This window comes from Centruroides vittatus, unplaced genomic scaffold (assembly GCF_030686945.1).
Source record: "Centruroides vittatus isolate TY-2023 unplaced genomic scaffold, ASM3068694v2 contig_980, whole genome shotgun sequence".
Lineage (NCBI taxonomy): Eukaryota > Metazoa > Arthropoda > Arachnida > Scorpiones > Buthidae > Centruroides > Centruroides vittatus.
The window spans coordinates 19,811-91,899 of NW_027122652.1; the positions used below are offsets into that span (position 1 = coordinate 19,811).

The 72,089-nt window shown below is 32.7% G+C and overlaps 3 protein-coding genes across 4 annotated transcripts; 2 read left to right on the forward strand and 1 right to left on the reverse strand.

Annotated features, from left to right (window-relative positions):
* Window positions 1-9,627: 9,627 nt before the first annotated feature.
* LOC136985868 (chitinase-3-like protein 1) lies at window positions 9,628-12,265 on the reverse strand. The gene is made up of 9 exons (XM_067283241.1): window positions 12,240-12,265; window positions 11,963-12,072; window positions 11,695-11,889; window positions 11,347-11,603; window positions 11,068-11,171; window positions 10,857-10,980; window positions 10,575-10,760; window positions 10,376-10,498; window positions 9,628-10,254 (listed from the first exon to the last, which is right to left on the reverse strand). The coding sequence occupies exons 2-9, from the start codon at window positions 12,060-12,062 to the stop codon at window positions 9,628-9,630; spliced, it is 1,716 nt and encodes a 571-aa protein (XP_067139342.1). The 5' UTR covers window positions 12,063-12,072; window positions 12,240-12,265.
* Window positions 12,266-19,270: 7,005 nt separating this feature from the next.
* Window positions 19,271-39,746, forward strand: mRpS30 (mitochondrial ribosomal protein S30). The gene is made up of 5 exons (XM_067283297.1): window positions 19,271-20,053; window positions 22,310-22,468; window positions 29,282-29,399; window positions 38,944-39,111; window positions 39,182-39,746. Exons 1-5 carry the CDS (start codon window positions 19,466-19,468, stop codon window positions 39,634-39,636), a joined length of 1,488 nt encoding a protein of 495 aa, XP_067139398.1. The 5' UTR covers window positions 19,271-19,465; the 3' UTR covers window positions 39,637-39,746.
* A 14,332-nt stretch (window positions 39,747-54,078) lies between these two features.
* LOC136985904 (zinc finger protein GFI1 homolog pag-3-like) lies at window positions 54,079-60,278 on the forward strand. 2 transcript variants are annotated; one of them, XM_067283303.1, is made up of 5 exons: window positions 54,079-54,662; window positions 54,740-54,931; window positions 59,031-59,336; window positions 59,414-59,474; window positions 59,878-60,278. In XM_067283303.1, exons 1-5 carry the CDS (start codon window positions 54,608-54,610, stop codon window positions 59,891-59,893), a joined length of 630 nt encoding a protein of 209 aa, XP_067139404.1. In that variant the 5' UTR covers window positions 54,079-54,607; the 3' UTR covers window positions 59,894-60,278. The 2 variants fall into 2 exon arrangements, with proteins under 2 accessions (XP_067139404.1, XP_067139403.1); XM_067283302.1 differs by having other exon boundaries at window positions 59,031-59,474.
* Window positions 60,279-72,089: the final 11,811 nt, after the last annotated feature.

Genomic DNA, 72,089 nt, shown 5'->3' on the forward strand with positions numbered 1-72,089 from the left:
TTATTGCGAAGTGTCGAGGAGATCAAATCAGGAGAAGAGTGGGGTATCCATATTTTATGATATTTTACATTTTCCGCAGAGTCCCAGAGAATAAGTGTTAAAAATTTGGTGCAAATCGGAAAAAGAGTTTAGGAGTTGATAAGGGTGGATGAAATCAGGTGAGGAGTAAGGAATCCAGGTTTCGTGGTAGTCTATATTTTCCTCATATTTCAATTTAAACAAGAATAATTTGGAGCAGATCGAACAAAAAATAGAGAGACAGACATTTTATATCCTAAATAAAAGCGACGAGGAACCGTCCAGTCTAGGAATAACAAATCTTTTTGAATCCACGTGCCATATAGCAACATGCTTATCTTTAAAAATGTTTATGCGTGTGGAAGTTTTAGATTTTGATTAACGATATTCAAAAAAATGTAACGAATACGCTTTATTTAAAATAAATGTAAAGAAGCTTATTGGAAAAAGAATGATTGAAAAAGATAAATGATAAACCGAAATCGCATATTACGTTACATGCCAGATAATTTTTCTGACCTGTCACGTTGGGCACGCGTGCCATAGGTTCTACACGCCTGGTCTAGTCAAACTGTTCCAATGGAACCGTGAAGCTTAACAGTTTCGCACACAGATCAGTTCCAAAAGTGTCAGTTTCAGAAGCGGAACCTCTAGTTAAAAATACAAAAAGTTTTTTAAAATAAAATATCATAACAGATGGTGCCACCAAATGTTGCCGGGAAAGTGAAGCAACTCGTTGCTGGATATTTTTTTTACAGAAATCTATACCTTTATTGATTTCTACTAGAAAATTTTGAAAAATATTTAAAGTTAAACCTTAATTGTTATAATAAGTTGTAAATTATAAGTTTATTATTTTTTTAAAACTTGAAAAAATTAAGTACCAGAAATTTTAAGAATGTTTTTTTATTAGTTTTTTTTTTAATCAAAACGTTGGTTTTAAATATTACAATTAATCGTAAATTATATATACGTAAGTAATAAATATTTTTTAGAATTTAAAGTATAAGTGTTTTATAATTAATAAGCTGATTTCAGTTAAATGCATTTGTGCATGTAGCCCTATATGTATTTTGTGTGCATATTTCAGAAGAAATCTGCACATGTATTAAATGGCTTTCCGATGTTAGTACTGTAATCAAATTTCTAAATGGAAGTTAGCCTATATGATCCGCAAAAAATAGGCTTTGATGATTTTTGACTGCTAACAATAACAACTGCAATAATTATTTCAGTTGTATTTTTTTAAATGTTTCATTAAAAATTTAATACAATAGCAAGAAATACAAATATAATGTAATTTAGAAGGAAAAATTTATATCGTATTCCAGAATTTGCATGTAGTGGCTATTTTAGCTATCTTAATAGCGTTAATTTACACTTTTTTATATAGAAACATACTCGTTTAATATGTAAGTGTCGTTTACACTTAAAATTTTTAAATTAAAAAGCAAAAATTATAATTTTTCTCAAAATATTCGGCAAAGAATATTTTATGGATTTTATCAAAACTTTCTAAACACATGTCATTTGTCTATCTGTGTCGAATTTTATCCTTAAAGTAAGTAACAGATGGTAAAATTTCAGATATTTTGATAAAATTTGATAGATTAAGCAGGTATAAATTGAGGGGCTTAATGGAAAAACGGAATTTTCCACAAAAGTACAAAAAATGAATTACTAACAAATTTTGATTTGTGCATCATCGATCCATCTTGTAAAAAACTTTCACGTTTCAATTTACCAGAAGGTTGTAGGTTGTATTAATAACCATACAACCATATTAATAAAGCTCTGCGGATTAAAATGCTCATGAATCGAAATACAAAGCCTCTTTTTATCGAAAGTTTCCTAATGTGGGAATGTGTCTAAGCTCCTCAATTTATATCTGGTTATAAAGTAAGAGGATATTTAAATATTAAAACAATAATGGAAACATTAATATAAGTTTCAATACGAATATTTTATAATAAAACAAGCCAACAAAAGTTTAAACAATAATTTTATTTAAAGATTTTTTGAGATATTTTTATTTTTTAAAGTTTTGAAAAATTTTAAATTAATATAATTGATCCACAATTTCAATGAACATAGTTATATATTTGGCGGTAAGCACTGAAAACCTTTAGGACAGGAACTACATATTTCATTTTCAGCACAGGTAGATCATTTACAATCGGGAAACTTCTAAAAAATAAATAAATAGTGATAATAGAAAGCACTGAATGTGATATAACATAGTAAAGTTATTACACTTAAAATAAGAATAAATAAACTAATTCTGAAAAATAAAAAATAAAAAGTGAACACTTATATAAAAACTCCATTTGTTGGTATACTTAAACCGCTGAATAACGGCCACTGACAGGAACAAAAATAATGGCTATTGTTTGGAGTTTATTTTGTATGCGTTTTTATTTAAAGTTCCTGTAAAAATGGCCGCCGTTTAGAAGTGTTAGAGGTTAAGAACCGTAGCTACGATATAAATAAGTTATATAAATAAAACATAAACTATAAATATTATTTTAAATTTATGGTTATTTGGAAAAAATTAATAATTTTTATATATAATTTTTTCATATAACTCTGATTGATAAAATAATGATAATAATAATTTCTATTGTTATTTTCTGATATAGAACAGATAAAATATTACTTTGAATTACATTTTTTTTTTATAAGCGTTATATTAACATTTCCAAAATTATTCACACTTTTCTTAAAACATTTGTTAACTAAACTTATTAATTTATTATTATGCGTGAGAGTTGATTATAATTAAATTATTAAAACTGATTAGGCGATTTAATAATCTGTTTTATCTGTTTAATTATAAAGCGTAGAAACACTCGTAGAGAAAACGTATTAAAAATATAAACAAAATTAATATTAATAGAGAATAAGTTCAAGTTTAGTAACGTATAATTTAACTTGCCACTTAAGAATTATATAAATACAGAAAGTACAATTGACAGAATGTTAATAATAAAATAAAAATAATAATTCTATAATGATTCTTTGCTTTTACATAATAATAATTCAATATGTCCTTACCAATTTGGCATCTATCACCAGAAAAACCGAGTTTACAGTGGCATTCAAATCTGCCATCACTTCTATCTTAACAAAAAACACCATTATGACAAGGATTTTCTTTAAAAGCCACTATAGCTAAATCATGATTTAGAGTATATAATTAGAGTCAAGATTTTCACGTAAACATTAACCACTTAGGAATACAATCTTCCGTCTGTTTAATGAAACCAAAATCACAGAAGCATTCATAAGAACCATATGTGTTAACGCAATAAGAATGAGAACCACATAAAACATTTGATTCACATTCGTCTATATCGTTTTCACAGAATTTTCCAGTAATCTGAGATAAACAAATACATTGTGTAGCTACAACATACAGAATAATAATTTTTAATAAAATATTTTTATAGTAAATATTATTCAAATTGTGTATTTTAAATTAATATTTTATTAAGCCTTTTACTATATTATTCTTGGTACAAATTTCCATTATTTTTACACTTTAAACCTTCAGAATATTCCCGAAATTTTTTCTTGTTTTTTATGATATATAGAGATCTTTTATATCTGTATCCTTTAGAAAAATGTCTTCCATTTACATTATTATATAACAAAGGATTTTCTGCTTAATAAATAATAATTATTGATAAATTACAAAAAAACGTTAAAAATTTTATACTTTAAACTTAAAACAACTTTTTTCTTCATATTTTCTTTTTGGTATAGATTTTTCGTGTATTTTATTAAAGAAATATTTGCTACAAAATTTCTTATTCGTTTTATCCCCAAATAACCATTTGTCAAACTCCTTTGCCTCTTTTGACGAAATTGTTATATTATTATTTGTTAGTTTATTTTCTGTCTATTTAAATATCGATGTATTGTGATTATAGTTGTAAGTATGGAATCGCCAAGACGCGCGATTCCCACCTGTTTGTTATAACGAACTGTCATAACGGAAAAGTCGTTAGGATCGGCCGTTGGAAACGACCGTTAGGAACTTCCGTGGGAAGAACCGTTAAGTTTCGAATCGTCAACCATCGGACGATTGGCCGGCGGGAAGTGACCGTTGGCGGCCGTTGCGGGAACATTCAAATTTGATTGGAGCAGGGTTCGAACGCCGTCGACTATTTAAGCTCGGATCGAGCTCGTATCGGGAGTTCGGATCGGATCGGTGTGATCGTATCGGAGGTGATCGGATCGGATCGGATCAAGGGAGATCGTCGTTATCGAGGTGCTAACTAACTCTCTCGTGGGAAGTTACGTGTTTGTGTATGAACTTGTTCCTGACTCGGAGGTTTTGTTAATTACAAGTCTGTTTGTTCGTAAGGAGTTCTTTCGACGAATTTGTACGGGAATAGTCGGTTGTTGTTGGAATTAGTGTTGTGCATAATTAATTGTAACTCTAAAGTGGATTATTTTGTACATTACTGTAAATATAAAATTTGTGTTTTCGTCAAACCGACTGAGTGGTTATTTTGAACATTACTGGCGCAGTCTCGACAGGATATTTTGGATACTTTGGATTACGTTGGATTATCCTGGATTACACTTCAAAGAATCGGAAGAACTGAGCTACGACAGAGAAGCAGACGTACGTACAGAGCATCACCAGCAATTAGACCCAGGTAAATTTTTTGTTTCTCGCTAGCACACAGAGATGCCCAGACGCGCGAAATCGCGGCAGCTAGAGGCTAGGGACTGGGAGGATGACGAGCCGGGAACGTCGCGTAGGACAAGCGGGTCAGGAGACGACCTCGAAGCTCTGAAGTTGCGGATCGAGCTCGCGAAAATCGAGGCGGCGAGCAAAGCAGATGCAGAAGCGACAAGAAGGGCAGAAATACAGTTAGAACGGGATAGGTTAGCACACGGGTCCCGGAATAGTGAGGACGGTCTCGGCAAAGCGAGTTTTGACGATTACGCCCGTAGAGTAAGGGGGGCTCTACCGAAGATGCCGGAGGAAGAAGAGGCAGTGCCTTCGTGGTTCCGCTTGGTAGAGGTAATCTTAGAGACCTACGAGGTTCCGGCAGAAGTACAGGGTCAGATAGTGTTGGGCGCATTGTCTGAGAAATGTAGAGCGTCGCTGGCTAGATTAGCAGCGGAGAAAATTAAACATTACCCTTCCCTGAAGGAGTTCGTCCTTGAGGAGCTGAGGCTCTCCCCCGCGGAATACTTAAAGGGGTTTAGGCGGGCAGCGCGCTTCCCAGAAGAAACGTGGCCGCAGTTTGCGTCGCGCCTGAAGGATTTATACGGTTACTACGTAGACAGTAGGGAGGTGCGGACGGTAGAGGACCTGGTAGAATTGACTGTGGCGGACCACCTAAAGACGCTATTGCCCCCCGAGGCGAGGAAATACGTCATACTGCAAGAAGGGAACGGGTGGAGCAAACCCGCGGTTCTAGCTAAGCATATAGAGAAATTTGCAGAAGCGACGGGCGGCGAACTAACGTTAGACAGGGAATCTGGACGGCAGCGGGAACAACAGGGGAAACCGTCAAGGGAATCGAAGCCCGTGACACGGGGCGCGCCCGAGCAACACACGAGGAATAGTTGTCACGTTTGCGGTAAAATGGGGCACTGGAGGAGGGACTGCCCCAAGCGGAAGCGGTCCAGCGAGCCGGACCGGGCGAGGTTAGCACCTGCAAACGAGCCATCCCGACCGAACGAACGTTTAGTGGCAAGAGTGACAACGTACGACCAACCGGAAGCCGACGATTCGCTACGCAGAGTTAAGTTGGCCTGTGGCGGAAGTTGTTTGTCAGCTATAGTCGACTCGGGAGCCGAAATTTCAGTTTTGAGGAAGTCAAGGGTACCAGCGGTGACAGAAACGAGGGGGAAGACACGGTTAGTGGGAGCCTTCGGTCACCAGGTAGAGGCAGGTTTAGCGTCAGTACCGCTTGGATTGTGGGAGGAAGGACGCGAAGAAACGCCAGGATCGGCACGGGTGACGTGTGCGATCACCAATAGGTTAGGGAAAGCGACAGACGCTCTCTTAACGGAAAGGGACTTCCGAGCGCTGGTAGAAGCGAGAGAGAAAGCGGATTCCGAGGCAAGAAAAAGGGAATTAGCTGAGGAGCAGAGTATATTAAGTGCGGTAGCGGGGATGTTCGTGGAAGCGAGCGAGGCGGTTAAACGAGAGCCGCCCGACGACAAAAACCGGGGGATGGTCATAGGACCGCTTGACCAGACACAAGAGCGGCAGCGCACGGCCCAGTGTGAGCGGAGGGCGCAGTCTGAGCAAAATAAAGCAGGGGACGCGATTCCTATTGCGAGGAGATATTCCGGTAGCGAATCGGATAGCCGAAGCGAACGACCCGCCGCGAACAGGAAACTGGAGGGCGAGGACGCTGATGAAGGGAGGCCGGGAGTCAGAGCAGTAAAGAATGGGGTAGCTGGGACGCCTCAGGGTCAAAATTGTGGCGTCGGGGAAATAATCGACTTGGGAGATATCGGCCGGGAACCCGCGACGCAGTTGGCGCAACACGCCGATGACCAAAGACGAGCGATCGGGGAAACTAGCGAACCGCTGCTAGGGTTACCGAATGCGACACGGGATAAGCCCCTGGATGCTACGAAGGAGTGTCATTCCGTGGACGACTTGGCCGAATTGATTGGGCAACAGGCGAACCTGATCTTGGCGACCGTCAACCGGGTTCAAAGAAAACACAGCGGTAAAGAGACCCGGAGGTCTCGGGCCACGGCGGGCGCGGCCAGTGGCCAATCGGAACCACCCACACACGTGCTAAGTCCGGAGGGAGGCATATCGCCGGTCCGGAAAACGACGGACAACGGTCACAACCGAGCTCGCGGTAAGAAACCCAAATTCCGTGAGAAGGGCCGAGCGACATCTGGTGACCAACAAAACCGGATGACACGCCGAAGGCGACGGGGACGACCTCCTCGTAGGGGGACCCGCGCGGATAGGTCTCGGGGATCCAAGGGGTCCTACACTATCGCGAGGCATCTCTGTGCGCGGGTTATAGCGAGTTTGCCCGGTTGTACCGGAGGTAAGGGTCAGTCCGCACGAACGGACATTTGTAAAATTGCTGAGTGTTGTTGGATCAAACAGGCTTGGGCTAAGCTCAGTTTGATCCTTGGCCGCGGAGGTGTAAGGTATGGAATCGCCAAGACGCGCGATTCCCACCTGTTTGTTATAACGAACTGTCATAACGGAAAAGTCGTTAGGATCGGCCGTTGGAAACGACCGTTAGGAACTTCCGTGGGAAGAACCGTTAAGTTTCGAATCGTCAACCATCGGACGATTGGCCGGCGGGAAGTGACCGTTGGCGGCCGTTGCGGGAACATTCAAATTTGATTGGAGCAGGGTTCGAACGCCGTCGACTATTTAAGCTCGGATCGAGCTCGTATCGGGAGTTCGTATCGCGATCGGCTGGAGATGGTGTGATCGTATCGGAGGTGATCGGATCGGATCGGATCAAGGGAGATCGTCGTTATCGAGGTGCTAACTAACTCTCTCGTGGGAAGTTACGTGTTTGTGTATGAACTTGTTCCTGACTCGGAGGTTTTGTTAATTACAAGTCTGTTTGTTCGTAAGGAGTTCTTTCGACGAATTTGTACGGGAATAGTCGGTTGTTGTTCAGACTAGTGTTTGTGCCTAATTAATTGTAACGCTAAAGTGGATTATTTTGTACATTACTGTAAATATAAAATTTGTGTTTTCGTCAAACCGACTGAGTGGTTATTTTGAACATTACTATAGTTTTCTTTCATATTTTTCATTTTGTGATTGTTTCAGTCTATTAAAAAACAATTCGATTCATTTTTTTTGCCAAATGTTATGACGACTCTGATAATTTTCTATACGTTCTGATCACAGCGGAAAAATTAATAACAATATTCAACAAATTTGTAATATTGTTCTATTGTATATGACCTAGGCACTCACAAAGTCAGGGTTTAGTAGAAAGATGTAATCAAGACGTAGAAAATACGCTTAGTCCTTGGTTGGAGACTAACAATATTAACTAACAAATGGTTAGAAGGACTTTTCATCAGTTGTACGTTTTGTACAACTGATGAAAAATCAAGCGCATCATACTGGTATAAACTGCAGTCCTTATGAGGCCATGTTTGAAGCAAAGTTAAAAGTCGGACTAAAGAATTTTATACTCAACGAATTGTTGGCCAATATTAATACGGAGGAAGATCTAGGGACTCTTTTTAAAACTATCGACGAAGTAAGCCAAAGTTGCTCAAACTCTGAAAGGTCAGGTACCATCCAAGAAAAAATTGTAAAGAATTATTTGATAATGCCACCCTCACATAGCAATATAACTGATGAATTTCAAAGATGTAAATCGTCTTCACATGAAAAAGATCTAAACCAGGATGTTATTAGTATTACAGAATTGGTGAATGAAAAAGAAAAAATTTAAACAGTTGATCCAAAAATAGAAGAAAAAATAAGAAGTTTGTCTAAAACAAGGGAAATGGCTTTGTTTAATTTTAAAAAACAAGCAGAAAAAATGATTGATACATCAAATTCTAAATACACAGCAGCTAATGTTGGTGATACAGTAAGGATTTGTGTACCAGATGTAGATCGAACGCGCAGTGATGGAAAAAATATTTTAGGATTTTAGGTGTCGTTGTTGCAGTTAAAGATAAAAACTTTTACGAAACATGGCATATTAAATCTCCAGAAACCAATTTACTGTTTGTAAAGAAAACTTCGTTTCTGTTGGAAATGTAGGAAATATACCGGGTGCAGAAATTTTGCTTAGAGAATGTGCAAGAATATCATCATTTTCTGGAGGCCAATGCTATAGTCGATGCTGCTGCAAAATTGGTTGCAAATCTAATACATGCAAATGTTACAAAGAAAAAGAATTATGTAATTCCAAATGTCATCAAAATCTTAATTGCTCTAATAAATAAAGTAAAAGACATTTATTTTTTTATAATTTATACCAAAAATGAAATTCCAGAAGTTTCCTGTAAGTTGAATTTTTATGGATGTATAAATTTGTTAATAATACTTTTCGTTGATATTAGTTTAATTAATACAGTTAATAGTACTTACTTTTGAAAGATTATATGTTCTTTTTAAAATACTTTGAAATAATTCACAAAAAATAATTTAAATAAAATAAGTGGAGTTTTTTAATCAAATTGCCCGAATGGAATATAGCTTTATTCATAATGTCTGGTCAATTTAATAAATTAATCAATATTTATTAGACTTCGCGTCCATTTTAGTCATTATTTATAATAACCGGGCATTATGAATAATGCTTTATTAATCACTTGTCTATAACATATATACAAAAAAGAATTATTGTTGTAACTGTTTTATTTATTGTTGAAATAAAAATAATTATTAATTCACTAAATTTTATTTTTTTAAAAAAATACAAAAATATTACAGAAATATTTTTAAGCTTTTGAATAATGTTATATGTAATAATATTAAAAATATAAATATTAAATTAAATCACTTGCGTAATCAAAGCATAAATTATTTCGATTTTATAAAACAAACCACTAAACCAATAAAGAGACCACATTCGAATTTACAATTTCATTTCAGAGATTTCTTTTTTAAATAAATTATGTTTCGTAATAAGGTCTTAAAAATGCATATTTTTGCAAAATGTAAAGTCTACATTTGGGACTACCCTCCGCAGGAAAGACACATGTCTTGGATGCAGTTGAGAAAACGGTTGCGGATGGACATACAAATTTATATACTGTAAAATTTCCGTTTCCAATACCTACGCAGGAATAGAAAACATTACATAGTACTGGATCCGCATGTAAACCTTCAGATCTGCACGTAAAATTTACACCATCAAAAGTGTCTGGTTTTACAGTAGTACTTGTGGAAGGCATTTCAGTAGTACTTGTGGAAGGCATTACTGTAGTACTAGTGGATGGTTTTTCAGTAGTACTAGAGGAAGGTTTTTCAGTAGTACTAGAGGATGGTTTTTCAGTAGTGCTTGAAGATGATTTATCAGTTGTAGTAGAAGTATCCATAGGAACAGTAGCAGTTGGTGGTCGTGTTGTCGGTGGTCGTGTTGTCGGTGGTAGTGGCATCGGTTGTGTTTCTCTTTCAAAAGCCTTGTTAATAGCTGTTAATAAAGGGTACTTTTGTCCATGACATAGTCCTTGGAAATCATCAGTTTCTATAGACCAAACCATTCCCCCTCCAAGTTTCATATTTTTGGCGTATTCGACCTTGAAAGAAGAGAAAATTTCTTTTTAGAAAAATCGTTAAAGTAAAGTGAATTTGGCATAAATATTTAAAAAGTTTCATAAGAATTTTTACATTATAAAAAAATTTATAGTTTAAATTTACCTTCAAGGTGATACTTTCAATATCATCATAACCAACCCATTCCCGTTCACGAAATGCATAAGGAGCCATGTAGTAAGGATCACGAACTACAGTCCATTTTTCTCTTTGTTGTTTTTCACAAATCTTCGAAGAAAGTATATTAATGTATAGTTATATTTAATTTGAATAAATACATTCAAAAACCGATATCTCAATTTACCTCATTATATCCCAAAGAGCCAGATTCTCTCGTATAGGGACCAGCTGGACCTCTTTGAGGAGCATCTTGAAATAAACCATTATTTTCTGCTCTTCTTAAAGTAAAAGATCTTCCGTAAAGACCCATCCCCAAAATAATTTTCTCACGTGGTGCTCCATGAGATATCCAATAATTAACGGAAAAATTCTATTCATAATTATTTAAAACATTGTTAATAGTAAAAAAGTTTGTAATATTATTAAACTTTTTTTTTATTTTTAGAAATTAAGTATATTTACATACCAGATTAAGAGTACTATTTCCAGGGGTTTCATCAGGTCTTGCGTATAAACCAGCGTGATGGCCAGTGAATGTTTCCCATCCTCCGTGATAATCGTAGCACATAATATTAATTAGATCTAAATACCTTGAAAATATTATTTAATATATTTAGTAAAATAATTCGCATTCAACGTTAACTTCCCAATAATTAATAAATTGAATTGAAACTTACTGAGATACTTGAGGTATATCATAAGCACTATCTATAGTATGTTTTCCTGCACTAACAGCTGCCGTAAGTAGCAAACCATGTTTATTAAATTCTTGTTTCATTTCCTGAAGTAAAATAATAATAATCGAAGCACTGAATAAACGTTAATTTAAATGTTTTCTCATTGTTTTAACTCGATGAATTCTTTTATTCTTTGATTTTGTTAAATAATCTTTTTTAACGGAAAATTAAATGACCAAATTTCAAAAAGATTTTGAAAACTTTAAAATCAAATCTTACTCTTAACAATGCTACGAAATTGGCTTTATCTTCCGGTTTTCCTCCTCTGTTAGCAGGATATTCCCAATCAAGATCTAAACCATCAAAGTCGTATTTCTTGAGGAGTTCTACACAACTGTCGATAAAAATCTTCCTGGTGGCACTATTAGAAGCCATTCTGGAATACTTAACTGAGCCCTCATTCCATCCGCCAATAGCGAGGAGCGTTTTTAATTCGGGGTTATATTGTTTTAAACCTGTAAATCGCTGAAAGGCTCCTACATTGAAATAAAATCAATAGTTTTAATAAGTCAGCATAATCAATTATCTGTATTTAATAATATAGCTATCTTAAATGTCATTAATTACCTTTTCCGTAATTCTCTTTTAGATCAAGATAAGGATCCAGACTTCTAATTCGATTATCAAAACCCAATCCGGCAAAACCAAAAATAAGATGAGTACATATGTGAGGATCAATATCCTCAATAGTAAATTTTCCTAATCCCGGTCTATAATTGGCCCAACTTCCGAGATAACAGACTACTTTATACTTATGTAATGCTAAAAAGTGATATTTTTGCTATAAGTTTTTTTCCTAAATTTATGAAAAAAACATTTTAAAGAGATTACTTACAAGCAGAATAAAATCGATTATCGCCCATAATGGGAGTAAGTCTGCATTCTGGCAATAACAGTATCGTCCCAACGAAAGGAATCAACAACCTTATATTCATTTTAACTAATCTGAATATACAAAAATTTTTATAAGAAATACGAATTGTAATCATAATATAAAAATATAAGAAATATACATAAAATATTAAGTTATAACTGAGTCAGTAAAGTTTAAATGATTGTTCAAAATGACCAAAATTATATAGGTTTTTATAAACATAAATTGCTTTACTTACAAATTCTTTCTTCCACTCCTCACCGAAGTATTTATCAAGGCATACACAATATTAACGGAGATGCGGAGTGGAAGCTATTTTATAGAGACAGGTCTGACTAGAGTTTAAACAGGATAAGAGGTAAACGTGCTCTATGTTAATTTTTTCTTTCTTACTTCTCATCTTCACCGGAAGTAAATAACGACCGTGACCGCAACATTCCCGGAAGTAAAAACGACTTTGACCTTTTCTCCCAGTTGAAATATCGAATGAAAGTCACACCTAATTTCTAGTTTTAGTAATTTCTGGTAATATAATATTACATTATAGTAGTGCATATTCACTTATGTACATGTACTTATAATCAAATGATAACAATTTTATAGTAAAAAAGAAGTAAATACTTTCATGTTTAAGAATGAAAGTGATCATTAATTTTTTAAACATGATAAATGTATGTTCAATGATACAGATGAAAATCCTTAGTTTAAAATATTCTCGTGAACTTTTGGAACACGAGTTAATCATTCATTTATTATCTATTGTTTCGGAATCACAATGTATCAAATCAACATTGGTTATTATAAACAAATCAACGTTAGAGAAGCTGTTTGTGTACAGGTTGCAAGGTCATTGGCTGCTGGAATATCACCTTATTACTACTGGTCATCTGGACTGAAAGTCGTTTTCAGGTCGCTGACCAAGTTTTTATTCAAACTTTGGTTATTTTTTCTCCTCTTTTTTTTAAATATAGTTTTATAATGTACAGTACATGATATTTATTTTTCAATCAAATTATGCATTTAGTATTGTTACTCTAACTTTGGAGTTTAAATAAGCATTAAATTTATAATAGTGGAAATGGGTGTATATTAATATTTTTGAATTGTGTGTTTAAATATTTTAAAGAATAATATGAAATATTATTTATTAAAAACAATAATTTAATGATATCTTTTTTAAAATGTGATAATAAAGACAATTAATTTTAATTTGAATAAAAATAATATAGAAATTCGTCATGGCATAAAAATTACAGGAAGTTGATTTATTACAATAAGTATAACAAATATATTTTTTTGAGTCCATCGACCTCCAAGTTACATATGCATCTTGTAAAACTGGCAACTAATGACAAGAATTACGAGATCTGGTTATTTCTGAGAAGCTTTCAAGTTTCGTATTTTACAAAATAATTCTTTCACATAGCATTTTATTATGCATATATTCATGCTTAAAATTTAAAGTCCTGTCAGAGAAAGAACATGCAGAAAGCAATGACACCGAGCTGGTGTCATTGCTTTCTTCATGTGATAAAAAAGAAAATTAAAATTAAAAATATTTAACAAACTTAAATTCTCTCTGTTCAACATCAGATTTCGTGCAATATATTGTTTCTATATATACTGCACAAATGATTAAATTTGATTTATTTTTTTATATAAACAAATTAATGAAAGTTTTATCACAATGTGCAAACAGATGAAGCAGATTTGTTTTTCGAATCTGAAAATGTTAATAAGTGATTTTCAAATACAGTAAGTAAACCCCGATTATCCGAGTTAATGTAGAGCTATGGTACAGTATCTCGGATAATATGGACTGCAGCAGCAACTTGAGTTAAAAATTACAAGTAATATGGTATTATATAAAAAATGAGTATAACAAAGAGTTTGTAGAATTTTTTTTTTTCTCAAACTCCAGTTTTACCAAGTTTCCCTAAAGGGGAAGAAAAGGAATAAAAGTAGCAAGCTTATCCAGAATATAACTCCGAAGCATATTGCATGAAATATAAAATTATACGTGCGAAACGACTCTTCATTTCAATTATCTTAAATTTTCACATCATCTTATTTCTTAATTCATATTATTTTATATTTTGGTAAAGAAAAAATGAAGTCGTTTCCTAATCACTATGTATTCCATATACTGTAGTTTGTTTATGCAGATTACTGATGCATTATACATTATCAAAGCGAACTGGTGAGATTCTATTTTCAGATCTCAGAAAAGAAAAACATGAAAAGAAAAATAACTGCAATAAAGAACAATTTCAAGTTGCACATATGATGGTAGTGAGTTTGTAAAAGTATTGTTATTATTTTAATATAAAATCTTTAATAATTATAATATAATTATATGTAAACCTTTAATTATACATATATATATTATATAATTACAGGTTTGAAATTACGTTATAAAATTACGAGAATAATACAAGATTAAGAAAAATTGAAATGAAAAATAATAAAAAGATGAATTTATATATGCACGTTGTTTAGAATCAGAAGAATTAATGTTTTATGAATCGTTGTTTTAAAATATAGTAAATTGTTAAAAGAATAGCATCATTGGGGAGTTGGTTGGTGTGTTTTCCAATTTTTTTTTATAAAATTTAAGAAGAGGTTGCAAGATCTAAAAGAAATATATATATATATATATATATATATATTCTTTTATATTATATATAAACAACCCTTGCACCAGAGTTTGTAAAATATCAAAAGCTTTATTAAACCATAAATGCCAGTAGTGGACCTTCTGTCTACAGAGCAAAAATTGTAACTTTAAAACAATAATTAGTATAAAACTCATATATTACAAATTTCAAATTCTGTATTTACGAAAATAAAAATGATTACTAGTACCATTTACAAAATTATAATTATTCAAAATCTCAATTGACCTGATTAGTGAAAAAACTAGCAGAAAAAAATCTTTGATCAACACCAATCAAGCAATCTTGATCAACAAGAATCAATCAATAAACAACTTACAATTCAACAGTTATACACTGACCAGAAGAAGCGAATACTAGCTTTCTATATCAGTTTGATAATGGTCATTGTTATACATTTTTACTTTGAATGTTCAATATGAATATGCTTACAAAAATATATACAGGGTGATTCAGAACTCGTGGAACAAACTTTAAGGGATGGTAGAGAACCCATCCCAATTGCATTATTTTGTTTCTTGTAATTGCCGCAATGTATGGATGAGCGTTATCTTGTAAAAACAAAAAACACTTGGACGATTCACCAAACATGACTGTTTTAGCCTTAATTTGTAATGTACTTTTTGTAGCTGTTTATTGTACAAATCTGTTGTGATGGTTTGATAAACGTTCAAGTACTTGTGACGAACGTAGATTTTTTGGAGAATCATTCAAATCATAAAAAAGATATTTTCAAACTGCCCTTCTGTTGGGAAAGTGTAATTGAATGTGGAGGTAATTTTGATGAATAAAATTATTTTAAACAAAAAATGCAAACATTTTTACTAGAACTTCAAAAGCGACATTATTTATTTGGTTACCTGATATTATTATAAATGAGAAATACGCAATGCTCTTTTCTTAGAGGCCATTCGCTTGCGAGTGACGCTAAGACGACTAAACAGCCAAATGCCTAACGGCGAAGACGTTATTAGCATAATTTACCTTTTTTAAAAGAAATATAGTTAAACTGTAAGAAACCTGTCTTTTGTCGAAAATTTCTGAAATTTTGCACGATGAGTTGTGTGTTAAAAGTGTTGATGTTATTAAATTTTAATGATTAAAGGTCCAAAGGAAGTCCTTGTAATATTTCGAGGGGACCGGACTCAGTGAAGATTTTGCTTGTTATTAGCGTTTGCATTTTTTAAAAACTAAAACTTATCTCTAGCCTGAAAAGTAAGCTTTTTGCCATTTTATAATATTTAATAATATAAAAAGTTTTCAAGATGGCGCCACGCACAATTTTAAAGTTTAGTGGGGAAAGTTATGCAACTCGTTCCTGGATTTTAATAAAGGAAACATTATTAAACGTAATTCGTGTATTATATTATTGTTTATATTATATACAGTAAGCACTGTTTATTATAATCACTGGTTATTAGAATTAACAGCAAGGACCCATTCAAAACAGTAAAATCCATTGAAGTTCAGTCGATTATTAGTATCATTCCATCGAATATTAAATTAATTGATTGGTATATTTTTATTCAGTGATAAATCGATTTGATAGCATTAGTGGCGTGCCGTCATTGGAAGCGGTGGAAGCGCCGCTTTCCTTGTATTTTCTAAAATATAAATTCATATTAGGCGATTATTTTCATATTTGAACGTACTGTACTTTGAATTAATTAAAATTGATATTTTATTATAACCACATTATGATATCTTATTACGATTTCTATACTTCACGTGATAAAAAATACGATAAGATTGCTATTGTATATTCGAATATCAGTGGCGGAATGGAAGCGCTGTATTGTCAAAACTGGGGTCAGCTTCCAAGCAGCCAGATTATGGGCATTTGTGCATGCGCTTTACAGAGTACCTACCTCACCCGGTTTACCTGGTGGGAGCTACACACGTGTAACGCTTCCAATGATTCTATCCCTTAGCCACTGGTAGGGAGTTATCTGACTAAACGAATTGTTTAAGATTTAAAAAGTAAAGAGTATTCAATGTTATTTTTATTTACGTTTCTTTGCAAAGTTATATTTAATTATAATTTTCTTTTAATTATACCGTAATTATATTGACAGATTTTCAGACATAAAATCTTTAGAATTTTTATCACTTTTAGATGTTAATAATTTTAACATTAGGAAAAACAATTTTTCCAAGCGTGTTTTAATTCTTTAAATTAAGTAAATTTTATGGAAAATTTTTTGATTTATTTAAATTACGTAGCGAATCGCAATATTTATATTCGTGTCCGGACTATATTGACAAGTAACTCTTAGACATAAAACGTATTATAATTAATGTCGATGCGAACAAAGACGTGCTAAAAGAATTACATGATTTAATATCATTAATTTTTTCGGTACCATCTACTAGTGCGTCTGTTGAGTGCAATTTTTCGACCACGAAGGAAATTCATACATTGGCCAGGAACACTCACTCAGTCAGAAGAAAAATTGTCGTCGCTAGCGTTGCTTTCGATGAGCTTTCAAATACGTTGATGGAGTCGACGATCAGCGACTTTTATGATAAAGTAATTAACGACTTTGCGAAAAAAATCGCCGAATACAGTTAGTTTATAAAAAATTAAAAAACAAGTTTTTCTATCATTGTATCATATCAATTTGTATTACGTATTATTTATATTTTAGAACTAAAATACATAAATTGTTTATTTTTGTCATTTCCAGTATTTGTTTAAAACTTTTATGGAAATGTGAGGTTCCAGACAGGTCTGACCCGTCACGAAAGACGCGAAAAAACGATTAATTTAGAGAAAAATTTATTTGTTTAAAAAAACATAGGTAAAAGTCGTTTGTAGTCGGACACCCACTGTTTATATCAAACTGCCTGGCCGAAACTATAAATCGCGGAAGGAAGTCGTCTTACGATCGGTGGAAGATCGAATTCATCTTCGATTTTGACTTTTCTCGCGCTCCAGGTAAGAGTCTCGTTACGCTTAGTAACGAGGGACCAACCACTCGGGAAGCGTGATTGAGAGAGAATGACCAATTAAATTGACGAAAGAAAGAACGAAGATTGATATAATCCCCCGACAATCGAGGACATCTGACACTCGGTTAACGTTCCGAATAATCAAAACGCCGTGTGTCAACGCGCAAAAAAAAGTTTCTCGTCTATTGTGCCAACCTGTAACCCGTGCCACTTCGGACTTAGACCGTGTCCCCGACGCCAACGGACAAAGTCTCCCCGTGCTTTACAGACTTGTCAACGCCAATGTCCCGGGGCCACTTTCGATCGACCATCAAAGAACCACATCGACGCCCAGGACGTCCGAACCGTTGATTGTCCTAAAGCAAACTATTTTGTACATAGTGTATGTTGTTTTTATGTTAAAATAAACGGTTTTTGTCAGATACTTGTCGTCTTTGTCTCTTCCGCCACCGCACGTACGAATGGACCCTAGACCATTACTGACCCGCAATTAACCGATTGCCCCTGGAAGTTTGCTTTTTACAGAAACACATCTTCTCTATCATCAAATGTCACGGCACGCCACTGAATAGCGTTACTTAGTATTTAAAACGAGAGGCTTCAAAAGTAGGTTGCGCTTGGAGCTTTTCGAGTGTTTGATCCGTCAATATAGTTACACCAACTGAATAGCACGAGATGTTTGAATAAAAGACTTTTTATAAATGATACATTCAAAACGGTAAAACTAAGATAAGAATAAAAATAAAACAGTCAAAGGGTACTTCGGGTACTTCACCAGAAAGATCCAAAATCTCAAAAGATAGCATAAAATATTTTATTTATTATTTAAGTGTGAAAACTCAAATTTAGACACTTCGCGTAACGCCATGGCATCGATGCGATCAATTAAAACCATCTATCTACTTTGAAAAACTTTTTATCTATTAACACATACCGGTATTAATTAACATATTGCATATGGTACTTTAATCGGTTTAAAACTCACTTTTCTTTTGTCTCACTATTAATTATTCTTTAATGATATTTTATAGGTAGTTTAATTAAATAAATGTAAAAATTATATAAAGCTGATATTATTTAAAAGAATTCTTATATGTTACAAAAATATGTTTTGGGGCAGCCGAAAAGGATCAAGCGCGGAACTCTTAAAGAAGCCAATAAAAGTAAAGTTATATGCAGTATTTGCGGAGTAAATATTTGATTAAAAAATATACTATATTTATATTTGAAACAGCGATCTTCGTATAATTTGACGGGCGGATGGCCGAGAAGTTAAGGTGGAAGACTGCCATCTGGAGGACCAACAATCGAATTTGTATGGGTCGAAAAAATCAAGGAAATTTTCGAAAGTGGCCTCTTCAGATATGTCGAGACCCATCCTTCACCACCGGCCGCATCATTGTGACTTAGACGAAGTCATAACGAGCCCAGTAAAAAAAAGTCCTTCCTAGTGCCCACAGGGCGGAGTAAAAAAATCCTCGTATACTTTAAAATGTATGAAGTGTTAGAGATTACTAAAATTTTTTATATTAAAATATTTTAAAAATGCTTAGGGTTATTTCTTTATATTGTGTTCTGTCCATAGCTCACATGTAAAGGGAATTTATCTGGCAACGTCAATAGTAAAAAGAGAAACTGGCAACACTTCGCTTTGTCTGGTGCGAAGCATGCTTTACTGTTATCGAAGAAAATGAACATCTGCAGCATACCATAAAATTTCTTACTACAGTAAGAAAAAGCAGGTTATTTGAAAGTGTTAAAGGGCTGTAATAGATTGTAAGAAGAAAAATAAGGGGTGTCAAAAGATAATTTTCAGTTTAATATTTTGAATACATTAATGCATATTTATAAAGCTAGAGTTATGATGTCCGTAAAGGGATGTGTGACGTATGATGTAAGGAGAAGATATCTTAAAACTTTCACTAATTTGTTAAAGTATATTACACGAAGCTGCAGTTCCGCAGCCAAAACAGATTATGTTGACGTTCCACAATATCCTCCTATTAGACCTCATGGCCGTGAAGGAAACAGACGTTATCAAAGACAATTATGGTATGATCATATTAAACAATTACCAACGGCGGAGGAAAAGTTATTAGAGTTGACTGCCTATGATAAACGTTATATGGCAATCGTTCGCCCGTCAACTCCAGTATATAATGCATTACCATTATATCAATATTATACAAGAACAAGATTTATTGAAGGGCTTCCTGAAAATTTTCGAAACGTAGAAATAATGGAAGATGAATATGAAAACGTTAAAGCACATTTTCTTGAAAAATTGAAGAAAAGCTATCTTAGGATACAAACTGATGATCCAGTTGAAAAAGAATGTTTAGGAGGAAACTTTGCTTTTCATCAAGCTGTATCCACAATAATGCCAGCCATGAATAAGCAATATAGCCATCTTTTGAAAGCTCAGGTGAGAGTTCATTGGTATTAATGGCTTATATTCTACATTTATATCTGATAGTTAATATATTTACAGTGTGCTGAGTTTTATTAATTATATTATAATAAACTAATATAAAAGCTTTTTAAAATTATCAACGTTGGTGTATTTACGGATGCCATTAAAAATATGAATTGAAATACTTTTATCAGTGCAAAAAGTTATTTATTACAATTGTTAAGGTTATGTTTATACTGTATATTTCTAGTCATTGGATCTTGCTAATTCATTTACAATTCTAAAAAATAAGTGGTCATAAAATTAATATTTACTCCTTTCTAAATTGCACTTTTATAAAATACTTGCTCAAAATTCTTTTAATGCAGTATATAAGTTTTGTTCTTATTTGAATGTTTTTCCTGAAGATGATCATTTAAAATGATCAAAAATGTTAGAATAAAAGTAACTTTTTTATTTTTTACATTTTATTGCTTTAGCAGCGAGGTCTCATTCCATTTCTGCACACAGTTCCTTTCCACCACACTCTTAGAAAGTTCTATAGCCACGGTGGCAAAAGTGTGGCTCTTTTCTAGTACGCTTAAATTTATACCAAATTTGTTTTTATTTTAATTTTGCTTTTATTATTTTTTATGTATGATTCCTGGATAATATAAAATAAATAATATATTGTTTGAAATAAAAAAAGTCAAAATATGGCAGCGTTATACATTATTTATTAAAAAATAAATGTAATATTTATTAAATAACATAATATGTAAAAACATGTTTATTTTACTATATAAAAACTGACCAAATTTGTCTTTAGCTGTGGAAAAATATGTATATATGTATATGCGGCTCTACAACTAATTCTGTTTTCAATATATGGCTCAAGTTCTAAAAAGTCTGGCCACCCCTGGTCTATACCGTGATAGCCAAAATGCAACTTGCAAACTGCATGCAGCTCTTCTAGACCTTATTGCAGCTCCTGTATATTGGACTCCTATCCTTAATATATACAGGGTGTATCAGTACAGTGGTTACAAACTTTCAGAAGAGATAGAGTACACCTAGATGATGGGAAATCACATAGTAATGCATGGTCGGAAATGCTTTCCTGGTATGGTAGTGATGACACAAAAACACAAGAAAGGAAAGACACAAACAGGGTGAGAAAACATGTTTATTATTCTTAGTGATTTCCCATCATCTAGGTGTACTCTATCTCTCCTGAAAGTTTGTAACCACTGTACTGATACACCCTGTATACAGTATAAAAAAATTTAATTTATATTATATATAAAATAATGTTTGATATAAGATGTGGCTCACACATATTTCTGATATGCAGTATATGGCTCTTACTGTGACAAAGTGTGGCCACCCCTGTTCTATAGTGCACTTGTTGTTACAGATATCATTCTGGTGTTCGGTAAGATGGATTTGTAATATCAATAATCATGCAATAATATCAAAGTATGTAGATAGATCACTTTTCCCACCTACAGCATTGATTGCACAAAGTGAGAAGCTTATGTTTATAACTCCTTTCATTTCATACCTAGGACCCGTTTCATTACGAATCACCAAATATTAGATTCAAGTTATATATACTGCATTAAAAGGTTTTTGAGTGAGTGGTCATAAAATTTTGAAGAATTAAATAATAAAAAGAAGTGTTTGCATCTGTCATGTTGAAGTAGGATGTTTGTTTATTTCTAATATTAACATTAAAAATAAACAATCCTGCTTCAACAGTTTGAGATTTAATAAAATGTATCTTGAGCAAATAATTTTTTCTTTTAAGTATAGGTTGAAATTCATTTGTATTAAGAAATTTCCTAAATTTAGATAAATATTCTGTAAGTAAACACTTGATATCATACAATGAAACACAGACAAGAAAAAATTATTTGTACTATTGAGGCATTTAGTTTATTAATTGCTTGCTACTTTGCTGTAATATTAAGCATTGTTTTTCATTGTGTATTAAAAGAATACAACTGAATTTATCAAGAAAAGTGTCCCAATTTATTTTTTTCTTCACTCTAAATGAAAAAACTCTGAAGATTACAAATTTGATTTCTCCAGTATTTTATTACTCCTTCCATTTCATACCTAATGTTTCAGTACAGACCAGAGTTTGGAAACTCTGGTCTGTACTGAAACATTGCTTATAAATGTTATAAGAAGAAAGCACTAGCATAATTTTGTGTATTGTAAATATAATTTTATTAAAGTATTCTTTTTGAATTTATAGAACATCAATGATATATTTTATTTTAGGTGGCATTTAAACCAAGATGTGAATCCTTTTGGTGGAAAAGTAATATACACAGTGAGAGTTTTTATAAATCTAGATATAAAAAAGATTTTATGGATGTAAATTTTCAGTTCATTGATGAACCTGCTTATCAATTAAGAACAGATGAACCGTTATCACCGGTAAGTTTGATAATTTTATAGAAATTGTAGCTTTATGTGAAAAGATGGAAAAATATAACTGTTATATAAATTACTTAGTATATCTAAAAATTATTTACTACATTTATTACATGTCAGCAAGCATTATCATACTGTATTAATTCTCCTTATATGGATCTTAAAATTCAAATGAAAGGTTTTTAATCACAATCTAAAACAGTTTGATTATCTTGGAAGAAACATCAAATTAATTCCTCCAAAAACTTATCAACGATAGGATAGCTTTTAGAATACTGAGTTATATAAATATTAAATATGCTTTCCAGATAAGAATTAAACTCATTACAACTTTCCTAGGTAATATACCTGTATGTTCTAATTCTATGAAAATTTTGTCTAGCATAATCTACCTATTCTTAAGGAAGATAGAATGCATAAAGGTATATTTAAAGCTTTTATTGCTGCTTTATATGAGCAACACAAGCACACCAATGAATGTATGAGAAAGCAATACTATATTTGTGAAGTAGATATGCCTTTCTGCATAGCTAGAGTCCAGAAATAGCCAATAAAGATGTACTTAATAAATCATAGTCCTGAGAGTAAGAGAGGGATAAATGTTTGTAATGAAAAAATTTGCAGTGAAGTTGTTGATTATTTGATTATAAGCATTTATAAGTATACTTTGGCTAAGAGAGTAGTCAGGATTTTCTCCAGGGGAGGCAAAAATAAGATAATATTTATTAAAAAATGGTTTTATTTGAAAATGCTGAAAGTAATTAGTTGCAATGCTATTTGAACCTATCTAAATCTTATTTCAGCATTAGCCTACGAGAGTTCTAGCTAAATCTTGTCAAAATTTCTTTCTCAAATTTATTTTTAGCTTCCAGACCCTCTTTTTATGCACACTCATTCAACAAGCCGATTTTCTGTCATTGTTGACTGTATCCAAGTTTTTACCCTGCATAAGATGCTGAAGGATCTTTCAATAGTGCATATTGTGCAGAGCTGTGCAAGTGAGATAAGTAGTGCCTGTTTTATGGATTGGTAGAACAATTGCATTTCTTTAACGAGTGCAGCTAGTTCTATCGCCTTCAGTTGGCATTTGTCACATTTTTTCCTTTCCATCAGTTGTACCAAAGTTCAGCTTCACTGAGGAAATCATTCAAATTGTAGGTTTTTTTTTTTAAATAATCCTCATACGTCATATCAAGCATTACGTGAGGGTGCAACATAAGCAATGAGAATGTGGGCAAGTTCTCAGAAAAATGCTGTTCCAGAGACATTATTAATGAATCTGTGTACAGAATAATTAGTGATCTCCAAAACTCACTAGGAGTCTGTGCTGGTGGATTTGCACGATGTTTCTGATGATTTATGACTTGCGGCATATTGAAATCTGTTCCAAGATGCTTGGCGATTGTTTCAGCCTCTGCTATAACACTTTAACTTTCAACAACTGCATTTCCACGGTGTTTTCTCATGATGTCTGTGATTTTTTTCATGTGATTTGCACATTGAAGTAAGTTCACACATTTTGACTGAAGAGTATTTACTACTGGTTGCAGGAGTGCTGAATATTTTGTTATGAGACAAACACTAACAGTGAATTCTGATTTTGTTGCAGCACAATGCATTTGAAATGCAGCTTTTCTCATTGCATTGTTACTGTCTATTGATAGTTTTTCAAGTGCCATAATGATTTGCATATAATGTTCCTTGAATGTGGCAATACTTTATTTTTGAGACCAGTCAGTTTCACAGAGCATTGGTATATTCGATATGCATTTTTGACAAAGGGCTGATTTTTGGAAGAATCTTATTATTTCTTTTATTGTGGAGACTGTGTTTCTTATCACTGCTATTTTGTTTAAGATATTTACAACTAAGTTCAGTTTGTGACTAGCAGAATGAAAGTATAATGCTCTCGTATACTTTTCTCAAAGAATTTTCTGGACACCACTATCATTTCCTGCCATAGTGGAACACCCAGCGTATCCTTGTCTGACACACTTTTTCTGGATCAAGGCCTACCTTTTCTGCAAAGTTGTTAATTGCAGATGTTACAGATTTTGCATTCATGTCAGTCAACTCTACAAAACCTAGAAATTTCTCATGAACCATCACCTTTTCTTCATCAAAAACTCTAACCCCCAATGAAAAGTTGCTCTTTTCCTAATATGTCACTGCTCTTGTCTGCCAGGATACTGTAAGCACATGCTTTCTTTATTTATGTCAGTAGTGATGTCGTCTCTAATGACATCGCCACATAGGCAGATTATTTCATTTTGAATCTGTGGTGACATGTAAGTGGCATAAAGTATAAAGGATAAATACCGGAACAAAATTAAAATAAACAACTAAAGAGCCTTTGACTGGTGGGCTTCTTCTCTCAGTAAATCGCAAACATTTTTGATCCTCGTCAGGTTCTTCCTCAATCATAACAGAATTCTGTATTTTAAAAATTTAAATATCCCGTCAAAGTTGACCGTTGTTTTAGAAAAAACTGCATTCTGGAATGCTGTTGCGTGTAGCCGATGTCGCCATATTAGACTTGCACATTGAGAGTATAGTGCTACTTCAGGGATTTGTTAAGGAAGGCTTTCCAAGCTGATGATAAGTTGATTTCCTTTTTAAAATTGATACAGTGCGTATTGCTGGAGGTGTTGAGTAATATGTGTACAGCTTCGAGCCATTTGAGGTGATCTTGTCGAAACGTGGAGTGAATAATCCGGCACAGATGAATAGAGGCTTTATCTCTGAGTCAGATGAATAGACTGCTAAGGCGGTATTTTGTCTATGATGTAATATGTCCACTTTGTGTTCATTAATCCTCGTTTGTATGTTGCGTTTGGTGGATCCGATGTAGACAGCTTCGCTGTTATCTCTGTGGTCGGTGATGGGTACTGAGTATATTCCCAGAAGTCTGTTTCTATCCGGAGCGTCTTTTCCGTTCCTAAGTCACTCGAAAATAGTTGGGCATCTCCTAAAAGCTAAGCGGATATCCTTTTTCTTTGCTATTTGGTAGTATATAGTTTGTGAAGTTTCTTTCATAGAGGAAACTTCACAAACTTCTTCATTGGAAGAAACTTCAGTCTGATGCACTTTTTTGCACTGTCTACTTTTTTTTTCATAGCATGTTCATATCATTCTTGTCTTGCTCTTGCTTTCTTTGATCTGCTACTTTCTCCCATGTTTATTGTTGAGGCCCAATCTGGAGATTCTAAATCATACAGCTCTGCTGGTTTTCCTTTAAATAAAAAAAAATAGTTTCACAATTAGTTTTGCTCACATACACATATAGTTTTGTGTTTACAAGTAGAGAAAAATTGGAAGTAGTGAGACAGCAAAATTTATAACAAGAAAGCAACTTTACATGAAAGAATTTCCATCTTGAGCCCTTGTAATTCATTCTAATATACTTTTTTATGGCATAAGAGTCTGAGAAAATGTACATGCCTATTATTTTCTTCATAAACATTACTGTTCTATTTAACTAATTTTCTTTTCTGTAATTTGGCTTTAAAAGTCCAGGTATGAAAGAGATATCAGGTAAGAAGTTTATCTTTTCATTACACCTTTTACTTCAGTTTGTTTAAATATTAAGTAAAATTCTACATGTTATTTGTAAAACCTTTAAATTAAAGTTAATTGTGTGTGTCACCATATTCATTCTGAAGGGAACAGAGGATTTTATGACTCCACGAAAAAATTTTCTCAAAGGTGGTTGGTACGTAATATTTCACTGTCCCACCAATTTTTTCTACAGGGCATCTATTATTTTTCTCAGAATTAAAATAATCATGAAACAACCGTTTAGCAGGATTGAAGCATGAATTAAGAAAAGCATCTCACTGTTTCCCACTCTTTGCTATATGAATTACAATGTAACACAACCTCAATTTATAAAAAAATATTACCAAAAACAAGACCAATTATGTACACTTACCTGATATGAAATGTTTATTGCAAATGCATTTATTATCCGTCACAGAAGAATTGGTAAAGTTTTGCCTGTTAATTCTGGCAAGCCATTCCGTTCACCTTTGCCGTGAAAGATTTTCGGTTTTTTTATGTTGATGGTGAATTATTGTCAGAATTCGGAAAAATGACCAACCTTTATACTTTCTATGGTTCGAATTGCAACCAAATACTATGCAATGAATCATAATAAATTAAAATTAAACTTGAAAAAATATGAGTTACATGGAAATATCGAGGTCGACAACCAAACCAATAGCAACCAATATGGTGTGCACTTCTTTGCACAGTCTCTGTATATGTGAGCAGAGTTGTGTGATGTCACGTGCGCCCCTTCTATGCCTTGGTTTTTGTCGGTTTTGGATTTTGTCGATTGTTTTTGGACAGATTATTGATGAAAACATAGGTATCACTGTATTTATATATACTAAAGATTATTTGAAATTGATGCTTTCATTGAAAATAAAAAACAATTTTGTTTTTAGTGATAAAAAATTTCAGCATTATAATAATCAATGTGCAATTCAATGTTTTTTTTTATTTTATTTTTTTTGTCTGTTGCTGTATGTTTAGTTCTTGTAACTATGTTCATAACTTTCAATTTATTAATTCTAATGTTCATTTTTTACTATATCATGTAGTATCTTTGCTTTGATTTTAATAAATATAAGTGTTTGTGTAAAAATCTCATGATAAGTTAATATTTTAGTGATTACTATATTTTGATGTTTTTACTTTGGCTTTTGTCTTTTTTATTCTTATTTATTACATATTTATCATGTCTGTTTTTTACTTGTACCAACTTTATGTTTGTTATTTAAATCTTTTAAATTTTTATTTTGTATTTTTAGTGGGGTTTTTTATTACTGTATATGGGAGAAGTCATCTCTTGCCCTAGGATAAGAGATGACTTTCCAATCTCTTACCCAATCCAAGTTTGTTAAAGTAAGATAAATAAATAAAGTTTAGGGTTTAGGATAATGTTTGCCAGTTTTCTCCATAAACTTTAGTCCAAAGTCTGACCCAGCATCCTTATTGTGAGAGGCAGGTACTCATTAGACCTCAGTTTTTCTTTGTAGAAATATCTATTCCAATTTATTGATATTGAGAAATCCCTCAATATCAATACATCTCCAGCTGATTAAAATATCAACAGATATTGCAATATGAACTAAGAGAGAGAAATTTTAATTAAAACCATTTTAACTGTGTTAATATTTATAATCAGATCATTATATAACATCGTGACTATAAGCAGTACTTGTCTGAACCTTGCCTGTTATGTTCTTGTTCTGTTCAAATATGGAAAATCTTGTTCAATTTTATTTCAATCAAATCAACCTGATGAGGATAGTTGTAAGCTATTGAAAGTACTTGCAATTTTGAATAAAAAGTTGTTTTTAGTGCCATAAGACAGAGTACATTACATCATAACTATTTTCACATGAAGTGTAGTTAATTTTGCCATCTTATCTCCAGAGCATTGTAAAATGCCAGGGAATCAAACCAAGTCCCAAATATAACATATGGAAATATCAACTGTCATTTGTAAATTTTAAAACAGCTATATTAATTATGCACTATTATGAATTTGAGAGAATAGTCTGTAAAATTAATTGTATTGATTGGCTATGAAGGAGATGAGATACTTGGGATAAACAATTAATGTTAAAAAATTAAAAAAAAAAACAAATTTTAAAAGACTAAATAAAATCTCATTGTAATGGAACAGGATATGCCTGCATTATGATTGTTCAGAATAGAAATCATTTTCAACTCCAACAACTATAAACACAGAAAGTAATTAGGAAAATATTTGACAAATGCATAACTACTCTCGTAATATATGCATATTACAGCAAACTTTTAACTAAAAATGTGCTGTAAGTACAGTAGAGAACCGAAAATCGGAATCAATTGGGGACTGGGGTTGTTCAGATTAGTGATTTGTTCCGATTACCGATTATGTACGAATAAATATATTAACCTGTCCAATGTTCAAATTTTTCTCCGCTGCGTGTCGCTTCGTGTTGAATTTTCGTCGATTTTAAGCCTAACGAAAATTTTTATAATAATAATCGAGGCTATCGTATCGTTAAAAATTATTTCTGCATTTTGTACAAACAAAATAAATATATTGAAGAATATAAAAACATGAAAATTATACTTTAGAAGTAAATTTAGTATCAAAAATGTTCGATTCAGCACGACACAGTCCGACTGAAAATCGTTCCGATTACCGGCGATTCTGATTACCGGGGTTCCGATTAACGAGTCTCTACTGTACTTTAAATCTTGGAAATGAGAGAGAAATAATGCTAGCACATCTGGTTTACTGGATGTTAGCCTTTTATGATTGGCAAAATATAGATCAGTACTGATTGAGTACTGATCTCAATAACTCCAAATGTAACAAAGGACCAGTCAAATAGATGTAAATCAGATGTGGGCCGTATTCAATGTTATTCAGTAAACAAAACATACTGTAATTAGAAAAAAGGCTCTAACAAAGGCCTTTTTTGTTGCTAGGCTTTTATGACGTACGTAAACAGTTAGACTTTCTTCTCTTTTAATTTCCACAAAATGTTGGAAATGTTGATTCTTAATGGGCTATGTGTGGTTTGCAGGCTGCCAGTTTGCGACCCCTAATATAGATCATGTATCATAGAGGAAACTTTTTCTGATTGGTTGTGTGTGATATTTTTTGCAAACGATTGCCAATTTACATCCAGCTATAATAATGCTACTATTTAGGCATTCATTACTAATGGCAATTATTTGTCTTAAAACGAAAAATTAGGTTAATGGATGTTTATATTTGTGACATTTTTTTATGCTTTTTTTTTATTATAGATAGTTCCATTGGAAGATCCATTATGTAAATTTTCAGAAGACAATATCCCAATGTTTAATTATCATCCAAAATATCAAGGATATGAATATGATAAACGATATCCATCAAGTGTTCCGGGTAAAATTTCTTATTTTTATTTTCTTTTAAATTCTTAAATAATTATTATATTAATTAAATTATTTTTAATATCAACTGTTGTTTTAAAGAATAACATTTGCTACAATTCTATAACTTTTAAAACATTGACATAAATTTAAACATGAAAAATTTGCATCAAAGTTAACATATACAGGGTGGGCCAATGGAAACAAAACGGCAGAGTTATCGTGTTTGTCCAAGCAAATTTTTGTGATTCTGAATACAACAGAGAACAAAAAATTTTAAAAACTCATTTATTTTTTTTTTAACTAAACAAACATTTATTTCAAATAAAGTAACAAACATAAGAAAAAGTTATCAAGTATTCAATAAATATTCGAATTGAGCACCACTAGCCTCCATACAATAATACAAATTTTGCTCAAAACAGTTTCTTATACTTCAGAAAGTTTCGGGTGTTATTTGACAACACTCGTCTATAATTCTTTGTCGCAATTCTTCAAGAGATCCTGGTTCGAATGCATAGATCTTACTTTTTAAATGTCCCCAAAGAAAAAAATCAAGAGGACTAAGATCTGGGGATCTAGCCAGCCATTCTAAAGGACCTCTATGTCCGATCCAATACCCAGAAAAAGCCATGTTCAAAAACTCTGTAACTGGTCTTGCATAATGTGGGAGGCTCCATCTTGTTGGAAAGTAAGGTGATCTTCTAAGTATCGGTCATCATGTTCGATGATATCAACAAGTAATGGATGTACAACATTTTCAAGTAAATCTGAATAACTTTCTCCCGTTTGATTACCATGTAGGAAAATGGGACCAAGCAATTGATCTCCAAAAGATTTTGGCCCACACATTTAGCTTTTGTGGAGTTTGGCTATGAACTTCATGAAATACACTTTGGTTATTATCAGACCAATATCGACAATTGTGACGATTAACTGTTGAGTTTAAAAAAAAACGTGCACTCATCAGAAAAACAAATGTTAACCCTTAGCCTGCTGTTTGCCACGCCCCCTTATTTTGTAAAACGGCCAAGGGCAAAATAGGTGAATCAGGCAATATTATTTTAAAAATTCACCAAAAATTAAATTATTATTTTATTTATATGAAAAAAATCACATATATTTATCAATATAGTTAGTTTTAAATACGACATTTTTCAATAAAGTTTGTTTGAAAAATTTATGAGAAAAAAAAAATAATATATGATAACTGACATTCAAACTTGAAAATTTGTTACTTTTTGTCAAAATTAACATTGTCTGGTTACTTCATTCTTATTGTCACTGAGCCAGAACGACGTAGAATATTGTTCTGTACAATTTGATATAACATTTATGCATGTACGTTTATTCGTTGTGAAATTATCACACATTATATCAAACATTTGTTTGAAATCTGAACTATATTCTGCTTTCAACTAATATAATGAACTAATATACTTTATTCATTTCATATCAAACAAAATTATATATTTTTGTAATAAACATATGATTACCAGTAGCAATAGATGTAACATTTGCTGATATTTTAGATTTAAAAAAAAATTAAAAAATATATATAAAATATCGGAAATGAAGGTCATAACTTGAATATTTATAATGCATTAACATATTGTAGCTGAATAAACTTATTATAGCATTAATGCTAATAATGAAATAAAAAATTATCAGAAAGTGAAAAATTAAGAAAAAAAACCGATAATTAAAATTTTTTAAGTCGACAAAACACCACCTGGACGAAAATATGTAAAACAGACGATAAACAAGATGATGCCGTCAAGTGCTGACATCTGTTGTCGATAAATTTTATAAAATTTGATTGTTAACAGGGTAACGATCAATCGGTACACTGGCGTTTTTGCTAAGCAATTAGGGTAACGATAGATTGGTACCCTGGCCGGGTAAAGGTTAAAAAGATAATCCACGCCAATTCTTAACTTTTCTATCATTATTTCACAAAATTGCTGTCGCCAATCAAAATCATCTTCGTTTAATTGGTGAACTAAATTAATTTTGTATGGATGAAACTTGTGAGCTTTGAGGATTCGGTGAATAGGTGTTCTGCTAATGCTAGTCACAGCCTCCAGCTTCCTTGTACTTAAAGTTGGGTCCACAGCAACTTGCCCCAAAATCCCAATCTATGTCGCTTCGTTTCTTACTGGACGTTCATGTCCAGGGTTGTGTCTTTTGTTAGCCACAGAACCCGTTAACTGAAACTTTTGAACCAACTCCAGAATGTATTTTGTGTTACAATGTTTGTTTTGATAGTGTTGATTAAATAAATTTGCAGTAAGATGAGCATTCTCACCATTTCTGAAATGAAGAATTACTATTTCCACTCTTTCAGCAATTGTGTAAACCAGGGGTTCTCAAAGTGGGCGTTACCGCCCCCCTGTGGGCGGTGTGTAAATCTAGGGGCGCTGGAGGCAGGTAATGAACGGTGACCAAAAGCAAAAGTTGGGGTCACTGATGGGTTACGGGGCGTTGGGTACAACTTTATGGAACAAAGGGGGCGGTGGATCGAAAAAGTTTGAGAACTCTTGGTGTAAACCATAACGATTATGATTTGTTTATTTTGAATTTTGTACAACATAATCTTAAATTTTGATTGAATCACTAAGTGGTCAAGCTTAATGTGAACAATACAAAAAAGAACATCTGCAAACAGATAACACATTATCAGCCTTAATTTTATGATCAATTTTTTTTCCTTGCATATGTGGTCTAGCTAAAAAGGTTTTTTTTTATGTTTGTTAATAGTTTGTGTAATTTTTTCCGAAATAAATGTTTGTTTAGTTAATAAAAGATAAATGACTTTTTATATTTTTTTGTTGTCTGTTGTATTCAGAATCACAAAATTTTTATTGCAAAAGATGTCTCCCTTGAGAATAAAATCGACCTGTCCAAGCAATTTGCTTGGATGAACATGATAACTCTGCCATTTCGTTTTCGTTGGCCCACCCTGTATGAATAATACATTAAAAAAAGTACCACAGAATAAACTGTATAAACTAATAAATCTATATTACATACCCAAACAGCATACAGTGTATAGTTTGTAATGAAAAAATGTTTTCAGTGGGCTGTAGCCAACATCATCAGGTTATGACCACTTTTTAAATGTAGAACAATGTTTTACCAGAATCCAACAAATGCCTGAAGGACATTTTGAACTTGTGGACTTAACATGCTACCCGTCCTTTCAACGTGAAGGTTTGATGTACAGTACATGCAACACAGAGGCTATCCATAGGAACTGTCAATACTGTCATCCCTATCTTCAAGAATAATGTTGAATGTAGTCCACATCTATGCTAGATATGTGGACTACATCCTTGTTGTTTAGAAAAATAAACTAGATGTGCAAGCTGTGTTACACACTTACACCAACAACCCATATGGTCAAAAGTAAGAACAGGAATATTATACAGAAGTGCATTTTCTTGACACGAATATAAGAAGAAAGAACAGCAGTTTTACACTACCAGTATAAAGGAAACCATTCTACCATCCAATGTTGATACTGGCGTATTCACATTATCTGTTCAAATTTAAAATAGTGGGCATTGGATCATTGATAAAAAGAGTTTACATGCACAGATCCAGTTACAAAAGTAGGAGGGATGAACTGAGTTATATCAAAACTGTAGAAGTATAACATAGATAAAACCCTAACATAGAGGACCTCATCAAGAAATACCCAAGCCCAACCAGAGGTAAAAAAAGCAGCAGCCCAATGTTACAGGAGTGTAACTTACAACAAAATATTTGCATAAAACTACAGAAAGATCACCAAAACTAAAAAGGTATCATTAGCTATCAAAAGGAGTCCAACTGTATACATGTTACTTAGGAACAACAAGGACACACTCAACAGAAATCATCCTCAAAAAGTATACACCATCCTCTTTAATGGACCACAGAGTTGTCAAGAAGCTACAGTACATAAACAAACCTCATCACTAAACCCGATATATTTAAAGCTATACATCAACCAATGCTGAATATTATCAGGCTAGAAACAGCTATAATATTAATAATTTATAAGACAAGTTGGCACTAGAAGTAGGCATTAGGTGCCATCTCTTGATAACTTTAATAATTATAGTTCTATCTTGAGGAAACCGTGTTTTGTATTTTCGTTTCTTTTCTTTTCTTTCGAAGACACAATGTAGTGACGTAAACTTAAACACTGGGCGAATTTTTCATCCTTTTTATTCGGTTGGAACGCTTTTTTATTACATAACGCGTTTCGGGCCGATGCCCCTCTTCAGCCAACTAAACATTAAAAAGTGAGAGATGACTATATACAAATATTTAAAATAAATATCGTGACAGTATACATAATTAGTTTTTTAGAGGTTGTTACCTTCTAAATCCTGGTAAGAGCTTGTATACCGTTAAAAGCTGGTCCGTACCTCATTCGGTAGTTTAGACGGATGTAATAGTCCAAGGGTACGAATCTTGATAAAAATTCCATAAAAAAGGAAGGTTTAGTATCAGTCTGTAGAAGTATACGGGGTTATTCTTTCACAAATCATATTCGTGAAACCATACCTGAGATTCGTCTTCCGGTGTGTTGTCTAACACTGAGCTCGTACTCCTCCACCTCAACTGCGGAGCACGATCTATTTTTAATTTGCATATGTCTGGTCGAGCATTAGCAGGGGAATGTTTCTTTTTTTTAATAGGTTTCTTTTCCGATAAAATTATTCGGGGGGTTAGCGGTGATTTTTTAGAACATAGCCGTGGCCATTGCTATTTTCTTCCGCAGTTGTTAGGTGGAGGAGTACGAGCTCAGTGTTAGACAACACACCGGAAGACGAATCTCAGGTATGGTTTCACGAATATGATTTGTGAAAGAATAACCCCGTATACTTCTACAGACTGATACTAAACCTTCCTTTTTTATGGAATTTTTATCAAGATTCGTACCCTTGGACTATTACATCCGTCTAAACTACCGAATGAGGTACGGACCAGCTTTTAACGGTATACAAGCTCTTACCAGGATTTAGAAGGTAACAACCTCTAAAAAACTAATTATGTATACTGTCACGATATTTATTTTAAATATTTGTATATAGTCATCTCTCACTTTTTAATGTTTAGTTGGCTGAAGAGGGGCATCGGCCCGAAACGCGTTATGTAATAAAAAAGCGTTCCAACCGAATAAAAAGGATGAAAAATTCGCCCAGTGTTTAAGTTTACGTCACTACATTGTGTCTTCGAAAGAAAAGAAAAGAAAATTTAATAATTATAATTTTAATTAAATAATTTAGAACTACAGGAAGAAAAGAATCTTTCCAGAGTGGGACTCAAACCTGCAACTCTTGGTTACCATGCAGATGTGTTGTCAATTACGCTACCCAGACCTCTGGTCCAATCTTCTCTTCAGTATATATAAGCTTACAAATAAATAACGACTAACCCGTTACGAAGCTATACATCCACAAGAGCCGAATTATCGGGCTAGAGTTGGCTATAATAAATAAATAATTAATAAGACAATTTGGCACTAGAGCTTGGCGTTAAGTTTAGTAAGAGATGCGCCTAATAATTATAATTAAATTAAATAAATAATTTTAATAATTTGGAACTGGAGGAAAAGAAATCGGCCCAAAGCGGGACTCGAACCCGCAACTTCTGCTATCCGTGCAGACACGTTACCAGTTACGCTACCCGGACCTTCAGTCCGATCTGCCTCCTCCAGTATATATAAGCTAACACGACGACCATCGACGGTCATTACAATGCCGGCTGGGGACACATCAAGTGCCCACGTCCTCCCAAGGCACTCAACCGGCCATCGCAACCCCGGCAAGGCGTATAAATATAAATAAATAACGACTAACCCGTTACAAAGCTATACATCCACAAGAGCTGAATTATCGGGCTAGAGTTGGCTATAATGACCGTCGATGGTCGTCATGTTAGCTTATATATACTGGAGGAGGCAGTCGGACTGAAGGTCCGAGTAGCGTAACTGGTAACGTGTCTGCACGGATAGCAGAAGTTGCGGGTTCGAGTCCCGCTTCGGGCCGATTTCTTTTCCTCCAGTTCCAAATTATTAAAATTATTTATTTAATTTAATTATAATTATTAAGTTTAGTAAGAGATGGCGCCTAACGCCAAGCTCTAGTGCCAAATTGTCTTATTAATTATTTATTTATTATAGCCAACTCTAGCCCGATAATTCAGCTCTTGTGGATGTATATATAAGCTTACGTTATAACCATCGACAGTTATTAGAATAGTGTAACTCCTTCTGGGCTCTTCTTCAGGAAGAGCCCAGGAGTTACAAAAATGTTCATTGTTCAAGTGCTAATCCTATTCACACTGGTTAATGGTTGATGTGAGTCATATTTTATATTCATCCAGGTGTGCTGTGCAGTTACATATCTATTCTCAAGATTAAGGAATGACAAATGGACAAACAGATGGATGACAGTGGGAATTTATAGGTCTAGAGTTTTTTCAAATTGCAGCCCAATCAACAAACCATGCAATTCTCCAATGGTGAACCTTTTGAAGCATTGAACTTTTCAAATACATAAGATAATGTGTGTTAATATGATAAAAACTGTCATGATATCTAATATGCATATAATGTTTAATGTTATAATATATCACACTATTTAAGAAATCTCAACATATTTGTCTAAATGTTATTACTTTAACTAACAAATGAAAATATTAAAACTAACTTATATTATACAGGATGTTCAGAAAATAATGTGCCATAGGAGCACTTGACAAAGCAAGAATGCTGTCCAGCAAAGCACTGATGATGTCAGTGTTTTGCTGGATGGCATTCTGAATGTTGTCAGATGCAATCTGTCTCATGTACAGTACTTCTTGTCTATGATAGATTTGAAGATTGTATGGTTGCAATGTACTTTCAAAAGTTGCTGATGTAATTCCAGATGTTAATTTTAAATAATTAGTAATAAAGATGTACTGTACATTGCAAGCTTCTGTTCTTACAGCAATGATACAAATTACTGTCTGTGGTATAGTACTTTGTTACTCCAGACAGATATTTAAAGTTGATTTAGCAGAGTGCAAACAGTGTGTGAGAGAATGAGATATACAAAGGCAGACTAGCAAGAGGTCGCAATTTTACCTTCAGGTATGCAGCATAAGGGATGTCATGTGTGATTCCATGCATTGCACTTCAATTGGCCCCAACATACTACATTCTTAAGAACAGTAGCTATATTTCAATGCATGAATGACTTCGATGATGCACTAAGACCTGGGAATCCCAGGAGTTCTATGACAGAACACAGCTAGAACATTATAGCCATATTCACAAGAAACCCAACTACTTCCATTTATCGTGTGGCTCTGGAAGTAGGAATTGGGTCAACCTTTGTGCATGCAATTCTCAAGAGGTTTTGTTATCTGTACAAGTCCCAATGTCATCAAGAGCTTTTTCCTGAGGACTACAAGGCAAGGATAAACTTTGTAGAAATGTTCATGGATCTTGGCAGATCCTCCCATTCCCAGATGAATTCGCTTCACAGATGAAGCATCCTGTTTGTTTGTGTTGAGGTAAACTCTACTGACATGCACTACTGAGCACAGGAAAATCTGCATCATCTGTGAGTGAAGTACACTCAACACCAGCAGAGTGTTAACCAAATGATTACTTGACTGATGAGTTCTTGTACAATTTCTCTGTACAATCCGGTGTTAACCAAATGATTACTTGACTGATGAGTTCTTGGGCCATTTTTTTATTGGCAGCATCCCAAAATTCTTTGGAGCTCTTAGTAGAACATGTTGGACCACTGCTTGCAGATGCAGTTCTTGATAACTATTGTGTTGGTAGAAAATAGCATTATCTCTTTCTCCTGGATCCTGCTTTTTTTTTTTACTCCTTCCTACCCTTTCAGTTTGGATCATCATCTCCCAGCCTTCCTTGCTCTTCCTAGATGTTTTGAGTTTTTTTGCTTCCTCTATGTTTTCTTAGAATATTGTTTCATATCTTTCTGCTGGTGACATAGATGTTTGTGAATTTTACTTACTAAATTTTGTGAACATCCAAATATGTCCAGCATTACTCTGGTCCTCTAGGTGCCAGACTAGTAAACTTTTATTATATATATAATTGTATCCTCTAAAAATTAATGTGTAACTTCTTCTGTAATTAAATTTAAATGCTTTTTTCATTTTGTTCCAAACTTTTGAAATGATATGTGATCTGTTAAAAGTATTTGCAGTTATACAGTTTTAATATGTAAATTTTAAATTTTTTTCTAAAGCTATTAAAAACATTATAAAAGTAATAAACTGTCTTAGTCAGTATTGCATGTTGATATGTCACTAATATTTTAATATTTCTATTTTGAATTAATCATTATAGCTCAGATGGCTCAAAATTATTTTATGTAGTTTGTATGAAATGAAACTGTTATCATCAAAATTTTAAGATTCTTTGATTACTTTGAAGATGATTGAATTGAATTTTTCATAACGATAAAGAAGCAAAATATTTATTAACACATAATATGATTTATTAAATATAGATAAAAGTAGTTGTAATTCCATACCTAGATTGATATTTAAAGGTCGGTTAAGTCATTGTTATACATCAGTGAAGAGAAGAGTATTACCCAGTACCATCACTCAGCACTGTAACTAGCTTTTATGCGCCCAGTGCAAGTTTCATAACTACGCTCCAAAACTATGACCCAAAACTTGGTCCAGGTCATTTCTGCGCTCCATCCAGAGTCTGTGCCTTATGCCTGGGCACCGCTGGTACCACCCTTGTTACGGCACTGCCATCACTATATCTAGGCTGTTTTCTTTGGAATATATTTACCCTCTTTTAAAATGAGTATCTTGGATAATCATCCAAAATATTCATTTTAAAAGAGGATATATACCAGGGGTGGGCAAGCAAGAGTTCAGTGGGAGCTGAAATGTAGGTTTCGCAAAATGCATGGGAGCCAGTTTTGTACTGTCGTGGGGGATAGTATGGTAAGGCGTGCAATTTTATTATATAATATAAAACAAATATGTTTATAAATATAAAATTGTAAAAATAATAATAAAAAACAGAAATTAACACTTTCAGCAGGAGCTGCATGTAACTCAAAAACAGCCGCATGCGGCTCTCGGAGCCACATTTGCCCATGTCTGATATATACAAAACAAGATGGAAATTATGCTGATGAAAGAAAAATCCATCATCATCATGAAGTAAACCATCAAACTGCATTTCGTGGCAATCAAATATTGTTCAGTTTTGTATTTTAAATTAAACATTTTGCATTACAGAAAAAGATATTTTTGTTACTGAACAGTATTAGTTATAATAATGTTTAAAACAAATAAGCTTAAAATGAACCTCTCAGTATTTTTTTTAAATTCCATCAAAACCTTTATTTGCTTATAGTGGTATAATAAGAATTTAATAATTAATTTGTCTTAAGCTCAAGAATATGTAATAAGAAATTTTTAATTTATTCAATAAATATTATTTTAAAATTAGACTATTTTTATTATGTATATCGTGTATGTATTTGTTTTTGTTTTTATAAATATAGGTGTTTGGCCTGGTAGTCCATATAAATTTCCTCTGATGTCTTTTCATAATATGAGAGATTTAGCAAATACAGAAGTAATTATTCATGAGAAAGACAGAAAAGTAAGACTTGATGCATATGGTTTAATTGTGTCATATGGCTGGTTAATGGGCATTGCCACTCATTTAGGTAAGAATTATAATGTTTAATTAGAAAACTTGTGAAAGCTGTATTTACAAAATATAATTTTTTTTAACAGGTTTTACTCCATTTCACGAATTAACTTATCCACTTGTTACACAAACAGTAGTTAGTAATGGCAAACTTTGGGCATTTTTTATTTATCAATTAAATACCATTGGATTACACAGTGATATAGATAATAATTCTCTTCAAAACTTATGTTGGTCATCTGGTCCTATGGAATTATTTGATGTAATTGAAAATAATGAATTTAAAGGTTTAAATGAAGATGTTTTCAAGATTTTATATAAATTTTTTATAAACAGGCCATATTATACAAAAGGATTAAACCTGACTCCTTATCTTAGTGAAGATAAAAGATCAGAAGAAGAAATATACCAAACTAAATTAAAACTGAGACAATTATATGAAAATAGAATATCAGACTATGAAATGTTGCAAGAAATTCCAATTTGGAAAAGAATTTATTGGAAAAGACCTATGGCATTGCCATCCATTTGGTTAAAATAAATTATTGAATATTAAAACAGAAATTTGTCTGTAATTCTCATTGCCTGTAATTGTGTCCATCTGAAAGTGTCATAATTATAAAATAGTATAAAGTTTGTTTTCAAAATTAATTATTAGTATAATTTCATTTGATTTGAAATAAACTAATTAGAAATATAATAAATTGTCATTTTTATACATATATATAAATATGTATAATATGTTATGGACAAAGTGATTAATATGGGCATTATTCATAATGACCGGTCATTATGAATACTGCTATCATCTAATCGGGCAAAGCGATATGTTGAGGAGTGATCATCCAACATATGCTAGCCAATCAGCACTTGCATCTGAGTTGTGCGTGCGTATTGTGTTTAGTACCGAATTTGGCGGCAGTCGCAATTGTTTGTTCTCTTGGCAGATTCCTCCTGGAGGGGAGCCACCGATTGTTTAACGTCACTAGTTATTGATTCACGGTAGTTCTTTAACATACGTATCAATAATTAGTGACGTTAAACAATCGTGGCTCCCTTCCAGGAGGAATCCATCGAGAGCACAAACAGATGCAACCGCCACCATGAGGGTGCACATAGGTAAAATTTTACCTATGTGCACCCTCATGGCGGCAACAATATAGTTAATAGTACTTAGTTTTAAAAGATTACATGTACTTTTTAAAATACTTTTGAAATAATTCACAAAAAATAAATATTTTTAAATGAAATAAGTGGAGTTTTCTTAATCAAATTAAAATGTCACAATTTAAAATTCAGTACTAAATGTGATATGCACGTGCAACTCGAGTGCTCATTGGCTAGCATATATCGGATGATCACTCCTCAACATATTATTATCACTTTGTCCAGCTAGGTGATAGCAGTATTCATAATGACCGGTCAATTTGATACATTAATCAATATTTATCACACTGCGTGCCCTTTTTGGTCATTATGAATAATGCTCGATTAATCACTTGGTCCATAACATATAATTGTTTAAAAAGAGAGAGAGAGAAAAAGTGATTTTTTAATAGAACTTAAAGTTGCTTATAAAATAGGGATTATTCAAACTGTTCTGTGGAATTCTAGGGTTCCTCGTGCAATATTCAAACATCCCACAAAAGATGATAAAAAAATTGTTGTAAAAAGTACATTGTTTTAAAATTTTAAAAGTAAAGAATATTTTATATCTTTATGTACTGTACGTTTCTTTGCAAAGCTATATTTAATTATAATTTTCTTTAAAAGTATATTCATATAATTGAAGAATATTTTGTATGTACCAGTACATCCACCACATATTTTATTTCACCGAGTAAGTTTTTATTATTTTACTTTTAATTGTAGCCCTTATATCGTGGCTAGCGATTCGGAATGTAATCGTGATATTAAAAATGCATTTAGAGAAGTCTACGGTTTTTACTGGCTTATCGAATAAACGATACGAATGGAGCCTAGACCATCACTGACGCGCAATTGACTGATTGCCCCTGGATGTCGGCTTCTTACAGAAACAGCTTCCCTATCATCAAATGTCACGGCACGCCCCTGGTATATAATGGTAGTTTTAATGTTTCTTTTATAATTTCTTCTATCATTTTTTGTCTGTCTTATTTCTGGAACTTTCGGTCTGACTACAGCCTACAGGTGGGTCCTATTGACAAAGCCGGCGCTTCCTTTGTTTTCCCTCTGTAAGGTGTTGACCTTACAAGTGGTATTACCCGACCGCACGTGGGTCCAATTGACAAGGTCGCGCTTCTTTTGTTCCCACTCTGCTAAAAGATCAATACTTTACAAGGAGCCTCCGAGAAGTTGTGAGAGTTCGAGTTCAGCACGAGAAAGAAAGACGTGTCATACTACAAAACGTTTAATTATTGTTACATCTAATCATGTCCATGCCAAGGAAATATCCCTCTGGGTGTCAAAAAAGAAAATTAGCAGAAAAGAAAAAAGTAGAAAAGCTAAATTTCAAGAAATCACAAGTAGATCTGTTTTCTTGGCTACGAAGTAATTCCAGCAATGAAATTGTTTCGACTTCAGAAGTTACAGTTCAAGCTTCAACTGGAGAAGAAAGTTCCGCACAAACTACACAGTCTTGCAATGAAAATGTTGAAACTGTGAAATTCGTTGAAGAACCGCATGTTTATACAAATATGATCGAATCAGAAAATAACGTCGAAAATGACAATAACGAATATGATCAAATGAACATAAGTGATCCAGATTTATGGCCAAGTATTATAACTGATAAGTTTCGAATGTTTTGTGTTAAAACCGGACCTGTACAACACAAAGGAGTTTTTGCTAAGAATGATGAAGGTAGGTCATTTTCCACTACGTACTACTTTAAAAAAATGCCAAATGGTGAAACCCAGCTTCGCAGCTGGTTAATTTATTCAAAAACGCAAGACTCGGTATTTTGTTTTTGTTGTATACTATTTTCTAAAAGAAGAGGAAATGAACAATCTACACGGTTTATAGGTGGCTATAGTAACTGGAGAAAGCTGTCAACTGTAATTCAAGATCATGAGCGTTCTATTTGTCACTTTAATTCGTTTATTGCTTGGAAAGAATTACTAAAACGACTAAATTTATGTTCGACTATTGATGAAACTAATCAAGTTAATATAAATAAGGAAACGGAACGACTTAAATTACTATTTCAAAGAATTGTAGATGTGATTCTATTTTTAGCATGTAATAATCTTCCACTTCGAGGAACCCATGAAATAATAGGAACGCCTAATAATGGAAATTTTTTAAGTTTAATCGAATTTTTAAGTAAATACGACTCTGTGTTAATGGATCATATAAACAGAATAAAAAATTCGAAAAATAGAATTGTGCATCATTTAGCACATAGATCACAAGAACAAATTATTTCTGCGTTAGGAGATGAAGTCCTTAACAAAATTAAAAACGATATAAAAGCAGCCACATACTATAGTGTCCAAATGGATTGTACTCCTGATATTTCCCATAAGGAACAAACTTCAGTTATTATTAGGTATGTAAATTTTGAAGAGAAAAGATTAATTATAAATGAGTCATTTATAAGGTTTATTGAAGCAACTGATGTGACTGGAGAAGGACTAGCAAAAACTCTATTGAAAACATTAAGTGAGCTTGATTTAGATATTATGAATTGCAGAGGGCAGGGATACGACAACGGTAGCAACATGAAAGGGAAATATAAAGGTGTACAATCTAGAATAATTGCTCTAAACCCTCATGCAATATATGTGCCTTGCCTATCACACTCTTTTAATTTATTAATTTGTGATGCCGCTTCCAGCAGTATATATTGTAAAAATTTTTTTGGGATATTGCAACGTTTATATTGCTTATTTTCTGCATCTACAAAGAGATGGGAAATTCTACAAAAACATTTAAACATTACTCTTAAACCATTATGTGACACTCGTTGGGAAGCCAAAATAGATTCGGTTAAAGCAGTGTATACACAGTTTGAACAAACTTGTAATGCCCTAGAAGAATTTATTTATGTAAGTAACGATAATACAGCGGTATCCGAAGCTAAAAGTCTATTGGATTCAATACAAGAAATGCCATTTATTTTATGTTTAGTAGTATGGTTTGCAATGTTGTCTAAAATCAACGCAATCAATATACTATTTCAAGCAAAAACAATTATTCTTGAGTCGGCTTTTAATTTAGTCAATAAAATTAAAACTGAAATCCAAAATTTAAGAACGAAATTTAACACATTTTTAGACGAAGCAAAAGTGCTAGCACGTAATTTAAATATTTCAGAACATTTTCCTGAAAAACGAATACGAAAAAGAAAAAGGTTATATTCCGAAATAGCAGAAGATGAAGTTATAGAAAACCCGGTAGAGGAATTTAGATGTTATTTTTTTAACACTCTAATTGATACGGTTATTGTACAAATAGAAGATAGATTTAAAAGTATACCAAATATTATTTCTGATTTCAAATTAATCACTGATATGAAAACCTTAGAAAAACATGAATTAGAAAAATGTTCCAAAAACTTTGTAAATTTTTATAACAAAGATGTAGATGAAAACCTAATCCAGGAAATTGGTTTGCTACGGGATTTGATTTTGAATGAAAGGGATGTAAATAACGCACAAGATATATTGCAATACATACTAAATAATAATTATAATGAGTTATTTCTAAATGTATTAACTGTATTAAAACTTTTCTTTACGTTGCCAGTTACTATAGCAAGTGCTGAGCGCTCTTTCAGCAAATTAAAATTAATAAAGAATTATCTTCGATCCAGCATGTGTGCAGAACGCTTAAATGCACTTGCTATATTAAGCATCGAAAAAGAAATTGCAAAAAATTGTAATTTTTCTGAAGTAATTAATGTATTAGCAAGAACAAAATCACGCTTTAAATAAACATGCATTAATACATGTTCGTGTTTGTAAATTTTTTTATTTTAGAAAAACATTTGGGCCCAAATAGTTTCTTGCACCCGGGCCCCTTTATCGAGAAGGCCGGCCCTGAACTTTATTAGCGACAGCATATTGGACAGGCTAAGTGCAACCACCTATCCATCAATGTGCAAAAGGGCACATTGCGCAGACTGCCCTCCCCAAATCACTATTTGCTTATGGAGAGGCGTTAGGAAGTATCTGTATACTTCTAATCGAATAAATTGTAAAAACTATAAAAACCCCCTTGCGTTCATTAAATTTATGGGTATCCGGGAACATTCCGACTATGGGCTACTCCGATATCCTTTTGATGCTGATGGAGCTTTTCGACTGCCGATGGGGAGAGGATGAACCGATATCGGCATTCATATAGACATCGCATAAACAAGTCCATATACTAAATCAAACCTCTGTTTTCTCTCTTGGAATAGAGACACATGCTCCTGCCGATTGGGCGGTCATACTGGAATGTTATGACCATCCATTCTTAGCATTTGTAAAAAAAAAAAAATTGATGTGTCAGGACGCTTTTTATATATTGGTGCCTAACTTCCAATTTTATGTATTTATCGAATTGAAAGAGGGGACAAAAACCATTACAATCGACTCATCTCGATCCATCCACTATTTTTTACTTTTAACTGACGGCCAAGATACTTATTGTTTAGAGCAGAGATCTCAAATTCAAACGCAACTGAAAGCCAAATAGATGTATATCATACGCGAGCGGTATTCATTATTACTTGGTAAGCCAAAAGACTAAACAAAAATGGCTCTAAAAAAGGTCCTTTTGTTGTCAGACCTTTAAGACACGTAAAAAATTAGAAGTTTAAATTTTGTTTTAATCTCTGCAAAATGTTAGAAACATTTTTAGAAAAGAAATCATGAAGGCCGGGAAAGCCTCATCTAATCAGAGTAAAACAGACCAAATAAAATTGTCCTTTATTGAAAACGACGAGTTTCGGATTAGAACTCGTAACAGCTCCTCTTCAGGCTAAGAAAAAAATACAGGATTTTTCAAAAAAAAAAAAATGTTTTTACACAAAAAATAATAAAAAAAATTACAAACTTACATATTTCAAGGAACATTACATAAAGTTCGTCTAACTTCATCAAATCATCCATGCGAATTACAATTTTTATAACTGATTATGACGTGTTAAAAACATTAAAAGGGTTGGATTTAGACTTATGTGTCTAAGTCTAGCTCTGTTAATATAACGGGCCCTTCCTCACCAAATAATATACATTAAAAATTTAAGGCCCTACAATACGGACCCAATTCCAAATATGTCAGCATGCATGCCGATAATTAAATTTTTATATATATATATACAACTCCTTTACATTTTAAGACAAAGGGTTTTTTTGTTTCAATAAAATCATTTTTAATTTATTTTTAAAATTATTTGCTAGTCTTATTTGAAAACTTTCAGCTGTTTTGCCTATTACATTTTTAAAACATTTTGTATTTTAAACGAATATGAAGCTGTAAGGAACTGAGTCCAAGCGTTATTTTTATTTTATTATTATTTTTTCGTTTTATTATATTTTGTTTGGGGCTTATGTTTATTTAGGACGAAGGTTCCCCACCACTCTCTTATTAGTAACGAAAAAAGAAGATTGCATATATTGTTGCTGCATATTTTTCACGCAAATTCATCAATTATTTTCGATGAATCCAAATCCTAGCAAACTTTTTTTTTTTATAGATAATGATGAAAGATTAGTTAATTGGCCTGAGACGACGACCTACAGGTAATTCTTGATTAATTTTAATCTAATCTAAAAAAAAAACCCTTGCCGCGATGCTACAGTTAGAGACAAAAATTAATTTGTTAAGATTTTTTATATCTATTAAAAAGGGTTGTCAAGTGAAAAATATTTCTCTAAAATTTAAATACTGTATTTGGTTAAAGAATTCGAGTACATTTGGGTCTTTTTCCGTGTCATCATCTACATTTATTTCTAAAACATAACCTGAAATTTTTTACAATGTCGAAATCTATTAAAACGACAATAATACAATATAAAATAAATATATTGTTACATTGTTGTGCAGAGGATAGATTTGCGTTATCACAAGTATTCGTCTATCTTTAATGGGAAAACAATTAATTTTAATATTTGGGTCAGAATTTTGTACGAACTTGTCACTCCATTCGGACAAAATTTGATTCGGTTTCTTCCTTCCGCCAGTTTGGAGTAATTTGGGTTCTAGGTCATTACAAAGCTATGGGGCTTGGCGAAGCTAAAGTACTATTTTTAGTATCTTAGGAAACCGACACTAACTGCGGCCGGTAAAACTTCCGTTAACCTAACGGGTACTTTACGCGGATTCGAGATTAGTTTGCCAGGCCTGGACTTTTACGCATGCACCGAAAAGAATTAGTAAGAATAACGACAAATATCAAGTCAAAGTTTCAAATATATTTAATTAGTAAATAGTATTTACTATGTACAATTGTCTATAATCCAAAACAAAATTTATTAACGAAAATCAAACCGACAATAAACTCAGCTACTTAGCTTTTAATATTAATTCCCCTTTGAAAATTCGACAAATCAAATACTTAGGAACTACGAACAGAATCTCTTACGAACTAAAAGTCTATCCATCACCTCACTATACTAGGAACCTGTTTCCTCAATCTTTTCGCTATCGTCAAATCGTTAATCGAATTCCTCTTTAACACCTTGGATCGCCTAATTCTCAATCTGGACTTCGACCAGGAATCACCTCGCTTTCTTCGGTTGACGTGCTGGTTTTATGCTGTCAGGTGACGTCACAACTCAGCTGGGTTACTCCCCTTATTTACATACTTAGTTTTCTAACATTAAGTTTCTTTCTGGCAGCTTTAATTTTCCGACAAAAGCTTATAAACCGTTTACAAAGTATTTAGCACAATTTTCTGGGATGTTATTACGGTTTAGTAAGTATTTCTTTACTAGTGAGTGTGGGGATTCCCCCCTCCATTTTTTTTCCTCTGTGGACTGTAATTCCGCTGGGCAGCGCAAGTGCGCGAGAATTTTTTTCCTACGGCGCTCGTTCCTTCGTGAGTTGGTTTATCTTCTTTTTTCGTTACTAATAAGAGAGTGGTGGGGAACCTTCGTCCTAAATAAACATAAGCCCCAAACAAAATATAATAAAACGAAAAAATAATAATAAAATAAAAATAACGCTTGGACTCAGTTCCTTACAGCTTCATATTCGTTTAAAATACAAAATGTTTTAAAAATGTAATAGGCAAAACAGCTGAAAGTTTTCAAATAAGACTAGCAAATAATTTTAAAAATAAATTAAAAATGATTTTATTGAAACAAAAAAACCCTTTGTCTTAAAATGTAAAGGAGTTGTATATATATATATATAAATTTAATTATCGGCATGCATGCTGACATATTTGGAATTGGGTCCGTATTGTAGGGCCTTAAATTTTTAATGTATATTATTTGGTGAGGAAGGGCCCGTTATATTAACAGAGCTAGACTTAGACACATAAGTCTAAATCCAACCCTTTTAATGTTTTTAACACGTCATAATCAGTTATAAAAATTGTAATTCGCATGGATGATTTGATGAAGTTAGACGAACTTTATGTAATGTTCCTTGAAATATGTAAGTTTGTAATTTTTTTTATTATTTTTTGTGTAAAAACATTTTTTTTTTTTTGAAAAATCCTGTATTTTTTTCTTAGCCTGAAGAGGAGCTGTTACGAGTTCTAATCCGAAACTCGTCGTTTTCAATAAAGGACAATTTTATTTGGTCTGTTTTACTCTGATTAGATGAGGCTTCATTAATAATTAATATTAAGATCTGAATTTAGTCTCAAGTTATTTTTGAAGAAAATGACTTAAAATAGAATAATGTAATATAATCAAGAACAACGACCAAGCTCGATTATTTTTGCAGGAACTGTTAGAACCACACTTAAAAATAAAGTTGAAATTTTTCGAACGGCATTTGCACTTTCTATCGATGCAATACCTCTCACAATTGCAGATTACACAGCTTTGCTTACTTCCAGACTCTATTTGAGATTTCCCTAACTATAATCCCTATCTGTCTTGTCCCAACGACTCAACCGGATCCGAGCCGTCAATCTTTTTATTTGGTGTTGATTTTTCCATATTTCCTCCTCCATACACCACAATGATAGGTCTTTGCAAAGAAACAGAAATTTACTTTAAAAGGCCCATTTTCAGCTGGCAGACGAAAGTTAGCAGAATGGATTGAAACTTACTTCAAAATTAAGTGCTAATTGAGTGCTATTTAATTATTCAATTTAAAAATTGAGTACTTGATTATTTTAAAATAAATGATATAGTCTGCTAGCTTCAATAAAAGTCAAACAAATAATGAGCAAAATAAGTAAATAATTAATATTAAACAAATTTTTCATTAAGTGCTAATTGAGTGCTTCAAAAATTTATAATTTTTACACAAAATTAGTAAAATATAAAACGATTACTCATATATAATATAGTATTCCATTGGTATCAGATTTAAGAGAGTGAAATATAGTTATTTTTAAAATCGTTTAAATATCATTTCAGTGTTCTATCTAAAATTCGAGTTATTTACTTTTTTAAATCTGTATCAAAACTTAATGTCATTCCAACTGTTGTTATTAAATTTGCAATTGTTTTGGTGACAATTTTACTGTAAAATATACTTATTGGTCAAAATTGAGTCATTATTCTTCTGTTTCTATTCTTCAAACACAAATACAGACGATAGCTTTTATATTATTAATTGGATAAATGACAACTAACAATCGAAAAACAAACTGCTACATTTTATATAATTTCATATGAAATGTAAGCCAGTTCCGTTGATTTCTTTATCCTTGTCCATAACCAGTGGGGTAGCGAGGGGGGTGTATCATGCACCGGGCGCCCTCTGCGAGTGGCGCCCAAATGGTCTCTAAGACAAACTATATATTTTTCTGGAGGGGGAATGGGGCGCCAGTTAACTTCTCTCGTCAGAGCTATCAGAGAATGACCGAATACGTTGAATTTAGGGTCCAAATTCAATGTCCATCCTGTATGTCGATGAAATTGTCCGTAGTTGTAAACTCATTGCGAGCACAGAACTGCGCAAATAGGCCTTCTTTGATGCCTAACTGACAAAGCCTAGACGTGTTCGCTAATATGGTGAAGATCAAAACTGACGAATGACTGAGTCGATTTCGAATCCGCCCGTTTTCCTTAATGAAGATAAGATGACGGATTGTTGTATGAGTGTGATAAAAATGTCTCATGTTTCTGCAACAATGCATTGTGGTATGTATGGAACGCGTTATAGTAACCTTTTTTGACTGTCACAACATAATTTCTCATTTTGGCATGTTTTAAAATGACAGAACGCTTCGTGGCTTTTATAACAAGCCAGGATGCGAAATTTCTTGTTTTGTCTGTTCTGTAAAGATACAACTCCTGGTCGTTCCCCCCCGCTTATTGAACGTTTTCGATCTTTGAGCCTAACGTATATAAGGTGTTTCATGTATACAAGTCAATATGTTCGGAAAATATGCTTCTAATAAAAAATGGATAAGAATAAAACTAATATTTAGAGGAGCCTGTTTAATGCCATAAATATAAAGCTTGGTCCATTCTTCTGGGTAGGGCAAGGGAGCAACTTCAAAATTTCAAATAAAACTTACAATTTTTTAATTAAAAGTATATTTTCCTAGTTATTTACTTGTAACACTTACGTTAATCACCCTGTATACTGTATATATTTATTACGAGTGTGAGGAGATTGAAATTTCGGCGCATTCTGATTAGATGGCTCGTAAGTTTCAATCTTCCTGTTCTTTGTTTCATTCACTCTGTTCCTTCGCTCGCAGGAAAACAGGCACCACAACTTATCTCAGACGAAAACTTGTAGTAATCAATTTGCTTTCGAAACAACCATCTCTTTGGGGTTAGATGGCCGAGCGGTTAAGATAGCAGTCTGCCGCTTTAGGGATCCGAGATTAAATCCGGATGGGTCGAAAAGCCTCAGGATTTTTCGAAGGTGGTCTGTCCGGATATGTCGAGCCTCGTCCCTCACCTCATTATGGGTCTGACCAAATCAATAATGGGCTTGTGTAAAAGACTCTCTTAGTGCCCACGGGGTGGAGTTAGAAAAAAAATCGTCTTTTTTTAATAAGTGATTACAATTTTATTTTATTCTATTCTATTCGTTTCTATTTGCATATTGCCTCAAATAATTTTTATTTTCTTCCCATTAAAGAAATATCTGACAACTTATACGTTGTGTTTTTGTCTCTTATGTTGTGTTCTTTCATTTCGTATTATATCCTTTTATATCGTTAAGTAATCTGATCAATAATTTAAATTCATTTAGAATCATTGGTTAATAGTTTAATGTGTGTTTTATTGCACTTTAATGTCTTTTGGGGAAGTGGGATAGGATAATTGTATTATACTACAACAAGGTATGAATTTTGGCTATAAGAAATAATGAAAGAAATTCGTCATAATTTACGAGATTTTGATTAAAAGAACTTTTCAAGAAAGAAGTACAGTACGCTTGTAAATCGGGGTCATTCTGTATTTAAAGTCATATCGATTTTACTTTTGTAATGTTACAACAATACTAATAGTTATCATCCGCAGAGAATTATCAATAATATTTAATTCTCAATTGAATATTAACAATTGAATTCTCAAAAATCAATGCGTGTGAAAGATGGTTATAGAAACACTTCCATTTCCAGTAGAACGTACGAAATACGTCACAGTTTTAATAGGGTCTTACAGAACGAATATCGGTTGACGATTTAATAGAACTATTAATTTGTAAATATCAATTTCATATATATCATACTATTATAATATTATTGAAGTTAGATTGTATATAATTCTACTTAGCATATTTCATTTGTGAAAAATGTACAAAAATGATTTATTTAAATATCATATATTAGTGGAAAAATGTATTAATTTTACAACGTATGTTTCGTAGTTGTTAAATTATTCATTGATGTTAAAAAAAATTAAATCCATTAATAATAGGCTGTGTAATAATAATAACAAAACAAAATAAAACAGCTGACGGTTTAAAAGTAGTATTGATAAGTGTTATATTATTTTAACGATAATTATCACTTTATAACGTATTTTAAGTTAGTTCTGTTATATACAATTAGTCACTTGGGTCATAGCGAGTATGCTTACATACACAGATGAAAGCGTATAACTAGGCGTATATAGTAAGAAATGAACAACGATAATCAGCAATATGTATGAATTTAACTTGAAAAATTAGTTTTACCCCTCTTCTTTAGCTTATTTTGGCTTTAAAATTTTCCAAGCAGCCACAATATTTGAAAAGAAAAAAATATTCTAAATATTATTTTATGAATTTTTCGTTAAAAAATGACTTATTTTCAAAGCATATTTATTTATATTCCATTATTATGAATCTTATTTTCTGTTTTGTTTTAAATTTAAACGAGTCTTTATAATACAAGAGTAATTTTATATTTAAAATTGTAACAAATTTCTTAGAATATTTTTTCCAACAAAAGTTTTTAACTTGATTATCTGCAGTTCAGTTAAATGATAAAAAAATAAAATTAAAAAAAAAATCAATTCATTCTTAAAAGAGTTTAATTTCAATGTAAAAAATTCAATTATTATTGATTTTCTATCGTTTTATTTTTGCAGGAATGAAACTATCTTCGAATTTTATTATATAAGAGAAATTAGAGATTATAAAATATCAGATATTTTATTTATGATTTATTTAAGATTTTCAAAAAAGTCTCATTGATGCTATTATTCATCAAATTGATTTTGTGGATATTTAATAAAAAATGAATTTTAAAATTTTACAAAATAATTATTTAGATTCATTCAGAGACAAATTTTACTAGAACAATTATTTGTGAAATTTTTTAATTACTTTTAAAGTATTCAATATTAAAAATATACTATTTTATACGGTTTTAACTAATTATTAAATATATAAAGTATTACAATATTCAACAATTACTTTAAAACCAAAATAAACTTTTAAAAAAAAATTATAAAATACTTAATAAAAACATTTTTATTTGGTATTAAATTAATGTCTTATTCATAAATGGATAAAAATCCTTAGGTAATAGGTAAATATAAACCGTTTTAAATCGTCTAAGTAGCATTCAAATTAAATACAATTATAAGTAAATTATTTTCGACAGAAGTTAACACAACGTGACTAATATGTTAACGATAAACAAACGCTTTTTCTTTCTTAAAAAAAACGGAAACGGAGTCTAATCCATTACTTAGCTAAAAAGTATATAGATATATCAGTTTAAAAAATCGTCGAAAACTAGTGCATATTCTTTATTTTTTCTTCAAGATTACTTATGAGCTGACAGCATTTCATTAATAACCTGAAAATATCCTAAAGCCCGGACAAAGCTATCTCGTATTTAACCACCACTTACCCCAAACATTTAAATTCCTATGGGAAAGGATTAGTGGTCATGTATCACTGGTATGAGTCCATTAATGTTGGCATGACAGAAAACAAATCCGCTTACGTGATTGTAACTGTTCTATCTGCTTACTCTTAGGAAGAAATCATCTCTTCCACCAGATTAACCTATCTATCTGCAAGGTGTGGGCAGATCAGGAGCCATTTGCTAACTTGATCTCTAGAGAATTGTATTAAAGCTTATAAAATTGAAGATAATAAAATTACTTACAGAATTTAATTGAACTAACAACAAAATATTGGTATTTTCTAATGCGTTTTGTAATTTTTTTTTTTTCTTATTTTATTAGCTTTCTAATATATATATATATAATGTTGGCTTATAAAATGTATTTTAAAAATGTAAACATTTTAATAAATACGGTATTACTTTTGAGAAGATTAATGTATTTAAATCTAAAATTGGACATTTTTAAGAGATTTAATGCGAAAAATAATTTTTAAATTTAATCCTTTGAAAAAACGAAGTAGCTAAAGTTTTAGTTATTAGCATTTAAAAAAAATGTCATATTTCTTATTATTTATGATATAATTACATTAATATTAAATTTGGTAGCTTCACTAAAAATAAAAGGAAAAAACAAGAAAAAAAGTGGACAATTTAAGGAAAAAGAACATAAAAACTTCGGTATTTTTTCGCATGTGTACAGCTAAAGTTTTAGCAGTTCTTCGACCAAATTTTTGTGTGAAAGTTTTATGGTGAGAAGCTAACCACGTTCTTATTTGGGGAGAACAAAAAACTACCCGATTCAGCAGTTTCAACTAAAATATGAGGGAAATCAAGTGGAATGGGTTGGTTGATAATTATATCGTACAGCAATTGTCAGATTGGTTGATAGAGCGTAGAAAATGAAGAGGGAGTGATATAATTAATGAATATCTTTGCAGTCAAGTTGTAGACCATCTAATCACTCGTGGAGCGATTAATCAGACGAAAGAGAGCGATATTTCCGTTCAGTTAAGCTATAAAATGTAGAAAAAGTCGGGAAATCTCTGCTTGTCGCGTTCAGATTAGGAATTTACATGCAGTTTTTAATATATAATGAAACCAATTTTTACTTATGTTTATTCATTGGTCAAATTTTAAAGTTTTGTAAGTTTAAAAAACTGTAAATTTCTCAATTAAAATTTTAAATATCGAAGAATCAATTTTTTTAATGCAAATTTTAACTTAAATAAACTTTTGAATTTTTAATTATTTATCTTTAACAGAAAGATTCTTACACATAGGCCTATATAGGCCTATATGTGTGTAAGAAACTTTCTGTTAAAACAAAGTAATTAAAAATTTATATATACATTATCTCTATAAATTTGAATCTTTTAAAAAATTAATAAAAACTAGGATTGTTTGCATTATATATATAAATTTGTTTAAATTTTTTATAAATTCATTTTTCAGTTAAATTTTTTGTCATTATATTTGAAATTTTTATTTTGTATATTTTATCTAACCAACTTTTTTAAATAATAATAATAATAATAATAACTTATAAACTGAAACTCTTTAATTAACAAATAAAAATGTATCGCTTTGATAAGGGTTGTATCAATTCGTACTTAAACAATTAACCTTAACACAATTTCACCAGAATAAATTATAAAACAATTGAAAATTGAAAGAAAAAATTTATTAAAAATTCCTTCCGCATATTTTTTGCATTCAAAAAAATCACCTGATGGAGTGGCTCTTATATTATGAATGTGATCGAAGAGTAGCTAACATAATTTAGGAGGGTTTGACATTTTTAAACTATAGAACCTTGTCAAAATCTGTGTAGTTCTATTACTGTAGAAGCAATGATTATAAATGGGATTTAACCAAGCGGGAAATATCTTCGGTCCCCCTTACATCCCTATCGGTCTGCCCTCTTAGATTGCATCATTTTTCATAAAACTTGTTGCCTGATTCAGGTGTATCCATACAGGTAGATAAGCGATGTAGCTTGGGATTGGTTGACTTATAATCTCTAGTAAGTGATTGGTTGTCATTTTTATTCCAATGTTAAATATCGAATGAATGCAGGAAAGTAGATACAAAAGACAAAACCATAATGGAAAACTGGACGCAAAGTATCTCTAACAATTCCTTAAACAGGTGTTCGACAGGTAAGTCGAGAAGCTTGATTTTTCGTTTTTCTTTTCTTTTTTCATTTAATAGCGAAGTAATTATATTTTGTTTATAGGGCATACTAGATATACTATAGAAGAACTGTTAAGAGATAAAGAAGACTCCGTTATTCCCGCTACTATTCCTTCTTTTCCCAATTTTTCTTGGTGGCAAACTTCACCTGTTAACAACCCTCTGAGACAAGTTGCTCTCTTAACGTTTGGAACTTTGCAGGCGGATGCCTCCTATTTTACATCGATGAAAGATGGTGAGATACTATTGTCTATATAAATAGACTCAAATTAGTATTTTAAGTTTATCAATTTTTCTTACATTATCGACTTTTTTATCATTTAAAACTACTTCAATAGTTTAAAAATTCTAAACCTAAATAAAACTTTTAATAAATTACAATATTTACATTCTAAGTAACTTATTTTATAATTGATTCTATTTTAATTATCCGCGTGTCAATTAAAATTGTTTTGCTCCTAATAATTATACAATTATATTCATTAGACTAACTTAATTATTCATAATAAGTTGTTTTTATCTGTTTATCGTAAATGAGATTTTAATATTTATTTCTTAAAAATATATACAAAATATTTGTTTAACGCTTTTCATCTCATTTATATTGAAAAATAAATTAATTGATTTTAATATTATATCATATTTCGATATAAATTTCGTATCAAGGCTATGAGAATTTAAATATGGTAATGAATTGTCGCAATAAATGTTGTATGGGGATAAAATAAAATATAATAATAATTCATTATTGTATATAAAGTTGTGAAGAAACTTAATCTATACTTAATTATCTATCAAATATCATAAATAGAAAATTTAATTTTTGTAAATGATCGTAATATTCTTCCATTGTTGCTAAATAATTCCTGACAAATGACGTTTCTCGGCTTTGATTTACGGTTTCCGAAATTTTTATATATGCCTAAAATTAATGCCATAGATTTAATATAAAATAAACATTTAAAAAAATTAAATAATTAATAAATTGTAATATAATTTGTATTTTAAAATGCAATTACAGTCCTTGCTATTTCTACAAATCTGTATATTTATCAAATGAGTATATATTCTAATCACCATTTCTTCTGTTGAAGAAAGGAAATAGTTAATTTAATATTTAATAAAAGCTTGAATATTAAATAAATTTTTAAAAAATATTTTAAACTTTAAAATAATATCAATTACGACACAGTTCTCTTCTTATTAGTCTAATTAATAATATAAATCAAGACTTGAATAATCATTAATAAAACTTTATTTCCATTAATAATATCTTTATTTTTAAATATACAAGCAATGCCATAAAGCAAATGGCAGCCATCCCCTTTATTAAATAGGTTATATGTTAAAACATAGGCCTACTAACGTAAGAGAATATAATACGATCGTTTATCTTTCTGATTTTTTTCTCCACCATCTATACTGACAAAAGCTTAAATTGTCCTAATATTTTTAATATTCTTCGTAATGAAATAATTGTAAAACATTCTTCTTTAATTTTTCTTCGTTTCTGTAATGAATTGTTATAAACTATTTTATATTCCTTCCGTTATATTTTCACATTGAATCTGTATGATAAATGCTTAAGAATTTCTTGAATAAATATTTAGTAATAATAGCAAATTAATTTCTGTTATAAAAATTTAATATATTGATTATTGTATATTTATATAGTATAATTATTGTTTCACATCTAACGCAATTGCGCTAATTATTATGATGAAGTGAAAGAATTGATGAAAAATATTTATATTAGAAAAAAATTTTTTAAATGATTTTGGTTGTAATTTCAGTTAAATTCTTTTAATATATATCAGTACTTTTTCTATACTATTAATACGAGAAATTGAGGAATGTTTTCATCAGAATAAACCGCTGCGCTATAATTTTTATTATGATATTTTATAACTTTATGTAACTTAACATTTTCCAAGATATTTTTTGAAGTAGTAAACTGTATATATTTTTTAAAGATTTTTTTATTTGTATAGTTTACGGTATATTATTCAAATTATGTTGATTTCAAGGATCATAAATTATTGCAGACATTAAACTTTACATTCCGCAAATGCCAGTTATGCGGGGGTTGTTATAGTAGTGCGCGGCGAAAATAAAGCTTGCGTAAAGCAGGGATGGGCCACCCGCGGCCTCCGGGCCCAAAAAATATTAATAAATATATCAATTTCCCATTTTAAGAAAGTATGGAGCAAAAATTCCATCGTTATTTCCTACAACTTACATATGTTAACAGTTTTTCCACAATGAATTTAGTAAAAAGTAAAACAAGAAATCGGCTAACAGACTAATTTAAAACGAACATTGACTAATATGTTAATTTATAATTATATAGCCTGTGAATAAATAATTTTGATTTACCATCATTTTTCTCTTTTATGCGACCCGTGTCAGTTCAAAAGTTTTAAATGCGGCCCTTACATAGAAAAAGACGTAAACATCCCTGACGTAAATAGAGACTATAGAAATATATTAGTTTAAAAATGTATATTAAATATTATAATATAGTCTACAGAAATATATTAAAATTCAATGAGTTGCTATTACATGAATACATAAGTAGTTACTAATGTAACAACTTTTTGATTTATTTCATTAAAATAAATTAAAATTAAGAAAAGTTTTTAATTTATTTATGTAAATTAGTTAGATTAAATAAAATTCATTTACAAGCCTACTGTAAAAAATAATTAATTTTAAAAAAATTAATTTTTAGTTAAACTTTCTGTAAACAAATAATTTTTTCATAATTATATATTTAATTCCTAAAACAGTTTACAAACTTTGCTAAAATTACGTGTTTATTATTGAAACTTATAAAATCAGATTATTTGAAAATATACACGAAATAAGATTACATAATTTGCAACAAAACTTTATTAATTTCTTAAAAATAGATTTAAATCACTTATTTAGCTTTTACAAGTTTTGTCTATTAATTATTAATGTTTTATATCGTTTTGTTTACTTTTTCTCACATAAACGTTTCATAAATTCATTATATTTCTCTTCGATTACCTTTCTAAAATTAAGGATAATTTAAACTTTTATTCTGTAAATCTTTGTTCAAATTTTACGAATTTAATTAACGTTTTAATAATTAAAATATATTAATTTTCGTTATATCACTTTCTTTAAATAATTTGACATTGTTTTTCTAAAAAGTTAGAATTTCGAATACAGTTTGTCTATAAAATTAATAGGTACAACTATTATTTTATAAATTCAAAATTTTTGATTAAAATGTACATCTAAATATAGTACCGTTGAAAAAATTAACAATTAGTTTTTAAATAAAAATATATTTTAAACAACAAAATGGCTAAAGTTATTTGAAAATCTTTCATTCTAAATGTTATTGATATTTATTTTAAATTAATCAAATCAAACGTATCAAAATAAACTAAAAGTAATACGGCTTAAGGAAATTAAAGTTTTATGAATATTGTTAATAATATTTAAAATAATTTTATTCTCGCTATTAATTTCCATCATATAGTTTTTTCTTCAAATATAGAAGAGTATTTGTATAGGAAAGTAATTTTATTCTGCATGTATTTTATTAATATATACATAACTAACTACAAAAATATATTTCAAAAATAAAGTATTTAATTATTTTTTTAAAATCCCTACCAATGGCCGAATGGATAAAACCACTGGACACTGGCCTCAGTTTGTACCTGACCAACGGATAGCCACGTGTTTTCCGGAATTTCTTTACGTGTCTAACATCTAAATAGGGACCACTTTCCCATAGAAAGCCCTCCGACAGGCAGATCGTTCTCCTGTTGTGTGCCTTACTCCGTCAATCCGTTAAAAGCATTCAAAATTACAAAATTCCTAAATAGTCATATAACGATAAGGATGATTTAATTTAGAAATTTAACTTTCATAATAACTTATTACCGAATAATGTAAATTTTTAAGTAACAAAATAATTGTAAAAAACGTCTATTACATGTGAAAATTTAATGTGTGTTTAATAAATTAGTAAAATTAATTCGATACAGAGGTAAGTTATAATGAAAAATTGTATTTTCAATTTTATTCTAGTTTCTGATTACAATTATATTTAGAATATTTGCAATAAAGAATGAAGACTCTCATATTTTATTTAACATTAAAATAATCTCAAAAATAATTTTTATGCAACATTTATTTCATAATTTCGAATAAAATCTAAATATACCAAACACAATCTTCTGATGAAATTATTTTTCAATTATAAAAAATTCAGTAGCCAACTTTTCAGCATCAAACAGCAAACTTTGAAAAGTTTAAACAAAGAGCAAATGAAGTTTATTGATTTTTTTCAGAAGTTTTCTCTCCAGTCCGATCGAACATTCTACCTTTAGTTATGGATCGATCTCCATGGTGGGACATTAATTACCATAGCTCAGAGACCGAATTTTCAAAACAACTTTATGCTCTCCCCTGTCCGTTTATACATCAATCTAAGCATTGCCCTTCTGCATGCCAAGAAATGACATCGCCTCCAATTAGAAGGTTAAACGCTAATCAAGATCAATGTCTCCCTCAAAACGTAACAAGTATAACCGATTGCTTCAAAATGGCGAAATCCAGGATGATGACAGATAAAAGTTATTTATGTAAACAATGCGGTAAGACTTTCAAGCGTTCCTCTACCCTTTCGACTCATATGCTGATTCATTCTGATATCAGACCCTATCCTTGCCAGTATTGTGGAAAGAGATTTCATCAGAAATCAGATATGAAGAAACACACATACATTCACACAGGTAATATTTTACTTAACTCAATGAATAATTTAATTAGATTAAATGCAATTCTTTTAAATAACTTTTTATTGAAGTTTAAAACTAGAAAAATATAATTAAAGTAACAATAACTTTAAAGTTTATAAAACAATTTTTTGTAATTGCTCAGCTTAAGTTAATTATAATAAGAATTAACAATCAATTATCTTATAATAATTTAGATAAATATCACTATTAAATATATCAGAATATGTTAGTTAAAAAAGTATGAATAAAATTAAAAAAAGATATTCAATTGAAATAAGAGTATAGGACTTATATGTATGTTTCCATCAGTATTTACAAGTATTGCAGACAAACAAGCTTTACAGGGGCAAAACTTTACAGTCATTATTCCTTTATCTACAAACTATTTTTCTTTCAGGAGAAAAACCTCATAAATGTGTAGTATGCGGCAAGGCTTTTAGCCAATCTTCAAATTTAATTACTCACACTAGAAAACATACAGGGTTTAAGCCTTTCGCCTGCTATACTTGTGGAAGAGCTTTTCAGAGAAAAGTGGACTTGAGACGTCACCGTGACACTCAGCATGCAAAAAGTTCTATTCTCTCCTCAGAAGGAAAAACTCACGAATTGTTTTCAAATGAAACAAGATGGAATCGCGACATATTTCCCACTTTAGCTGCAAATTGTAGCCATTTTGAAGGATTTCATTTGCTAACCGATTAAAGTATTCTGTAATTGTATAATTGTATTGTTGTTGTACATTGCTGGTGATGTGGACCAATATTATATTAATGATGTGTAATTCAAATATTTGAAAATAAATATATCACAATTAACCTAAAAATTCATTAGGTGTTATCGCCGTTTAAACAAATTTTTAATTTAAATTTAAAATTTATCTTATATTTTCAATTTATAATAATATTTTCTTAAATAGTCGTTACAAATAAATTTTTTAACTTTTCTTATTAAAATATGTCAGGGACTCACATTTTAATTTTTAAATTTTAATAAAGTATAATACACTGAACCATTATAATCTGAAATACAATGAACCGGTTATATTTTCAGTTCTCTATAATTGATCTATATTTAATACTTATAAGTCGCCTTATAATGTAAGTATTGTTCTTTTGAGCTCTATTGCCTCATAAGGTGCTTCAAAAATACATCAATAATGAAATATTTAGAACAAATATGCGACATTTCATGCACAAAAATCAGGAACACAAAATTGACAAAATTTGTTTCTTTTCTCTCTAAATTAAGGAATTTAGTCCGTAGTTGGCGCAGTGGCGTAGCGAACATAACTGGCGCCCGGGGTACGACACTTTATTGGCGCCCCTCTCCCCCTTCCAGAAACACATATAGTTTGTCTTGGACACAATTTGGGCGCCCCTCTGCGAGTGGCCTCGCTACGCCACTGTTTTTGAATTGAAATAAGATGACTTCCGGTTTGCATCGGAACTCCGGATATACTTAACCGGGGTCTCCTGTCCTAAGGTTTCCATATCATAAGGTCTTTCCTCTAAGTCCGTTCTGGAGATGAATGGAAGACAGCCGGACAGGCGGCGACAGTGGGAACTTATAGGTGTATAGTACAATTTTTTCAAATGCAGCCCGATGACACCAGACATTTCGTCAGCATGCAAATATGATAAGTAAAACAAGAGCAAAGAAGAAAGCAACGCCAGCGACGTCGGTGTTCACGGAAACAGAAAATTTTGTTTAAATAAGAAAATTGTCGATTGAAAACTAATTTTTAAATATTAATAGAAATTTGAATGTCAACACTCGTTACTGGAGGGCGAGATAACGACGAAATGCAACTTCGGAAGGGAATTTAAGACGATTTATGGAAGAAACGATACACTTTTAAGAAATTTTCGTACGAGTAAGGGCTGTTTCACACTGTCACCGACTGGTCCGACCGGTCCGACCCGACCGATCCTATAATCGGACCGACTAGTAGTAAAAGAATTCACACTGAGTACGATTATGTCGGTGGCCGACTCGTAAGGACCAATCGGAACGCGTCTTACAGGTCAGAACACTAGCCAATCGTGGTAAGTTTTTCAATTTTAAATAGAAAACATGGCCGTCATTGAAAGGTTGTCGTGTGTACGCGTGTTCGCGGGCTAACGATACCATTTTAGCATTTTTAATGTTGCTTTCTCTTGTAAATGAAATGTATTATGGTGAATTAAAGTAATTCGTTTTGTTAATATCGATGAGTGCCTGCGTATTTCTTAATAAAGTTGTTCTTAAACGAAGCAAATAGACGGAAATAAAAAATCGTTCGTAACTTTTAAACGGTTGATCGTAAGTAATTTTTTTTTAATACCAATCGATTCAGCGTATCAAATTACATTTAGTTATGTCTACGTCTATTCGTTAATATGAAGTTTAAGACTATTTTTTAGCTGGATACCTTTCGCTTTACTCTAACCAATTATTTTTTTCAATGTCGCCTTTATAATCGGCTCGCCGAATATCATAAAGCCATGGATATTTTCTGACTTCGTTTATTAAAGCTTCCGAGAAAACTTTACCTTCCGCCATTTTCTAACTTCGGATAAATCTAAACTCTGATTGGTTATAGCTTCGAAGCTCTCATTGGCTGTAGCTCACCGACTGCTCCGACGCGACTACAAATATTTAACTTTTTAAATCTGTCCGACTGGAACGACCAGTCGGTCGACCGACTGCTGTTGCCATGGCAATACGACTAGGAGTCGGACCGGTCGGCCCAGTCGGTCATAGTGTGAAACAGCCCTAAGACGTTTCAGATGGAATTCAAATAGAAATTTTAAAATTTGAGAAGCCGTTTTGTAAATAAATGGTTTAGAATTGTGAAACATTAGCAATAAACGCGCAAAATTGTTAATAAAAGCCAGAGGTCAACAATAGACTTATTATTGCCAGTTACTTACAATCTGTAAAGCAACAAGCATCCGAGCTCCTTCGCTCGGCGGGGGGTTCCCCGGGACAACTGCCTGCTTGTTGGGCGGATCCGGCGCCCTGCGCTGAACTCGCAGTTGGTCGATTACATCCGGATTAAGATACGGATTCCGGTTCCGCCCTGCAGGCCCCTTTTGTAGCTGGGCCGCTCTCCGGGCGTATCCCGTTCTTGAGCCGCCCTCCGGGCCCCCTTTGGGATTTTCGCTTTATCGGCGGCCCTGGGGCCCACTGTCCCGTTGGAAGAACCCCTTCGGACCACCAACAAACCAAAAATATAAATAATATAAATATGAACGATGCACCGGGCCGTGTTTCAGTCCGACGCACGCGCGTCCTTCCATTTACTCTTACATACACACACTTCCTGCACTTCCCAACCAATTTTTCTGTTCCACAACAATGTAATTCCTTTCCAACCCCCTAAAATCTCCATTTTTATTGTAAAAATCGTCATTTAGCCTTCAACAATGCAAACGACAATGCATTTCGTAATAATGATAACAATTGCTTAATGACAATAAAAAAAACTAAATTAAATTTTCCATTCGACATAAATATGTCTATTTTTTTCATTTTACGTGGCCAAATTATGCAAAAATGATTATCGTCCACTTAATTCTCTCAAACCTTACTCTATTCGTTACATCTAATTACTGAAATCTTATATAAATTCCTTTATATAGCAGTGTAGACTCAAAATTTGTATATACATTTTTCGCATAACACACAAGCCATTTCTAATTCAATTCTCATTTACACCGAAATATTACAAGACATTTTTCATTAACGTGCTACCATTAAAGAAAATGGAAAGTCTATAAAGCTATTCGGAAACAGTTGAAAAGCAAAATGCCTGGTTAATTAATTCTTTAGTTGCTTCGCCTCTCAAACAGTTTTAGGATATTTTAAACTTTCTTATAGTTTATTAAAGTTTTCGTTATGTTAATATAACTTATATATTGATTCTTCTATCCTCTACTTCTTTTAGACTGTGTTTCGGCAATTGCAATTCTACTAACCGCGCATTTTACTTGTATTCTGAATAAGCAATCTCTCTCTCTCGCACGTTAGCTAGGTATGGATTATATAGTGCGATGGTAAAGGGTCTTCGCCCCTACGTGGCTGGGTTGATTTGCTTTGCTTCATAATTTACTTTGTGCCTTTGGACGCGACAAGTCATTATTTCGTTCCTGGAAGCGCCTGTCGTTTTCACGCCCAGTGCGGACGAATTTTAAATCGCACTGTATTATCGGAGTGTCTATTAAATCTTAGAACCACGAGTTTTGTGTCGATTTTTATTTATTTCTTTATAGGCAGATAATGGTTTTGAGTAAAGCCCCTTATGGAAAAAATTGCGGAAAACGTATTTAGAGAAATTTTCCCTTTCCGTACCACAAAACTAGTGCAGAAAATCGTGTCTAACTTTTTCTTTACGGAATAGGGAAAAGGACTTTCCTGCACCGATAGCAATCATGTAGAGATTTACGTCATCACCATTGCATAATAAAGAGTTTCGAAAGAATATAGTATTTGAAGTAAAAGAGCAATCGGGATTTTATGCGATCGTCTATAGAAGAGATTTTCATCCATTGACACGCAGACGTGCCAACTAAATGCTACAATAGCATTTTCCTTAATCTCGGCCATATCGGCTGTGACGTCATTACAATAATATCCGATTGCTTAAATTCTTTTCCGGATCTGACGAAGACGCGATGTATATTTCGCACAGAACCACTATAGAATTACTTCTCTGTATTCTTTTTCCGCATTACTTTTCCGTAGTGATTTTTCTTGCGTGAGAGCTGTCTTAAGAAGAAACGCATGGAAATTATTCTAATCGTAAACACTAGAAATCAGCGACAATTCGCCAAAGATTTGACAGGCTGCATTTAGACTTCGCACCCCTCACGCGCGGATATTTGGAGAATTTCCTGCAGAAAACGGAAATTTGAATACGAAAAAAAAAACTATATTATATTGATTTCATTTTAGATATATTTCAAATATTCAAGTCTTAAAATTTATTATTTATCACAAAAAATATTGCGTGTTCCTTCGAATTTAAATTTCGGCAGTTGGTCGACAGGAAGGAGTTAAAAATGTTTTCCTAAGCCTACAACAAAATAATATCGGGATTCCGTTCTTCTGGCATAACTCCGTTCCGTTCCGTTCAAAGCAGAATAACTCAGTTTAGTTGCTAACAAATGGGAAAGAATGAGGATTTTATAGAACTAGAAGAGGATTCTACGACTGAAATTCTATCAAAGAGTAGAACGCCTATTTTAAAAATTACATTCAAAACTCATATACCCGGGGGGAAAATGTAGACCGTCAGTAGATTTTCGCAATTCTACTTAGAAGAATATCTTGAAAAGAAATTACACGGATTACTGTACAGAAAAGTACGGGCAAATGGAGTTAATTAATTAACGAAATATTAAGAGCGGAGTGAACACCGTCGATCCGTCTGAGTTTAAATTAAAAAATACCCAATCATCTTGGTTTATACATTGCAGTAAAAATAATATTAAAATTTTATTTCTTCAACACCATACATATCTACGGAAATTTGCAAAACATGTAGCGATTAAAAATAATTATAACTTAATTTGAATAGCGGAATGTTAATAAATGACGTATGCAACGACGACGTCACATAAAAATAAAAGAACAATTTTACGCGATCGCGATTGATGTCGGACAGGCCCAAAATATCGGTGTAAACTCTGTCGCAGATTGTACCTTTGTAAGTTATTTTCATATTTTACATCTTTGTTTAAAAAAAAAATTCTTAACTGTATGCTACAAAACAATTTTATTGTTTATAGACTGAAGAGGGATCCGCGAAAACTGTAAACTGCAATTTTTAATTATATTTTTAATTTAAAATATGTGCTCTCCACCATAAATTAGTAGTGGCTTGCCCCTGTACAGTACATCATACTTTTCTTTTAACAATAGAGTCGTGCCGGTCATCTATCTAACACCTTTCAGGCGAACACTTTTTATTCAAAAATGTTTGCCTGAAAGGTGTTAGATAGATGACCGTAAAGACTATGATCAGACTAAGATAGACGGCGTGAAGACTAAAATCAGAAAAGCCGCCAACTGTTTGCGGCTTTTCTGATTTTAGTCTTGACGCTGGCTACCAGAGTTCGAAAGTGCTCTCTTTGCTGACGTAACGGACTCTATATTCCTTTAGCACAAAAACTGTATCTGTTGCGTAATGTGCAACTGTAAAGTCCGGCAAGAAGGCATATAGCTCATCCGAGTGGTGTTTCATGAGAAATGGGGTCAACCCCTTCTTAATAAATTCCTTCGTGTACTCATGAGAGGGTGCTATTAAAGGAAAAGTATGATGTACACGGATAAGCCACTGGTAATTTCAGGCAGAGAGCACATATTTTAAATTAATTTAAAATATAATTAAAAATTGCAGTTTACAGTTTTCGCCGATCTCTCTTCAGTCTATAAACAATAAAATTGTTTTCTAGCATTCAGTTAATAATTTTGCTTTTTAAACAAAGATGAAAAATATAAAAATAACTTACAAAGGTACAATCTGCGACAGAGTTTACACCGATATTTTGGGCCTGTCGCGATCGCGTAACATTGTTTTTTTATTTTTATATATGACGTCATCTATTAACATTCTGCTATTCAAATTAATTAAGATATAATTATTTTTAATCGCTACATGTTCTTCAAATTTCTGTAGATATACATGGTGTTGTAGAAATAAAATTTTAATATTATTTTTACTGCAATGCGATTCGGTATTTTTTAATTTAAACTCGAACGGATCACCGGTGTTCTCTCCGCACTTAATATTCCGTTAATAAATTAATTCATCTGCCAGTGCTTTTTCTGTAATCCGTGTAATTTCTTTTCAAGATATTCTTCTAACTAGAATTGCGAAAATCTACTAACGGTCTACATTTATGTAATTTTTAAAATAGGCATTCTACTCTTTGATTCATCCAATATAGATCGTTTTTCTTTCGTTAGTTAATTTACATATAAGCACAACCGGTCACTTGAAGCTGTGTTGTGTTTTTTTGTTTTATTTTTAAAAAATGTTCTAGAAAAACACACATCGGTGTGTAAATAGTCTTCTCTGTGTTTAAATCCATCAGGTTTTCGCCAGACCGCGTAAGAGGGCTCCGACACTCCAAGTTTTCGTCATATCTGGTGTTTTGTGGTCGTGTCCGGTTTGAGTCTACACTGCTATATAAAGGAATTTATTTTATATAAGATTTTAGTACTTAGATGTAACGAATAGAGTAAGGTTAAAAAGAATTATGTGGACGATAATTATTTTTGAATAATTTGGCCACGTAAAATGAAAAAATAGACATATTTTGCCGAATGGGAAATTTAATTCTGTTTTTAATTGTCGCTAAGCAATTGTCATCATTGTTACGAAATACATTGTCGTTTGCATTGTTAAAGACTAAATGACGAATTTTACAATAAAAATGAAGATTTTAGGGGGGTTGGAAAGAGATTAGATTATTCTGGAACAGAAAAATTGATTGAAAAGTGCAAGAAGTGTGTGATTGTATTAATAATAAATGAATTAACGCGCGTGCCACGGACTGGAACACGGTCCGGTGCATCGTTCATATTTATATTTTTTATATTTTTGGTTTTTTGGATTTTCCAGGATAAGCCCGGAGAGCGGCCCAGCTACAAATGAAGCCTGCAGGGCGAAACCTGAATTCGTATCTTAATTAGGATGTAATCGACCAACTGCGAGGTTCGCAGTTGGTCGATTACATCCTAATTAAGATACGAATTCAGGGCTAACAGCGCAGTGCGCCGGATCCGCCCAACAAGCAAGCACTTGTCCCGGGGAACCCCCGGCCGAGCAAAGGGGCTCGGTTGCCTGTTTATTTATTTATTTTTTTTATTTTAAAGGAGCGTCGGTGAATCGAACCCATGCCTACAAGCTCAAGACGACACAAACGGCGCAGCGTAGCGCATGAGGCGACCACTACAGCTTCCTGTTGCATTACAGATTGTAAGCAACTGGCAATAATAAGTCTATTGTTGACGCGCGGAATTGTTAATTTAATAGCAATTCTGCGCGTTTATTACTGGTGAAACACCAGTTTCGCAAGTCTAAACCATTTATTTACAAAACGGCTTCTGAAATTTTAAAAGTTTTATTTGAATTTTATCTGAAACTGGCTGATATTTGAAAAAAATTGTACTGTACATCTATGAATTCCCACTGTCGCCTCCGTCTGTCCGGCTGTCTTCCATCATAGTCCGGAACAGCGTTAGATAGAGAAGAGTTGAGACCAGATGTGAAAACTAGGGCCAGGAGGTCCCGATTAAATATACACGAACTTCCGATGCAAACCGGAAGTCACGTTATTTCAATTCAAACGTTTTCACTCAAAGGTGTTAGATAGATGTTAATGCTTGAGATCTTCCTTTTGGACTGATTGCTGCTCAAAACAACACTTTTTAAGGAAATTTTGCATTGCATTTAAGTTTTACCTATGGATCAACCTCAACCTCTATTTTACAGTGGCGTGACGTCATTGGAAGCGGTGGAAGCGCCGCATCCACCTTCCAATGACCTCCCCTTGTATTTTCTAAAATATAAATTTTCGTATTTTAACGTACTTTTAATTAATTAAAATTAATATTTTATTATAACTGCATTATGTATCTTATTAAAAAATTCTATACTATATGTCAAAAAAAACGATAAGATTGCTATTGTATATTCGAATGTCAGTGGCGGAATGGAAGCGCTTCCGAGACAGCTTTCACGGCGAGAATAACTAAATGGTGTAAAGCAGCCAGAGGGCATTGGCGCATGCACTTTACAGAGCACCAATTTCATTCGGTTTAGCTGGTGGAAGTTACACACGTATAACGCTTCCAACAGTTTTATGTTTTAGCCACTGGTAGGGAGCTATCTGACTAAGTGAATTGTTTAAGATTTAAAAAGTAAAGAGTATTCAATGTTATTTTAATGTACGTTTTTTCGCGAAGTTATATTTAATTACAGTATAATTAAAAGAAAATTATAATTATATTGACAGATTTTCAGACATAAAATCTTTAAAATTTTTATCACTTTTAGATGTTTTTCATAATATTAAAATTATTAACAATTTTTCCAAGCGTGTTTTAATTCTTTAAATGAAGTAAATTTTATGGGAAATTTTTTGATTTATCCAAATTACGTAGCGAATCGCAATATTTATATTCGTGTCCGGACTATATTGACAAGTAACTCTTAGACATAAAACACATTATAATTAATGTCGATCCGAACAAAGACGTACTAAAAGAATTATATAATTTAATATCATTAATATTTACGGTACCATCTACCAGTGGGTCTGTTGAGCGCAGTTTTTCGACCACGGAGAGAATTCATACATTGGCCAGGAACACTGGGTCGGAGGAAAAATTGTCGTCGCTAACGTTGCTTTCGATAGAAAAAGAGCTTTTAAATACGTTGATGGAGTCACGACCAGCGACTTTTATGATAAAGTAATTAACAACTTTGCGGAAAAAATCGCCGAATAGAATTAGTTTATAAAAAATTTTTAAAAAAAAAGCAAGTTTTTCGATCATTCAATCATATCATATCAATTTGTATTATATATGTATTATTTGTATTTTACAACCAAAATACATAAATTGTTTATTTTTGTCATTTCCAGTATTTGTTTAAAACTTTTATGGAAATGTCATGCACCGGACAGGTCTGACCCGTTACGAAAAGAGGCGAGAAAACGGTTAATTTAGAGAAGAATTTATTAGTTTAAAAAGACATAGGTAAAAGACGTTTGTAGTCGGACACCCATTGTTTATATCAAACTGCCAGGCAGAAACTATAAACCGCGGAAGGAAGTCGTCCTATGATCGATGGAAGATCGAATCCATCTTCTATTTTGACTTTTCTCCGGCTCCAGGTAAGAGTCTCGTTACGCTTAGTAACCAGGGACCACCACTCGGTAAGCGTGATTGAGGGAGAGTGACCAATCAAATGGACGAAAGAAAGAACGGAGATTGATATAATCTTCGACAATCCCACCACGCACGTACGAATGGACCCTAGATCATTACTGACGCGCAATTAACTGGTTGCCCCTGGAAGTCGGCTTCTTACAGAAACACAGCTTCCCTATCGTCAAACGTCACGGCACGCCACTGCCGTGTTATATACACAAGAAGCCGACAAAGTAAGTTGGAAGATTGGTTCAAGTTGTTTACAAACCAATAAAAATGAAAAGTTAAACCAATTAATAGAAGGGTTCCTAATCTTTTTTGTGTATTGTCCCTATTTAAAAAAGTATTTTTTCTGTCCACTCATTCAATGTTAAGTACTATATATATATTATACAATATTACTGTATATTATATATAATATAACTTCTTATATAATTTTTTAAAAAACATTTATTTAAGAGCAAGAAGAAAAATGTGTAAAATTGTAATTATTTGCAAAGTCTTAGTTATCCTCGCAAACTTTCATTGACCCCTGAAGGGTCAATACCGACCCATCAAGAAAGCCGGATTTAATATAATAAAATGTATTTAACAAAATATTTCAGTTTTAGAATTAATAAATCACAGGAGGAGCAATCGTAAATTACTTATCAGCAGTTTATAATAAATTTAAATTTGATTTTGTACTCGACTATTTCAACCAAACACCAAAACACTTAGGGTTTTCAACGTCAATCGGCATAAGAAAGCTGCGCAGCAGCGCCGAATGGATAAAATGGAACAAGCAGCTCTTCGCCTGCCGTTCGTCATTACCAGACGAACGACAACCCAGAACTCACCACGTGGAGGTGGCTGCTTCAGAGTTCCACCAAGAGTTGGAAAGAATCCAACTCCACAAGTGACCAACATCACTTGTCGAGCCGAGTTCTTCCTAACTCGCATGAAAATATTCATAATTACCTCTGAATTCAGCTATTCGAAACTCACCATATTATTACTATCTGAACTAAGAAATGCAATATTACAAAAACTAGTAATAAAAAAAGACGGAAATTTATAAATACACAAGGTCGTAATAAAATGCACGTTAGGGTCACAAAATTTAGTTTAATCTCATACCGAACCTCATTAACCGAAAACAATTTAAAAAAATACTCGCCCTGCGCGCGATTTAATAAACCGGGACACAGAAAGCCCTCTCCATTTCCGGTCGGCCTCTTCACTCGAACGGGCCTTAAAGAAACGAAACACAGAAAGCCTCACCGTCTTTTGCCTTCGACCCGTTCTTGTATCTTCGTTCTTCGCCCTAGGAAGGCCTCTTCGCCCTACGCGGGCCTGTTCGCCCTACGCGGGCCTGTTCGCCCTACGCGGGCCTGTTCGCCTTACGGGACTTTATTAGAACGGTGTCGACGGCGGCCTTCGACCCGTTCTTGTATCTTCTTTCTTCGCCCTAGGAAGGCCTCTTCGCCCTACGCGGGCCTGTTCGCCCTACGCGGGCCTGTTCGCCCTACGCGGGCCTGTTCGCCTTACGGGACTTTATTAGAACGGTGTCGACGGCCGCCTTCGATCCCCGTTCTTGTATCTTCTTTCTTCGCCCTAGGAAGGCCTCTTCGCCCTACGCGGGCCTGTTCGCCCTACGCGGGCCTGTTCGCCCTACGCGGGCCTGTTCGCCTTACGGGACTTTATTAGAACGGTGTCGACGGCCGCCTTCGACCTCCCCGTTCTTGTATCTTCTTTCTTCTCCCTAGGAAGGCCTCTTCGCCCTACGCGGGCCTGTTCGCCTCGCGGGCCTTTCGCCCTACGCGGGCCTGTTCGCCTTCCGCGGGCTTTTCTAGAACGGGTGCTGTCTTCGTCTTCATCCGAGCGAGCCTTAATGATGCAGAACACAAAGAGTTAGTTTGAGTAAAGAGTAAAGAGTAACTCGAATAAAAAGGCCGACGGGAAATTTCATCTCTTTACTCGAGCGGGCCTAAGAGAAAGGCGACACAGAGAGCCCTTTCTGCCTCCCGTACATTACTTAATCACAATTTGTTCTCAAATCTCAATGAAACGCGGAACTTCGAACAAATTTACCCTTAACAATAGCCACCTACAATAGAAAAAGTCAACAATACATTTTAACAATTCGTTACGTATTGTTAGAATGTATTGTTTAGAACGCGTGACGTATTATGATCCCGTCATATTTTTACGTCACGCGTTACGTAAAAGCATTAATCGGTTTGAAATATTTCAGAAAGGATTATTTTATTATAATAATGTTCATTAGAAACAGGATTACTTTATGATTTTTAAGTTAAAATAATGCTTTCTGTTTTCTAATAAATAAAATTATAGAAATGTCGAATCATTCATTTATTCTAAAGTAATGTTATCTGTATTTTTGAAAATCCAAAGAGGAATTTGTAATGATTGTGGCCTTTTGCACGCCAAGTAATGCTATCAGAATGTCTTACAGTCAGAGCCGGCCCCACCGTAAAACGAACAGAGCAGTCGCTCCAGGCGCTAAATCCTAGGTAGCGCCTTAGTAGTAAAGAAAATTATAGAAAAAAATTTTGTTTTTACTTTTCGATATTTAGATTGCGAGCGTGTGGCCAGTATGTGAATGGCCTTATCTGTTGAGATGCGCGCGGGAAAAGAGCATGGGCGGAGTTCCACCCCCGCCTCAGTTACATCACCAGTGTT

Bases quoted from the DNA above. Each gene is read 5' to 3' on its own strand.
- LOC136985904 (XM_067283302.1), top strand. From the start codon at position 54,608: ATGGAAAACTGGACGCAAAGTATCTCTAACAATTCCTTAAACAGGTGT. The intron at 54,663-54,739 runs GTAAGTCGAGAA...TTTTGTTTATAG, and splicing joins CTTAAACAGGTGTTCGACAG to GGCATACTAGATATACTATA. The intron at 59,475-59,877 runs GTAATATTTTAC...TTTTTCTTTCAG, and splicing joins ACACACATACATTCACACAG to GAGAAAAACCTCATAAATGT.
- mRpS30 (XM_067283297.1), top strand. From the start codon at position 19,466: ATGCATATTTATAAAGCTAGAGTTATGATGTCCGTAAAGGGATGTGTG. The intron at 22,469-29,281 runs GTAAGTTTGATA...TTTTTATTATAG, and splicing joins CAGATGAACCGTTATCACCG to ATAGTTCCATTGGAAGATCC. The intron at 29,400-38,943 runs GTAAAATTTCTT...TTATAAATATAG, and splicing joins ATATCCATCAAGTGTTCCGG to GTGTTTGGCCTGGTAGTCCA.
- LOC136985868 (XM_067283241.1), bottom strand. From the start codon at position 12,062: ATGAATATAAGGTTGTTGATTCCTTTCGTTGGGACGATACTGTTATTG. The intron at 11,604-11,694 runs GTAATTAATGAC...ATTTCAATGTAG, and splicing joins AAAAGAGAATTACGGAAAAG to GAGCCTTTCAGCGATTTACA. The intron at 11,172-11,346 runs GTAAGATTTGAT...ATTTTACTTCAG, and splicing joins ATTTCGTAGCATTGTTAAGA to GAAATGAAACAAGAATTTAA.